Genomic DNA, 72,089 nt, shown 5'->3' on the forward strand with positions numbered 1-72,089 from the left:
CTCCTCCCAATGGATTTTTCCAGTCTAATTTTTTTGTGTCTTCTAGTCTTTCTCAAGCTTGTGAACCGTTTTAGTTTCAGGAAAGTACATTACTCCTCTCAAGGAGATGTTACCACTCCCTGAAGTTGTTGATGCTCTTCACTTTTTTCTATTTTTTAATACAAATTCACTTGATTGGATTGCTAGGAGACATATGGAGTAAAATTCCTGTAATAGCTTGAGATATCTTTCTGAAACTAGAATACTCCAGTAGTATCTTTTAAAAGGTTAGCAAAATTCAGAGTGAGTATCTCCAGTATTTTTACTGGAATAATTTTTCCACATCCTTATGTGGCTGTGCAAATACCTTCCGTACTGTTGCTTTTTGGGAAGTTGTTCATGGTCTCAGGAGTAACTTGCAATTCACTGATATTTGTCTTTGATGGCTCAACTTCACAAGATAAAAATTAGCTCATTAACACAAAATCCTTAGCTGTCTCTTAATGGAAATAAGGTCCTGGAAAGCGTCTCAGGTTGGATATGGAAAACAAAAAGCCTCCCAATCCATTAGTCAGTTTTGAAAATCTTGGCTGTGGTCTTTTATTAGTCTGGAAAACTTTATCACCATATAGTGCACCCTTTAAATAATAAATAGTAACACCAGATGATGGAGAACTGAACAAAACAAATGCATGATGGAGAATATGTGCATAAATCTGAAGGTTTCATGGAAATCAGGCCTTTCTGCAAAGTCGGCCTGGACACCCAAGAAATCACTTGTTCCTGCAGAAATATTTACAAAATTTTCAAGTGCACATGAGAAAATATATTATAGTCATCACACTCTTTCTTCCTGATTTTGAGGACAATTCTTGTCATTTTTCTACCTTTGTTTGTGTAAGAAGAAATGAGAATTCACATTATTGAAAAAGTCTTAGAAAATATATTTTGCTGCTTTCTTCTACTAGCAAAGAACGTCTTTGAATGGGATACCCGCATATGTGTTTGATAACGATCAAATAGCTGGCCTCTAAATCCACAAAGGGCAGGCTATGACCCCTTGCTGAACAGTATTTCATAGAGTAACTGCCACAAAGTGACCAGTAAGTCCATTTGGCTATGACTTTTGTGATAAAATAATGAATATCTGTGCACGATATGTAAATGAATATCAGGTTAAATTAGCAGGTAAGTTCAGACTCCCATGAAGCATAAGATAAATCAATCTATTTTGTTGTTGTTAAACTTAAACAACAGGTAACATGCTTTTTAAGTGTGCTACAACAGATATCTGCCACCAGGACTCATATTTTAGACCCTTCAGTACAACATTAATGATGGTCACAGCTCATGCTTTAGTGATGAACAGTGCCTCCAAACCCTCTCTAAACACTTCATGAAAATTTACCACAAATGCAAACCAGTTTTATACTGCACTTCCTGGCTTTTACGAGAGTCATAGATGCACTTTCCATGGTGAAGCCTCCTTAAATCACTCACAACTGGACACAATTATTTTAAACTTCATATAGTGGTGCCTCTGTCTCTCCCCACCTTTCTTTGGCAGACTCCAGCTGACAAGCATCTTAGTCATTAAGGTGTGAACTGGGTCTGTAGTGGGAGGTCAAAAGAAACTTTTTACATCCTGAGTGATTAAAGTGACACTCATGATTAAAAACTTACAGTGGTACACCTGATTTTTGTCCTTATAATTAGTATAACTGGTTAAAACTAGAACCTTTATTTTTAGGTGTAGATGCAAACTAATTTAATCTTATTGAAACTATTTAAATATTCTACTTCGTGTTACTGAAGAAATCAATGTTATACCTGGTTTATAAGAAATCCCAAAAAAGTTTCTAAGAGGTGAAGAGTCTGGATGGTTTTTTTGTTTTTTTTTTTGGTTTTTTTTGTTGTTTGTTTGTTTGTTTGTTTAAGTACATACTTAAGCCATGCAAAATTACTGGTGGCAAGGAAGTATTTTTTCCTAAATAAAAAACAAGGCAGTACAGATATGTACTCATGAAAAAAAATCATGACATATTCAACATTAGCCTTACTGAAGTCAGTGAAAGCTACCCATGTATTTAAGGTTTGCTTTCCTGGTTTTGATTATTTTTTGTACACTCTACTTCTAAACTTCTTTTGAGACATTCTTACTTTAAGAAGCAAAGTATTAAAAATTATGAAATAAGTTGTTAGGGATTTATTGTTAAAATATATCAGGTAAAGTGAAATTAAAACGATAATGTAAGTTTAAAAACCAATATAACTCACACAAAGTAACAGGATATATTTTAAGTTTCCAGTATTGTCATTATCTTTTCCTTAAAATTTTTCTGCCATTGTTCTGTCTTTAAACATGGATAGTTTTCCTGATATGAAGTTGTTTAAGTTTGGACCAAAAAAAAGAAAACAAAAATCTTCCAAAATACTTAATGTGAGAAATATGTGTCTAATCTTTGGATAGCAAGTTGGCTGGAAAGAGTTTAGTTCAGATTAATGATAAAATGAGAAAATTGGAGGAGGCACTGGAGAGTATTATAACTTTGTAGAATTATATGTAAATATCTCTCTGAACAAAAAGGGAAAGGTAAGGCTTAATCTTTAAAGAACTGAAAATATGTTATTAAAAAATTCTTAACAAATGCTTTTGCTCTCATCTTCTCCTAATGAAGACTTTTGTCTTTAAATGGCATGAGAGCATCTGCATTTGATAAAAATCAAATAAAATATTTCCTTAGAAACAGATGGCACTGGTTTTAATTCTTTGTGGCCAGTTCAGGTATTATGAGAATGAACTATGATGTAAGGGAGCTTTGCATGCAAAGTGTCTTCTAACAAAAGTTTTGAGTAAATATACATTTTGGGTTACCTGTTTCATCTAGACTAGTTCCTTTCCTCTGCTAGAATATAAAAATCAAATGCCTTCATCTCTGTGGCTGCTTGATATTAAGGTCAGGATTTCCTTCTTTGCCTGCCTAGGTGCTGAGGTGCCTTGGTTATTTTAGGGGTTAAAAGCTGTAGCCACTGATGCGTATATATGAGGCTGTATTCATAGAGCACAGCTTGTAGCCTGACTCAAGCTATTTCAGTCTCATAACAGGGACCAATAGAAAGAGAAGAAGATCCAAGAAGCTGAGGTAAGCACAAACTCTGAAGCAATGTCAAATTAGAAGCAATAGCAAATAAGGTGTGCATGGAAATACATCTGGGAATACTAGTATGTACTTCCAGTTTTATATGCTGCTAATTTTTAGGGGGACAGGAAGCAAACACAATGGTTAACAGCCAAGAGCTGTGAATTTACAGTGATTTCTAACTGTCTTCAGATAGCTCCAGGAACTTGACTAACAAGGTAAATTGCTTTGTATTTCTTTTTTCAAATGGTATTAAGGTTATTAATATTTACACAGTAAAGAGGTCACCATTTCACTGTGTAAAAGGAGATGTTATTATTTAAAAATACTCCATTTGTCCTTTTTTTTTTCTTTTTTTTTGGAATGTTTCCAGATAGCAGTGTCTGGGACTGGAAGATCTATAGGATAGTGCACTTGTTACTGCTAATAACAATGTTGAAAATTATTAAATTACTACATATCTTAAGCAGCAACTTACCTGAGCTCTTAAACTTACTGGTGCATTAATCCTATGAGAGAATTCACTTTTTATGTAAATACTATTTTTGAAAATACTAACCTAATTTTGAACAGCAATTTCACCTCTCAGTCTCTTGCTTCTGCATTGCAAAATGCTTGTAAATCTTCATCAGGCAGCAAGCAAGATAACAGAGTTTGTAAAGCACTGTTTTTATGTTACACAAATATTTACTTTTGGAGTAAATTATCAGCAGTGATTTTGTTCATAATTTAATGGTGGAAGAGGCTAAACAAAGCAAATAATTAGGGAAGTAAAATACAAGATGCTGAGGTAGATATGAAATAATTTGATTAGCATTTACTTTTTGTGGATATAATTTGGTTAGGACTTATCTTTTGTGTTATTTAGATCAGGCATTTGTTTTGTCTGTTTGTTTTAGAGAAGGAAATTTGTAACTTTGGATATGAGAGAGTGAATGAGGCAGGGAATGGACTAGCCAAACATATTCTCTCCAAGCTTTTTAAGAACGTGCCCAACAAACAGCTGTTAAAACACTATTTGATCTTTCGCTTTTCACTGAAGAAAAAAGACTGGAAAATCTGATCCAGATGCCATTATAATTTAAGAGAGAGCAAAAGCATGAAAGAGGGTATGATTAATTTTCAAAGGAGGAACACTGAGTACAATAGTATTTGTATCATTGTGCTAATGGACACCTTTTCTGAGGATTGTTCATTTTAGAATGTAGATTACAGGTCTGTACAGGAAAACTTACACAAATTTGCAAGAAGCATTGATTTAATGGCAGAAAAATGATCCGTGTTTTCAGGTTCTTTGAAATGACACTTGCACGAACATCAGTTAAACTGGTAGCCAGTGTGGCATCTAAGTTGAATCAGGGAAATGTTCATCAGCACAGGGCACTGGATTGTTTATACTTCTTATATTACTGTTCAGTATTTCTTTAACATTCCATGGGTAATACCCTAAAGGACAGAATTTGGCTGTTTATAAAGTAATTACTTTTTTATATGCAAAACTGTTTTATTACTCTAATATGCTGCTAGAAAGTTCTGTTGAGAGACACCTAATTGTTTTTTATTCCTTCCAAGGCAAACACAATGATCCTAAAAGTGTATACAAGCCTTTCTCTCCTATTCTTGGTCAATTCTGTGTGGACTCGAACTGTGAGACAAGTTTATGATGATCTGGATCCTGAGCATTGGTCTCGCTACACTTCAGAGTGTCCACAAGAGTGCTTTTGTCCTCCTAGTTTCCCCAATGCATTATACTGCGATAACAAAGGACTTCAAGAAATACCTGCAATTCCAGCGAGAATTTGGTACCTCTATCTTCAAAACAATCAAATTGAAACACTTTCAGAGAAGCCTTTTGTGAATGCCACTCATCTGAGATGGATAAATCTGAACAAGAATAAGATCACAAACAATGGAATTGAGAGTGGTGTGCTGAGCAAGCTGAAAAGACTGCTTTACTTATTCCTTGAAGACAATGAATTGGAAGAGGTGCCTGCCCCACTACCAGTGGGCCTGGAGCAGCTAAGACTAGCTAGAAACAAAATCTCCAGAATTCCAGAAGGAGTCTTCAGCAACTTGGAAAACCTTACTATGCTAGATCTGCACCAGAACAGTCTGTTGGACAGCGCTCTTCAAAGTGACACCTTCCAAGGACTCAATAATCTTATGCAACTCAACATAGCAAAAAATTCACTCAGGAAAATGCCTTTAAGCATTCCAGCTAACACACTGCAGCTGTTTTTGGACAACAACTCCATTGAAGTTATACCAGAAAACTACTTCAGTGCGATACCCAAAGTGACTTTCCTTAGGCTGAACTACAATAAGTTATCTGATGATGGTATCCCTCCAAATGGGTTTAACGTGTCATCTATTCTAGATCTACAGCTGTCTTACAATCAGCTCACTAAAGTTCCACCAATCAATGCTCACCTTGAGCACCTTCATCTTGATCACAACAAAATCAAAAGTAAGTGTGTATTGTCAGCATAGGACCCTACCAAGATATAATTATTTTAAAGTGTCTACTTAACTACAGAAAATGGTCTTTGAAATAAAGTGATTAAAATAATTTGGTTTGGAAGAGACCTTTAAAGATCATTTAGTCCAACCCTCCTGCAATAAGCAGGAACATCTCCAGATAGATGAGGTTTCTCAGAGCCCCCTCCAATCTAACCTTGATAGTTTCCAGGGATAGGCATTGATGACCGCTCTGGACAATGTTTCAGTGTTTTGCTGACTTTACAGAAGCTTTGTTCTACTAAGATTTATCTCCTCAAATATCTTCCAACATTTTCCACTTTGTGTAAATGAGGCAAGGTTTTGTACCCAAGACCACAGGAGCCTGTTGTCATGTCATAGTTCAATTCCTAGCACTGTTTCCAAATTTATCCAGGTATAGTGGGGATGTCATGGTTAGGGGCATCACATATTTTATATAATGAAATTATCTGCTCAATAATTCTTTTGTTTCATGCCAAAAGCCAAAGCAAAAGTGATGACTTTATATTTATCACTGAATTGAAGGAAGCTAAGTCTATATATTTATCTTCCTGTCATGGTGATTTAGTTGAATACACAGTCCTTTACCACTCATTTTTGACACAGTAGTTCAAAAATATACTTGGCTTTTGCATGAAAAAAGGACCCGTGAAAGGAGGATATCTCTTAATAACTTAGATTCATTCATTGCACTTTACAAAATTAAAGTATGAAATCTTGTAAAGAAAAATATTTTTTTTTATGACTGGGACTTATTTAAGTGGTCTGCAAGAATTCTAAAAGTTAATTAAATAGTTAGGGATTATGAAATATGGTGTTTCTGAACATATTTAACTGCCCTCTGGCTATGAAGTGATTTATTTTAATTGCTTCACTGCAGTGCCTCAGGTGCAGACTTTATCCTGTCACTTTAGGTGGACATTCAATTGAAATCAATGGAATGTAGCCTGTCCAGTTTAAGAAGGGTTTTGTATCTAGGTAGCGTTTAAAGAGCTGCCAAATTATCTTTATTTGAAATCTGACAAAGCTTAAAACCATGAATTTCAACATGTGTAGTATGACCCACTTTCCAAAGATGCATGAGTACCCATGAAGTTAATCACAATATTTTTCCACAAGCCTTATATTCCTAATGTCTTTACCACTTTTCAAAATTTGTCAGCTTAAGCACGAAACTGCTTCTAACTAAAACAACAAAGAAAAAGTTTTAATTCTTAATAACTGCATATAAAGTAGAAGAAAGAAGAAAGAAAGAAAGAGAAAGAAAGAAAGAAAGAAAGAAAGAAAGAAAGAAAGAAAGAAAGAAAGAAAGAAAGAAAGAAAGAAAGAAAGAAAGAAAGAAAGAAAGAAAGAATAAAAAAAAACCCAACAAAACCCAACCTCACAACTTAAATGAAAACTATGTACTATGTAAGATACATTCCACCACATAGCATAATTATTGAAGAGGCAGGGAATAATGACACAGTCTTCATGGGACACTGCTCTAATAGATGATATCCCAAGGGGCATTTAGAATTACAAACAAGGAATGTAATTCCATTGGGCAGGAGTAATAAGACTTGACATTATTTCTGCAGATTGGTTTTTGTCTTCTTAAACCCTGGAAGTTAATAATCAGTCATTACTTTAAGATAACCAATGTAAAGTTTTGAAAGAAAAATAACTGTTAAAGCCTTGATCTGGTTTCTCCACAAAGGGTCCTTCTGAAGGTTTACTTTTATGGGTGCAGTAACACCCCTTTTTGTAATATTAATTCTCTTGCATAACTGCAAGTCACTACTTTATTTTCTCTTGGTGATTCATAGTTATACTGCTGACACTCCAAGAGCTCAGACATCAAAATTTCTATGTAAATACAGTTTGCCTATGTTTTATTGTATTACTGGGTAACATCTGTTCATATAAGTGCAAGACCTTGTCCCCAGAGATCACTCATGAAGATATAAGGCCTTCTTCTGAAGGCCAAGGAAGTCAGTGATAGCCTCATCATCAGCCTCAGTGGAACAAGAGTTTTCCCTGTGGTTCCTTTCCTAAGGATCTCAACACACAGAGAAAAAAAGCACTTAAAAATTGGAAGTAAAATCAACATAAAATCAAAACTAATTATGGCTCTAACATGGCATCACTCTTGTTCCATAGCATTTTAAAACACCCATGCTTACATATTTATGTAGGAGATACACTTGTGAGACTCTGGGGAGATGTTAAATAGCATAAAAGTTTTAAAGGAAACAAGTAAGCATGAAATGATGGTGTAGCAAGGGCTCAAGGCTTAACAGGTGGTATTACAGTGCTATCAAAGAACAGGTAAAAGGGAGTGAATAGTAAGTTCCCCCAGAAGACCAGGAGGCTGGGATAGATACTCTGACCTGATGTTATTCAGTGTGTGGAGAAAAGAAGTCCTTGGGCCCAGTAGTTAAATTATGATTCTAAATTATGAGTTTTCTTCTGAAAAAGAAACAGGATCTTCAGTTCTTCAGCAGATATACAGTATTAGATAATCATGAGAATCTATTATGCAGTTTTCCCTTATAGCAGATCCAGAGTCTCATCTTTAAATACGATGCCACATAACAATACTGGAGTGGATTTAATTGTCTTTAAATTAACTATCCTAGATTTTTTATCTGATTTGGGCTACTCATAGAGACACCTACTCAATTAATGGAAAGAGAGACATGATTGTGAGGGAAACTCCTCCCATTTTAAGGAGCTGCAAATCACCTTTTGGAAACATTCATATCTCTCAGTTTATGAAGAGATTCTAAATTATTCACTTAAGCTGACACTTAACCTCTACATGAATCATTTTTGGTTGGGTAAATTGTACCCATGTAGATGCATAGGCCTGTCCCCCTTGCTTAAACAAAATTCAGTAATATACACATGAAGAGGATTGAAAGAGGAAGAGGGAAAGGCTTTTACTTCTCTGATATTTTGAGTAGGACTTATTGTTTATGGGAAGTGAACAATAAAAACCCAAACCATGTCATACCCACATCATCAAGAAATAAATTTTTCATAGGAGGCCAGTGACTGGATAATTGCTGCCTAGCTTTAAGGCTGGAGTAATTAACCCAGTAAAAATGGCTGTGAGACAGTTTCCAGGTCAGAGAAGACCAAGACGTAGAACACACTTGAAGCCATTGTGTCTTCTGACAGTAGTGTTCACCAGAAAATGTGGATATTTTCAGCTACATAATGTCGATTCACCTGTAAAACTTGTAATAGCTGTTTTCACAATGAAAATTCTCAGGCTTTCTGCTTTGTAGCTTCCCACATAAAAATAATTGTAGCTTGTTTCATCCAAAATATCAAAAGCTTTGCCAATATTAATCAAAATTTCACAAGATAAACAAAAAAGTTTTGATATCACAGATATGACCAAAGTTTCAGGCCTTGGACAACTGAATGTGTTTATCTAGTTTCCATGACAAAGTCCACTTTCAAGATCTATACAGTTGTTCAAAATAGAGTGAAGGGTTTTCTTTTGTAAAAAAAAAATGTAGCTTCTGCTGTGATTTTTAGGTCATAACATTTATCTGATTTGGGGGAGGTATTGTAATCACAATGTGCGTGCATATTATCATTTCTAAATGTAAAGGGTGAAAAATTTTGGTAGAAATCTAGGTTGCTAAAAATATGTTCAAAAAAATCTGTTAATACACATTCTTCATTCACTTTTTTTCAGTTGGTCTGGGGTGAAAAAAATCCTCAAGCAGTCAGACCAATCACTAAATACCACAATTTGGGCAAAGAAATTTGACATCTTTGATAAACAAACACAACTTCAGTATTTTCTAGAGTGAGCCCATTTTGAGGCTGAAATAGGGCAGCAGATAACTGACCACTCAACATCTGAAATAAAAAAATGAAAAGCAGGGAGTAGAGCTAACCTAGAAGAGACTGTAAAAAACCAAGCTATTCAACATTTATGAATATGGATAGTGATTTAAGCCATAGTTTCAAATTTTATCCGAACACAAACAAACTATGTGGAATGTATGCAGAATTTTGAGGATTTGTTGGATTTCAGATTAGGAAGAAAAATATCCCGTTTTAAAAGTTTTATTCCCGCAATTTGAACCAGCTCTACTGAAGAATGTGAGAGAACAGGAAAGTACAGATGCTGAAAGTTACTAACACTATGGAAATGTTTTCTGATTCAATGCGGTAACCATTTTGAATTCAGGATCTTCATTAGGAAATATTATCAGCCTAAAACTGAAATAAGATGTTCCAAACCCCTTAGCATTAATGTTGTCCAGCTCTCTCAGAGTGTAGAGAGCTATTTCTCAAAGCTTACTATGTAGTGGCCTAAATTAATGTCCTCTGTCCAAGGCAAAATTATGCATCTAGTGGCCTTTATTCATAATTGCAACACAGTAAATATGTGATTCACTGATCTAGATTACATTATGTTAAGATGCTTTTTTGCCCCATCAAAAAAGTAGTTAATTGTTGTCATTTTCCAAATTCATAGAAAAAACTGTCTCCCATGCAAATATCATCAGAAATCTCCTTTATTTGTTTCCTAAATGAACTTTATCCTCATAAAAACTTTCCCATAGAAGTTGCCTAACATGTTGATCTCCATTTTCAGGTGTCAATGGTACTCAAATATGCCCAGTCTCAATTGCCCTAGAAGAAGACTATGGTTACTATGGCAACGTCCCTCGCCTCCGATACCTTCGTCTGGACGGAAATGAAATTCAACCTCCAATCCCATTGGACATCATGATATGTTTCCGGCTACTTCAAGCTGTTGTCATATAAAGATATCGTAGTGTCACTCTTGTACTATGAGAGTGCTAAGACATGTTTTGCTGGAATGAAACTTGTTCTAACTCATAAATGAAGAAGTAACAGCTTTTGACTTTAATTTTTTCTTTGCTTTTATCTTTTCTGTGGCTGACAAGGTTGTTCTTCTTTCAGAAGAGATTTTGTATGGACCTGAAACATGTGCCTAACATTTTACCCTAGAATTCCTAACATGAATATATCAAAAATCACCCGTGTAGGATCCCAAATACTCCAAAGAACTTACTACGTGATTCCTGTCAATTGCAACAATGTCTACCCTGTTAACATCACTGCTACAGACAAATTAGATTTCCTTCTTTGTTTATGTAGTAAGTGAATTTGGGTGCACTTGGCCAACTGCATATGCTAGTAAAATCATGAGCTGCATGACTACTAGTTATCAGAACTGTCACTGTCATTTAAGATAGTGACCACTGGTAAACAGCCACTTAACATGTAAATAACCCATCCTTTGAAGACTGATACTTTTAAGACAAAATGTATATGAGACTCAACATCCAAAGCAATATACTGAATATATATTTTTGTAGAGATTCATTCAGTGAATTTCAGAACTGGAATAGACTGATCCAACTTAAATCAGGGAACAGAGAACATGAGATGGAATCCTGTTCTATCAAAGACTCAGTTTTCTGCTGTTTCATTCTTCAGTATTCCATTTCAAGTTTTGACACCATTTCTTTCAGTAACTTTGGGATAGTCATTGAATATTTGGTTCATTTTTGTTTCCATAGAGATACAACAAAGAACAGTTTCATGAACTAGGTACTTCACAAAAATTTTAATGGCTAATTAATGCAATGGTGATAAACAGAAAATTAAGAAATTAAGATATATATCCCTTCCCAACTATTTACTGAACTAGTCAAATATTTGCATAGGTATTGTATCAGTTTAAGCAAACACAATTAATTTAGAGCAGCATTTAGCTATCTGCAAACTCATATACACGCACATAATAACACTGGATTTTAGAGAACTTTATGTATTTGGAACACAGCCCATTAACAATTCATTAACAAGGGAGATATCAGCAGGCAACTTTTTTATGAAATCTTGTTATATTGTTTTTTCTATTTTATAACATTGGGATTTCAATAGATGACTTGAATAGTAAAGTCAACTATTCAGTATGAGAATATGACATCCTTATTTCCTACAGCCAGCATAACAAGCTATCCATCAGTTATATTATTTTAGTCTTCTTGCATTCATAGATGGAAGTAATTAGTTGCTCTTTGATATCTTGCATCTATTGCTAATATTTTAAGACTGGCCTCAATAGCAAGCATTTAAAGACTATGCATGTGGTAAAACTTTTACTTTGAAGATAAGGTATTTTCTTAAAAGTAGATTTTTTAAAGTGTTGAGAACTGAGATCTCTAACATTCAATCTCTTTTTATGTGAAAATCAGGTCTTATTCTGCTCCAGAGCACTTGTGAAAATAATGTAGTATAGAAATCTAACATATAAATAAGCCATTCAGAAATCCTATCATAAAAACATTTATTTTTTCTGTTCTTTTATTTGAATGTTGAGAAACTCCTACCCTTCTAGCAAAATACTTTCTGTACCCCCGTGTTCATCCAATATGAAAAAATACAGATTTTTAAAAGTCTCTACATTATGTATGCATGTCTAGCTATGTTCTTTACTCAATAATAGCATAGTAATTTATTTTTTGAAAAAAAAATTGTGTGACAATACTACTAATTAAATTATAACAATAATTATGTTCTTGTACTTGGAACTCAATTTCTACTTTAAACAAAGAACAAATTCATGTACTCCGTAGTAAATATTTACAGCATATATGCATATTATTAACATCATTTACAATTCTGATCATACAGCACAACATCATGAAGGTCCGGTAAAAAATTATGACTGTGTTTAGGTACCCTTAAAGATACACATTAACCATTCCCCAGAGAGATGTCAAGCTTACATATGAGAAGGGTTGATATGCAAAATCATAAAGGGACACTAAAGCATCAGGGTAGTCCATTTTCTGGAGAGGGGAATTACGCAATTAAATCAGGACCACATGATCTGATGAAACAATTTTAACAGTTATCTTAACCAGCTGGCCTGCCATTCTCCCAATACAGTGTAGTGGGAAAATCCTTATAAATTAGTTCTCCAAAGATCAGTACTATCTTAGAACATATGCAGTTAGATACTAAGGTTTGTCTCTGTCAAAACCCAGTTAATCTGAATGAAGAGAAAAAAATCATTATTTATCCTTAGACAGACTTCTATTGGCCTGAAGAGCTGGTGCTAAGTGTTGTGTTCTACACCTTTGATGCAACCACTGACTCCACATCTGGGAACTATGTAATAAAAAGAAAATCCTAAATATCCTTACTTAGGCTAATTTGTCCCATCTTGACTTTCCCAGAAACAGCACTATGAAGTAGAATACTAAAGAGTTCTGTTGCTGCTGTGACCTTCACAAAGTAAATCAACTCTAACTGGGGGTTGAGCTGCTTTACTGAATGCACATGTCCATTTGCCACAGTCTTAATATTCTTAAACATCCTGGCAAAGTTGGTGAAATTTCCCTTCAGAGTACAATAATAGGCCTAAACTGCATTATCATATGGAACTAAACAATCTAGGCTTTCAGCCACTATACACTCATTAAGTGTGCTAGAAGTCTATAAAGGAACATATAAAACAGTGTCTTTTATTCATTGTAGAGTGTTGTCAATACAATGTAAAAAGCATCACTTTCCTTGAAAGTCTGATGCCAATTCTTCCTAATCCAAGATTGCTCTAAGACTCCCCACTGGTATTTCTTGGTTTAGAAGAAAATGTGGTCTGTTCCACTGAAAGGATGGAGGAATACACCTCTCAGCTGTCCTGTCTGAACCCTCAGCTGTCATCATGAAAAAGCCATTTGTTACGCTTATTTGCCAGAAATGTTGCAAATAGTTTTGAATAGAATACCATGTACAGAATAAAAGACATTTAAAAGTATGAGAAGCTGAGAACAAAGCAGCACACTGCAGTCATGGTCAATCACTAGCCAAACCTCAAACAGAACTTCATATTACATAAGAGTTAATTTTGAAATTAAGTTTGTTAACACAGATGTGCTATTACCTCAGTGCAAGGTACACACTTGCTCTCTGATGAAAAGCATAAAACCAAAGGAAGAGACTCAAGAACTGAAAAACACTCACACATTTATGACATGTCTGCCAGCATGACTAGAGGCTGGATGCTGGATCTAACAAAAGGCTGTGGGGTTTTATAACACAGCTAGCTCTGCAGGAAGAAAAGTCCTGAACAGATGCTGCCAGCATAGTTAAAAATTCAGCCATATGCTTGAATGTTCCTGCTTCATACTCTTTGGTACTTTCTGTTTCTTTCTTAATACTCCAGTTTGCTACCACTTTCTTCAATATTTTTAAGGAAAAACGTCACCATGCCAATTGTCTGTAGACACCAGTGACTGCAGCAGCCTGTATGACACTTGAAGGAAGAAACAAACATTAAGATGTAAAAATTTGGAAGACAAGCAGAAAACCAATTTGCATGTTTGCAATTACTAACTCCAGCATTTACCCTCTATAAATGAAGGCATTTTCAGTCACCCTCATTGAACTCAAATGGTTTTCAAATGTCTGCTAAAAGTACTTGATGTCATTTTTCAAGCGTAGGAAAACTATTTGCAGATATAGTGCAATTGTTTTCATTACCTACCTGGAATCAGATTACCGTAATATTTACATTTTTGTGTTGATTTTTAAACAGCTAATATCCCTCTTTTGCTACGTGTGGCTGAGAATGCTTGGAATTGTTGAAGTCAGCAAGTTAACATCCTTGTCTTGACTGAAAGTCTCCTCTATAATTGCATTTTTTACCCAGAATTGCTTACCTTTTTAAACATGAAAAAAGCTCTTAAAGGGTACCACTGTGTAGTGATACTCAGGAATAGTAGTAACCAGTTCAGGTCAAGTGTATGAAACAATATCCATCATTTGCATCATGTTCTGCCCTAGCTAACTGACTATCTTAGTTCTGAGTCCTGTGCCAGCTGTATCAGTGCTAGTCCAAATACATGTGTATTGTAATGAATTAGAAACCTTTCCCAATACAGTTGTTACATTCCCTGCACTGTTGCCAAAAGCCTGAATATTCTTCTTACTGTTTTTGTCTTGGTTTCTGTAGCATTGGAATGAGTCCAGAGGAGTTGGAGTGACTCACCTATGAAGACAGGCTGAGAGAGTTAGAGTCATTCAGAATGCAGAAGAGAAGGCTTCAGAGAAATTATGGATGCTCCATTCCTGGAAGTGCACAAGGCCAGGTTCCATGAGGATCTGAGCAACCCGTTCTAGTAGAAAGTTACTTGCCCATGGCAAGGCACTTAAAACTAGAAGATCTTTAAAGTCCCTTCCAATCTAAACCACTCTATGATTCTGCATCCATTTGATCAACCTATCTGCCTGATACCTTGATTTAGTTTTGCTTCTTCCATGTTTATCAGCTTATGCATGTTAATGCATGTGGTGCTAATGTCTGTTCTGATGTCATCCCTTTCCTTGGAGTTCAGTTGCATCTGGATTTGTCTGGGGGAAGTGTTGCCCTGACTGTCACATACCTACCACAGCAGAACACCATGCCCACCTCCTCCCATGCTCAGACCCAGGTTGATGCTGAAAATCTCTTCTCCAAGGCTTTCTCTCCCCAACCCCAGTCTTTTTTTGTGAAAATTGGCAAAGAAACTGGAACCACATCTTCCACAAGAAAAAGCTTTTCCTAATTAGGGACTGGGGCAATGAAAGTGACATGTGGATTCAGCAACTCCCAGTAAAGCTAAGCTTTTTCAATAGATCATTTATTCACTAAAATTGTCTATCACTATTTTTATTAAATATTAGTGAATTCAGAAAAAATACAAGTAATTGCATCCACAGGAAAGAAAAGAAAAAAAAATAAGACAGTGCTCATGTTTCTTATTTAATATTCTTGTTACTAAGATGTCCTTGTAGCATGATATACCCTTCACCAGGTAGTGAAACGCTGGAATTTGTCTGAAATCCTTTTCCTACTACCAGGAAGCCTATTCCAAGGAGGGTAATCTCCTTGTAATGCTTTACTTTGTAACAGTACTTGAAATAATCGCTGATTCTCTACCCTGGCAGTGAGGATAGGCTTCATGGTATTATAGGATCTAGGTCCAAATCCTTGTCTGAATCAGAAGCAGATTGAATTGGAGCGTAGAATTTTTTTTTCTCTGAGGAGGTTGTTTTGAGCACCAGACTGGAGGTTCACTCTATTTTGTGAATCCTAAGATTTGGTTTTTTTATTGACTGGAACTGTTTCCAAAGAAAAAGACTGATGACAACAGGTAACACTGTTCTCAACAATGCTTAGCAGCAAAATAAGTGAGTTATACAGAAAATGTCTTCTCTGAGAAAGCTGCCAGGCACAGGGCCTCCAAACTCCCTGCCTCTGTATTACTGGCCAAATGCAGACAAGAAAGCTGTGTGTGAAGACTTTCTCTGAAGGTCATGGTGGTTTGGATCTTTTAAAATTTAGTAATTTATGTGTTTGTTTTGATTTGATGCAAGTTATTTAACATTCAATTTAAAATAAAACATATAAATGTGATATGAGGTTTATTTTCCATTTCAATATGTAGAAGAGGATTAAAATAATTGGTTCTTTCTCAAATAAATCTAAATATTTTTATATTGTTCTGACCACCAAATAAACAAGCAAGTAGAAAAGTCAGTTTTCTATTCTCATGCCAAGATTTCCATGCTTTCCTTTTTTTGTTCCATTGTTCTTTGTTTACATCTTCATTCTGTCAGGGATCAGTGTAGCAGACTTATCAGGTATTGAAGAACATTAAGAATCATTTCAGCTGCAGTATTATCCATGCTTCCCCTTCTCCTCAAAGCATTAATAAAAATTGTGCCTGTATTTTCCCACTTTAGTAAGCTCTGCTTACAGGCCTCCTTTTTCATGATGTTTCAACCACAGTTGTGGTCAATGCTTGGTGCAAGATCTTTGTACAGGAAAAAAAGGTGCTCCCAGGAATTCAAAGATTTCTGTCTTGCCTGCTTTCCCCATATTTAGAATTAATGCAATAGGGCTCAACAACTACAAGATGTCTATTATATCACAAACATGCAGAGCAGAAAAGTATTCAGTGCAAGACAGATGAAGATGTAGGCAAACTGTCAGACTTAAAAGTATGTGCAACTGCTTGTATAGGTGAGAAACATAGAGAGAGACAATTAGCTCTGACTGGCCAAGGATCAACAATGTTGGGAAATACCACCATTTCTTAAAATTTATTTCAAGCCTAAAGGATCCTAACACTGACTGAAAACACCTAATGTATTCTTCTTGACACATTAGTCCTGTGCTGCTTTTGGCTTGGGTGGAGTTAATCCTCTTCACAGTAGCTTCTATAGGCTGTGTTTTGGATTTTTGTTGGAAACAGAGTCGATAATATAGAGATGTTTTTTTATTGTTGAGCAGTGTTTACACAGCCTCACAGACTTTTCCACTTCTCACCCCACCCTACTAGTGAGACGGCTGTGAATGCACAAGGAGCTGGGAGGTGATACAGCCAGAACAGCCGACTTCACTGGTCAAAGGGATATTCTATACCATATGAAATCATATTCATATGTGAAGCTGGGTGAAGAAGGGGGAGTGATTGTCTTTTTCTTCCCAAGCCACCATTATGTGTGATGGACCCCTTGTTTCCTGAAGGTGGCTGAACACCTGCCTGCCCACAGTATTCCTTGTATTGCTTTGCTTCCATGCACAGCTTTTGCTTTACCTATTAAACTGCCTTTATCTCAGCTGATAAGTTTTACTCTTCTAATTCTCTCTCCCATCCCACTGATGGGGGAGTTAATGAGCAGCTGTGTAGTTCTTAGTTGCTAGCTGGGTTTAAACCAAAACAGCCCCCATAAAAATTTTATCAAATTTAGGGAAGAGCAAACCTCAATGCTGGTGTAACAGCCATGCTTTCTGTCAGCAGCTATACAGAATTGCCCCCTAAAATACCTTTTCTTTTACAGCAGACCTTACCCTGAGGTCTGTCAAGAAAAAATTAGGTGAAAAGTCCACAGCCTCATTGATACCAATGTCAGCAAACAGCCCCCATTAGGTATTTCTTTCAAGCAGGCATACACATAGATTGAACTATCTGAATATCCATTAACTACCTAGAGAAAAAACACCCGAGTTCTTGCACTTCAATTCCCCCAAAGAACTCTGGAGGCTGAATGATGGGCAAGGAAAGGAAGAATACTGGTAAGACTGGGGGAAATATTTATGGCAGCCCCTTGTGACTGCAGATATGAGCCAGGCCTCTTAGATTGGGATGTCAAAACAAAAGAGGTAAAAAAGAAAGGCAGCCTAAAAATTTTGGATTCTTCTTAATTAATTTTTGGATTTTAAACATTCATAACGTTTATAAAAATCATACTTTATCCATGTGGAATGGGATTAAAATTGCATGTTTTTTTAACCAAAGCTGAAATTCTCTATAATCAATTACTTGGGGAACAGAATTTTAACGTCATCATTAACTCAGCCTTACCTGGTTCAGTGACATCTGTCACTGAGTCCATGTAATGACCTGCTGCAGCTGCCTCTTGAGTCATGCTAGTTCAACTTAGCAGTGCAGATGGAAGAGAGGTCTTTGGAAGCCTGTGCATGAAGCTTGAGCAGTTTGCTGCTGCTAAGGGACTTCAGAGAGAAGAAACAGTGGAAACATTGTTCTCGAGAGGTCTAAAGAACTGGGAACTACCTGAACTGCTGACTTCAGTTTGGTTCCTTCCTGAGGATGGAAATTCCTATTCTTTCAAGGAACTAAGCCTTTAGACTGAAGCCTTTTAACTTGTCTAAAGATAAGCTGAACATACTGAAGCCTTGGGCTCTCTACTCCTGAAAAAAAAAAAAAGCTGAAAGCAAATTATAAAGCACTCAGTCAGGATTAGGTGGTGCTTCCTACTCTGTAACACAAGATCATGGAGTTCTGTTGTCAGTGGTTGAACTTGGAGCAGATAAAAACTGTGCAGAAAGGGAAGTGATGTGATATGATCAAGTGAGAAATCAGTTGATAGATTACAGTCAAAGTGGCTGTGGAGGGTATTCTTAGAGAAAGATATATATTAGCTTTATCCACATTGATGGTCTTTTCCACTTTAAACAAAATGCTATTTCACAGTATTGTAATTGTGGAAAAACTGCCTGCTTAGGGAGAATTCCTAGAGATCTCAAAAATCTGTGCAGGAGATTTAGTTGGTATTGATTTTACTCAGTACCTCCAGACATATGAAAAGGCTCTTGTTCTGGCCAGTACCTGAACAAGTAAAAAACCAACTGTATGTGTCATTTGTTGTGTTACCAATGTAACCATAAGGAAGGAGAAAAAGGAAGTCAAATACTAGAAAAGAGAGGATGAGACATGAAAAAGATAACTAGGAAGGGGAGAGAAGGAATTTGGGATGGGGGGATAAAAGAGGAATGACAAAAAACATTTAGAAGAGAGTAAAAGAAAGGAGAAGAAGACACAAAGAGCTTAGGTGCTTTCTTAGAGGAAAAAAGAGAGCCTGAAAGTTTGGAAACTACTGGTTCACAATGCCTCTTATAGCAGTGCTGTGGTCTTTCCTAAAGCCTGAGACTTATTATGCTTCAGTCTAGTCTAATGCTACTTCTTTTGGGAACTGACAGGACAACAACAGCTAAGAGCAAATGCTCATTATTTGTAATGCTGCCTAAAGCACTATGATTAATTTACAGTCCAAACACAAAGAATCTCTGCAGATGTGTAAATAACATCCATGAGCTTTCTTCAGATCACGCATTACCCTATTCTGTGCACTATTTCATGTTGACGTGGAGTTGTCTTTGAGAATAATTTCCAGAAGGAATATGGTAATAGAGCATGGCCATCAATTTCATTAGTTGGAAACCACATGAAGGGGCAATGTCAGTTGGCACATCAACTCTGGCAACTCCTTTGGCTTAGCTTGCATCCTGGAAACCATATGGTCCTTCATATATTATCAGCTTATAAGCTTTGTTTTATCAGCTGACATTTCAGACACTGGCTGATATAAGATTCATGGTCAACTAATTTTCAGCAGCATGCTGACTTGTTGGGTTTTACAGAAGTTCTATGGCCCCTTAAATACTTTCAGGTGCAGAATCATGGCTCAGATGTACCACAGGCTCAAAAGTAAAGTTTTGTTTCTTGCTAGCCTCCATTTAACATCACTCAATGAGAAAGTCCTATTTTTTCTAGGAATACCAGAAAAAAAGTTGTCCAGGCTGAAGGAGAAAATTCAGCATTGGGTGGTTATAAAAAAGTGTTTAAAGAAATTCTAAGTGCAGTCCAAACACTGCTTCATCATAAAATCTTTGGCAACTATACTTTTATAAATGGGATGGCTTTGTGAAGTCATCTTACTCCTGGTAGGTAGACAACTTGATGCTTCATCTTGATTAATATGGTAATATGGACCAAATTTAAATTTAAATAGAGATTTCAGGATATCAGAAATCCAACTTGCAGGATTTTTTTTTCACAAGAGAACAGACTTTACTCCTCAAGATTAACATTTTTCTATCTTTTGTTTGTTTCTTTGTTTTGTTTTCTTTTAAAGGCAGATAAATATCAGATCTTACATTCTCTGGGGTTCTAGAAATCTAAAAGTGAATTTCTTATTACAGAGACAGATTGGGTTACATTGGTCCCAAATGGATTCTGGTCAGAAATTCAACACTGAGAACAGCAGCATTGTTTTGAAATGGCCATGACAGCAACAAAATTCAGCTGTTCCCTCATCTGAACTATGATCTCAGTGAAGCAGTCATTCCCAGACAGTGGGAGTGATCTTATGGGTTTCTATTAAAAAATTAAGGGACAAGAAAGGGTTAAAAGGAAAACTGTGTGAATTTCCCTAGGCCCGTTTCTACTTTAACAATATTTAGAACAGTGCAAAAAGTTATTAATTGGAAGGTGAATTTCAGGACAAAGAGGAGGGAAAGTTGAGAAGAAAGTACTCAACAGCTCTCATATCTAATCCCTCTATTGGTTTTTTGCTCAACCTTAACACAACATATTTTTGCTTCAATACACAATCAAGTTCGGGAAAAAATGTGGTTCTGGATCCCTCTCCACACCTACACGTCTTCTTTCCAGAATCCCACAGTGGCAAGGTTGTTCTTTGTCAATCCAATTAAATATATGTAGCACACAAAAGAAACCTGCTGCATACATACATAATACACAGGGTAGAGAAAGAGGCATCAGAGTGAATAAAAGATATTATGAAATCAAGACTTTCATGAAACTGGTTTTACTTAGAGAAAAATGAAACTTTTAACCATAATCAATGCTTCAAGCTATTCCGGAAATAATCCCAGAGAAATGAAATTAGAATGAGGTACATAAAAGCTTCTGGGTTTGAAATAGTAACAGCTGTGCCTAGAGAACCTGGACAAGGGGTCTTCTTATTCAAATATGTTGGTTTTAAATAGTATTTTTCATTCAAGCACACATCTCTGTACTCTCATTTAAAAAAAGGAAAAAACCAGGGCTAACAACACAGAACAAACACCACGCGAGCTTCAATAAACAGGCTTATAATCAAACACCATGTAATTATTTCAAGAAATGAGTGCCAAAAATATTTTGTGATTCCATGAAATGCATCCTTAAGGATTTGTGAAAAAGAATAAATATTCTAGGAGCTCCACATTTGTTCCACATGAAAGAAATTATATTAAATCAACTGAATATCTGGAAAGAATTAAATCATCATGTCTCATTGGCAAATCTAAAGGAAAAATTCACAGGAAAGCACAGTTTTATATAATAAGAGTTCTCATGTTTCATGTAGTAAAAGGGAAAAAACTAACTGCCAAAGGGAAAGTTTTGTTGCCTTTGATTATTCCTTTCAGACGATATATTATGAAGTTCTCCTCTGCTCCCTTTTAATATCTTTATGCAATGACATAAAATTCCAGACATAATGAAATGAAACCATTCTGAATGCTATGGTAGAATGTTCCACAGGAACAAACTTTTCTCTGTAGCAGCTGATACAGTGACAGTCACTGGCACTATACAGTAGCAACCAAGGCTGACTGGTCCCCTTAGCAGGATTCCTTTTAATGATAGAAATGTCTGACTAATTCACTGCCCTTGAATTCTATTAAAAGTAGCATGTGGACCAGAATCTGCCTTTGTTAATGGTGTTTCAGAGACATAAATGAAAGAACTTTCTCCAACAGATTAAGCTCACCACAGGCTTCAAGTGATTTACCTCACAGATGGCTTTGGTTCAGTAATGCAGTTTTACAAGTCATGCTGCACTGGTCTTTAATTTATATTTAGTTTGGCATATCATGCTTGTGTATTAGCTATCATTAAACCACCATAAAATGCTCAGGGTTCAGCTTGCTTTTAATCTGCACTCTGACGGGAAGTCGGATGATTTGCACCAGCTGAGGCTGTGTCCCTCAGAATTTACTAAGGTAAGGACAATATATGAATGCTAGAGATTACAAATGAGATGCACACTTAAATCTTTGCATAACAGAGACAAACTGAAATGTCTCTTTTCCTTCCAGGAAATGATGGTGTGAAAAAGTGATGGTTTGGCATCTTATTTATGTGTTCAGCAGAAACATCAGTAGGTGGGTTTCCTCTTACATCTCAGGCCATTCTTCAGTAGCTCTAAGTCCTTCCTTCAGTCTCTTCCACTCCCTGCTGATGCTTTCACTCCCACTACTAATTTTCCTTAGACAAGTTTATTGATTCACAGTACTTGATCTTTAACCTCTGTGGTAGGGAATCCCCAATTTCCTGATGATAACTATATTAAAGAAACTTGAATCTAGAATGGGAAAAATGGAGCTTACTATTTTTCTTCTGTAATTCTCTACATTGCCATTTATGTGTTTTCCTTACTAATATTAATTTCTCACTCACTCTTCTTCTGAAATCCTCCTTCTTCCTTCTGTGGCCCAAATTTTGGCCCTATGTGCTATGCTGCTTATGCCTGAACTGTTACTCCCATGCATGGCTTTTGTCAGTATTTTTATATAGTTTGGTTATTAGAATAAATTGCTTCTGGTCTCCAGTACAGCAGTTCTTATTTTATTTCCTTGTCTCCTCACACATGGTCATTCAGATACAGTCCACACATTAAAAATGCAGTTTCAAATACGCCTCCTTGCCTACCATTTTGATTACATCAGACTATAGCAGAACATTTCTACTTATTCCCTTTCCCCAGATGATAAATTCAAGCTTCTGATCTTCATGTAGAACTTGTTCATTTGCAGCAAAAATCTCAATTACTTGTTACATAATCCAATTCATACATTTCAGTGATTTTGCACTAAAACTACCAAAGACTTTTCTCTGTCATGGGACAATAGTTCTACTGCTTTTACAGTTAGGAAACTTTTAAGTGCCCACCTGAATTTATACATGGCTGACAAGGCTTTTTGCCATGGCGCCAGCAGATAATTTTTTCCCCAGTTAACTTACAGTGGACTGACTACCAAAAGGAATCAGCAAAATAACTGTGGGCATCTGGGCAAACAGCACTATAATCACTGCATTGCTCATCACAGGACAGAAACAAAAAGAAAGCACCATTTATACAACGAAATTTAACACTGTGTCGCTTGTGCCTGGATGGGGATTTTTCCTGTGCACCAGAGCTGGAGTTATTCCCTACATCTAAAGCTGGATGAATCTGGATTAATCTGGGTTTCCTTACTTCAGGAAACTTGAACAAGCTGAAACTTTCCCATGAATGATTCTCTCACACATTCATCAGCACAGCTTTGTGTAAAAACAGGGCATAAGCAATCTTGAAATAGCACTGGCTACATTTGCAGTTATGTGGAACCCTAACTAACACTTTCCTTTTCCCTTCTGTGTATCATCCAGTCCCTGTGTTATTTTCCCAACACTTGCTTACATCAGGTGCTCAATTTTTGCTTTGTTTATCTCTTCTGGATGATATATGGTAGCGAAATTTCACTCAATGAACCATCTTATCAGTATTTTAGCTATACTGACTGTGCTCAACAGAAGGCCTTTCATGAACCTATTCTGATGCATTTCCGTTAATCACAACATAGAGATGACAGAGACTGTAGAGACCACATCGCAATTTGAGGCAGATGGTGAGCTGAGTAAATGCTGATTGCAGTTTAATTTTAAGCACTGAGGGTCAATGACACATTGTGCAGGAAATGAAACAAAAGAAGTAAAACCCCCTAAAAGACAATTCTAAAAATCAGAAGTTTAAAGGCCATTTTATTACACTCTCTTGGTGTTCTTTGAAGCTACCAGGATCTGTGTGTGTGTGTGTGTGTATGTAAATTAGAAAAGCAGTTTGGGAAAGCACCACATATATTTCAAATAGAACTGAAAAGCAAGGTTTTAATACTTCTGTTCAACCACAAATAAGCACAAAGTATTAACTTAGGTATTTTTCTTGGATACATGCATTTAAAAAATATGCCTAATGCATGGCCTGTAGAATAATAGAGAAATTCACATTAACCAGTTAAAGATCCCTTTATTATCATGCTCATATCGACCTGCAGTTTTGCTGAACTGCTGTTTGTGTTATTTTCTAAAAAACTTTTTAAAGGTGTTTTCCAAATATTGAAATGATATAAGTGAAGGCTTGGCTAAAAACACTTATAATTCTTGTTCACAGGTATATTTTTTACTTAATAGATAAATTCATAGTCTTTCTAAGAGCTAAAGCAAATTAATAGTTTTCCTTAAAGCCTATCTGAGAAAAATCAAGGCTCTCACATTCTTTCTGCATTAGTGTTTCAAAGGACATGTTCCCAAGTCTACTCAGAAAAGAAACAGTTTAAAGAAAAAATTCAAAACAAATAAACAGAACTTTTGGCTGAAGGATGGTGTGTCTCTTATTTACAGTGTCAGAGGTCCTGGAGTCAGGCTGTGGTTAGCCCTGGTGCAGACCAGCTATGTCTGCTTCACTCTGTGCAACTGGTTCACTCGCCCCTGCCCCACATTCCTTGACTACAGCACCCACCTCCCATGCTCACCACCGAGTGCCACAGTTCCTTCTGTACCTCTCAGCTACATCAGTTGAAGCTTGCTGGCTGCTGTTAAAAAATCTGTAAAGAGCCTGAAATGGTGTGTTGTAGTCAAGGTTGGATCATCCAACAGGACTCATACTAGCTCTACTTGGAAATGCACCTTTGGTTTTAGATTGGTGGGTTCCCCATCAGATGACTTCGTGCTGGTGTGGATATAGCCATTGTATCACTCCAGCTGCCTTGCATGTATCTGTGGAGCAGGATAGTCTTTCGTCTGTCACATGAACAGACCTGTGAGGGCTGTCTTTTGCTATAAGGGGAAATAAGGAAGGCCACTAAAGCTGGTGTACATACTAAAGCAGGTTTACCTTCTCCCTTCCTCATTTTCCCACTCCCTGATCCCATGAGACACCTCATGGGCCATGGTGGTGAAGTTGCTTCCCTCCTCTACAGCTTGTCCAAAACTCTAAGTGCTATCCCTGCCACTGCAGAGCAATCCTGGACCACAGCCTCTTTTTGAATAACAAATATTTCAAAGTTAGAAGATGTTACTAAGTGAGAAAGCTTCCTATAGAATGGGTAATGATTTTTTGGGGAAAAAAATTCTGCTAAAAGAAAGCGTGTTTACTCTATGAAAATATATATAATTAAAAAATAATTACCATGTAGTTAGAGTAATGGGAAGAAAACAAATTTTAGACAGGCAGTTGCACTGGCAATAGCAATCCTGCTGAGGTTCAGCAGTGGTAGATCATTTCCAGCTCTATTTTACAGAGCACTTTGACTAAATTAATTAGAAAAAGAATCTCTTTGTCAGACCTTCATATTTTGAAAACCCTAAATGTAGGGTTACAATTTTAATATTTTATAAAATCCTATGAAATATATTCCAATACTATATGCATTTTATTCCTGGCTTTTGTAATGAGATTATATTTCTTTTTAGATTTTAGAATAACTTTTGATATGAAAACCCCACTTTTTATCTAAAAAAATTTGAAAAAAATAGTTGGGGGAAAAAGTGGAGCTATTTTACCTTTTGTATCTCAAATTTATAAAGAGTAATTTTCCTCTTCTGTTTTTTTCTTCCAGGGAAAGATACTCTTATGGTTCAATTCTTGATTACATAAGAGATTAAGATAATATCTTTCCAGAATATTAGACCAGAACACTGTACTTTAAGGTCAGTAGAGCTTCCCTTGAGATAATGCCCACAGAGCCAGTACCCAAGCTACCACTAGAAGAAAAAAAAAATCAAAAGGAAACCATGCATATATACCATTGAAGGATGCAACTGATATTATGAGAACACAAAGTCCAACTGCATGTCTGACACACTGGTGCCTGAGCAAAATGTGAAGATGACTGCTTTATACACTACACTAATAATTCCCAGACTATACTACGCAGTTTGGAGTAATTATAACTGGTTTGGATCAGTGCAGGTGAGAATTGCTTACTAGTGAGCTGTACTGTCGCTGTAAAATTTAAGGTAATTAGTACCCATGTGTTTTGTAATGAATTCTATTAAAGCATTAGAATACCTTTATGTTACAACTGTAGTATTAGTTGAAGGAATTCAAATGCAAATAATCATGCTATCTTCTTTACAAACATTATTAACATTATGGAAATATATAGAGAGGGTATAAAACACTGCAATATATGAAATACAAAATGCAAACCTGAGAACACAAATACAATTTCATATTCAAACTACATAAGAAACTGGGAAAAATTTATGCTAATGAGAAAAGCAATTTTAATTCATTACCTCCATATCAAATTTGCTCAGGATGTTGAGGAAATTATGCTACATAAATTCTTTTATAGTCCCTATCCATGAAATGATGCTAGTACAATAGTATTCTTTTGAACAAATGGGTATGTCAGCATTCACCACAAAGCCTGTGCTCGAATGAATTCCAAATCCTTGTCTTATTGAACTTTGTTTCTGGTTTATTTTTCAATCTCAAGCAAAACATCATTCATCTTTTAGCGATAAATGTGATAACCTAGGTCTGAATTGTAGTTGCTTAGCTAAGCAAAACCACTCTGAAGTCTTCCATCTCTGGAGCCAGGAACTGCATGTTCCTGAAAAAGCCTAGCACCACCAGTCCGCAGGCTGGGTTGGAACAGCAGACAATAGCTGACAATAGTATGCTAATAAAAAACATTCTGCAACACCACATGCTTGCATACTCAGCAGTGCTATCTTTTATTCAACTATGATTAAAGAAAGAACAGAGTTTTCTTTCCCTGCTCCTTCTCAAAACTGATGCAAATTATACCTCTTTAACAGCAAACTGTACATTTGGTTTTAGAAGAATGACAGTCTCTCTAATGTGAGTGGAATATAACCAAGTATGTGAGTCTGAAGCTCTGACTTCCATTTTTGGCTTCAGAAGGAATTCCTGAAACTGCCTTCATTAATGAGCTACAGTATAACCTGCACGTATCTCCGTGTGCATGCATGTACCTGATAGACCAATCCATGTTTCTTGTAAACCATTTAATTATGAAAGAAGTAATAAGAAGGTAGAAAAAACCTGACCATTTATGATTTTACCAGCAAAATCCTCTGAAAATACATCTCTTTCTTGCCTATGCATGTTTACATAGAACAAGGAATATTTTTGACTTAGTCAAATGAAATGAAAGGGAAACATCCCCCAAGAACCAAAAATCAGACAAAACTGAGAAATAAGACACTTGAGTTGATATGTACACAATGGGAAGTTATTTCTGTGACTCATTAAGAAGCTTTTTTTATTCCTTGCATTCACTGTTTATGCAGAAATAATTAAATCTAAACAAGACTTTGCTAGTAAAAACAAAAGTAGCTATCTCACATTTTCTGTTTAACTCTCTTTTCCCTCCTGTTTATGGTATTTGCACAGGGAATGGAACAGTTGGAGCACTCTAAATCCTTCTTTTGTACTTCTTTTAACTTTGATGAGCAAAATGGAAATGCTAAGCCCTTTTGCAGACACATGATTTCCTTCCTTTCTCCTTCTCTCTGAGACATTTGTTTTTCTGTTCTCCAGCCTTTGTTCCCTAGTGTCAGTGAGGTTCATATGATGCTCTCCTTTCCCAGGGCCCTAGGGTGAACAAGGTTCCACAATCCAGCAATTCATGAAATGCAAGTGGTACTGATAACAGACAAGGGATCTATCAAAGCAGCTTCCTACCTCTTCATCCTCTCTCTGAATAAACACACAAACAAAAAGAGTCAGAGTGTTTCATATCACAGAAGAAACAGTCTATGCTGGCCTGAATTTTAGTCCTGACACTGATTTTAGTAAATTCAATTATTGTAGGATTTCACATCATGCTTTCTCTTTGTTTAGTATAATTCTAACAACATATTTAAATTTGGAAAATAAGTAATAAATAATGATGTGGGAAATAACAAGGTTACAGACCAAAAGTAGGTGAGAAAAACTTTTATTTGGGCATGAAGGAGACTCGTTGGTATAGTATGTAGTCTTCAAGAAAGTTGATCCAGGTGCAGAAAGGGAATGTTCTTACTATGCACCTTGGTAAAATTCTTAATGATCATTCTATGGACATAGTTTGGAGCACTAAATACTACTTTTATTTAGAAAACTAAAACCAATCCATTTCCATTAGGTTGATAAACATATACACAGGTTAGAGGATATTGTTTGACAAATCATAATTTAAATTCTAAAATAATTTATTTTTTTTTAATTCACAATAATAAATGTCTTTCCAAAGGATTTAGAATGTCTGTAGAGGGAGTTACATCTAATTTGGAGTCATTTGTCTACAATAAAGTAAAAGAAAACTAACATTCATGGTAGGTGTTCTTTTAATAAATGGTACGTTTGGAACCAAATAATCTGAAACCCAACATAAATAGGTAACAGTTTATAGGCCCTTAAAAAGAAACAAAGATTTAAAAAATTAATAGTTATATACAAATCAGTAACCAAATTGACACAATATATGACATTTTATTACTTCAACTATGAATTCTCTCCAAGTATATGAAAAATAAATTACATCTTAGGGCTTTTAGGGAAACAATACAAACTTGCTTTTTCTAGAAATAATTCTTGCATAAATTAAAATATTTAAGGATTCTGCTAAAAATATAAATTTTGAACTTTGAGACCAATGTTTTCTATACCCACTGAGGTGACATTCTCATAACAACTTTATTTGGAATAGATGCCTCTTGTCCCTGCTTGGTGAGCATATTCTGTAGTCTTTGGTTTATGCCAGGTGTTGGTACCAGCTCAACTTGACTTTTTTGTGCCATTTTCTTTTGCAAGTGCCCCACATTTCCTTCCTCATACTAACACTAATAAACTCACAAGGCATAACATATTTTGAGAAATGAATACTCATGGACCTCCCACTTCAGACCAAAACACAATTGTCCCCGTGACACAGTGTAAGTGACACCATTTTGTTCATCTGACAGAGGCATTTCTGCTCAGCGAATGTGGAAGGGTTGGAGGAAACTAAAAGTGACTTTTTTAGAGACAGTGTAGCCCAAGCAGTTTAACTTACTGTCACCATTACTCAAAGACTCATGTATTACCTCCCCCTTATGCAGACTGGTCCCTGGCCCAGGAGAGGTGATCTTTTGTTTTGTTACTACTGTTTTATATGAAAATACATAAACATGTCAATTTATTTCACGTCATTGCTCTTGGTCTTTCGTTTCAGAGCAAGAATATCTTTTAGCCAGGTGCCAAAGTGAAAAAACAAAATGAATGAGTCATTTTGGGACTCCCCTGTCACTCGTTCCAAAGCTGGATATTAACTTGTCCTCCTGGTAAAAATCAGCATTAGAACTTTCCAGAGCTGATGCAGCAGACTGAATATCTTTACTTCTGCTCAGATTGGCAGACTGAGAAGTTGACAAGAGGGAAACTTGGTACTATACCCAAGCTCTTTCTGATGGTCAGACAGGATTTTTCATTTTATGGCAAAGCAAGCATTTATCCCCACACATTCTTTCTTATCACAAGTTCCTGAGGATGAACCTGTCAGGACCAAAAGAAAATAAAGCGAAGATAAAATTTTATTTATATCAAATGAATGCCAACAGTCTGAATCAAAGTCTCAGTGCTTTATAATCAAGGTTTTGGAAAAACTAGAATAGGACAACCCTGAGGTTTTGGCACTGAGTTCAAGAACACAGTCAGGAGTCTTTGCACCTCCAAGAACTAGGAGAACTGAAATGGTAACAAAGCTGTCTCAAAAAAAAAAAAAAAAACAGGAAAAAATTATTTCATTTACTACTGCCAGAAATTATGCAGTGGGAATGCATTTTAGCTAGGAATGTGTTAGGTAATGGTCAACAGTTGGATATGCTTCCAGCTGAAGTACTTCTAAAACCACTGAATGGGATGGAACTCTCCATTAACTCCAGTGAGCTTTTAATCAAGCCCAAGTAAGTCAGACAGCAAGATTAAGAGACAACTGAGGAAGTTCACAAGACAGTAACTTAAACTGCACAAGGCCAGGGTACCTGGAAAAAACCCAAGTGTTAGTAAAAGGACTAATTAGAGGACACAAAAAACTCAGTCCCAAATGTCCTTTAGTCAGACTCATGAATTTCATTATCTTCTGTGATAACAGGATTCAGAAAGTGCAAGCAGTGATCTGAATTCATTTCTAGCTCAATTACAGATTTTCTGTGAGCTTTTTTAAAATGTTTGGGTTTTTTCTCTGCAATACCACAAGGCCTATAAATAATTTTTCTTTCCTTTTATCTTTTTTCTTCTTCTTCTTCCCCCCCCCCCCCCCCCCCCTTAGGTCTCTTGTGCTTCTAGTTGGTCTAGGATTGCTAGCATCAGGCCTTATAGGATCCATGCTCAAACGAAATGTCAAATATTAATTTGGGCATCAACTAAGGCATGTCCCCCACTGATACACCACTCAGTCTCCAAGTTCTGGTTCTTTAAAGCAGAAACTGAAACAAAAGAAAACCCCTGTCTTCTTACTTTTGTGCTATGGGAAACACCATGCTCATAAGCTTAAAAAATTCTTTGTGTAAAATATACTCTTTTCAGATAAGTTTGCAACAAAATTAAAAAAAAAAAGAATAGAAGTAATTTGAATGCTTGCAAGTCAGCATTTGTCTTCATTTAATTTTACTTGCTTAATGTTTCTGAAAAACAAGACCAGCAAAACATATTGTAGTCTGAAAGGAATATAGTAAACCACTAAAATCAAGATTAAGATGCAGACACAAAGTGGTTGGAACTTCACTGGTGTTATAAAACAAGAGAAGCAAGCCTACAGACCAAAAGATACAAAGGTTTCAGGCTCTAGGTCTAACTACATAGCTATTTGTTTTCCTGTCAGGAAGGAGCATACACGGGCATTGCAAGCAACTACATCACTAATTTAAGGACTAAACTGAGTCTACTGACCTGAGGAAAAAGAATAGCAACGGAACACAATAGTGCTATTTTTCCACTGTATTTAATGTCCTGATTCCTTGTGAAAGAAGATGCTTTTTCAAGGGGACAGTGAAAAAGGAAATCAAAACTATCTGATTTAATAAATGAAGACCCCCATTTTCATAGAAGCAATTCATGTTGAACCTTCCTTAGAAAGAAGTCTGTCATCCAGGAGCAGTCATAATACTGTAAGTCACTGCAGACTTGTTTCATTGCCAAAGTAGCACATGATATAGTGCCATTTGATATGTCCCACAATACCCTATCTACCCCCTACTTATCTGCTAACAGAGCCGTTGCTCTTCTATCCTTTGACCCATCTACCAAACATTATCAAACATCTTGAATTTCCTAGGCTGGTACTAGAAGTTTGATGTTGGATATTCAAATTATTGACAGGTGGCTTAAAATTCTTAATGTGTTTTCAGTGCCTTATGCAAATTTGGATTTCTAGGATGGTCTTCCTACTGAAAAATAAAATGTGAAAATTAAATAAGCAAAGGGAATAATTTTCCTTAGCCCACTGGAACCTTATATATGAATCTTATAATACCTCCATGGATACAGAATAGGTTATATTGTTTCCTAACTGTTAATACAGGCCATTGACAGTAGTAGGAGGCCTAATTCATTGAAGAGCTGGAAAAATAATGAAAACATTCAGAGGAATGGTTGTATGTTGTACAAATACTGCTAATGCAAAAGTAAGCACAGAATTAAGTAGGGACTGATAATAAAGAAAATATGGTCAATTAGGAAAAAAAGCTAGCTTGATTTATGCTAATATAGTAAAATTTATTTCTACTGTAATAGAACACATGATACCATAGTGTATGTCTACCGTTTGCAGCATATGATAGATGTTCATATCTATTAAGGAACCAGTATTTCCTCTCAGAAGGAAAACATACTGGAAAGCATAAATTCCACGAGTTACCTCATAAATACTTATTGAAAAGTAAAGGGGAAAAAAGTAGCTCTGAATGCACACTACACAGTAGATGGAAATTCATTAAATATTATCAAATATAATAAGCCACAAAATAGAAGTGTTACATATCAGAAAAATTTTAATATATAACCAAATGTATTTAAGTCTTGATTTTGGACACTAGAAAAATTGCATTTATAGGTTATCAGGTCTCCTAAAAGGCTGTTTCCAGAACACAAGTGAAAATGGTATTGGTATAATGGTAGGACCACTAAGAAATTGGAGGGCAAGCAGTAAAAAATTGTGATTTGAAATAAATATCATTTTCTTACAACAAAGCTTTGTTTGACCTTACTACAATTCAGTTCAGCAAAATCACATATAAAGGTGTTTGAAGTTTGAGAAACTTCCCGGGCTGAGGTCTCCAGTTGAGGGCGGAAGCTGTACTACCTCCCACAGCCCCAGAATGCCACTGCCATTGGTCGGGGTCTAATACCACTGGCTCTGCATTCCAAGTAACTCCATCACACTTGAAAGAGTGGAAGCTAAAGGTAAGTTTTGGTACTTCTCTCTTAATTGAATTTTTATTGCTGGATATATTTTTATAGTATTTGTTTTATTTTATCATGCATAACACTGATTCAAAGTTTTGCAGATTTTGGAGACTATTTATTTTTCCCTAGATATTCCTTAGTTCCTTTCTATGACATAATCTTCATAAAAATATTTGATATTACAGCTACTGCAGATGCCAATATCATTACAGTGCATTCCAATATATTACATGTAATGAAAATAGACATATGCAAACCCTGCAAGTAAGTGCAGACATTACAGCCATAGGTACAGATATTATAATTATGTTTGCTGGTTTTGTGTGGATAGATAGATAGATAGATAGATAGATAGATAGATAGATAGATAGATGGATACACACACACACACATATATATATATACAAAATTTAATACTTATCAAGCCCTATATCCTTTAAAAGCCTTTTACTTCTAGGCACTATGTCATGAAAACAATCCCGAATAATAAGTAATTTTTTTTCTTTTTGAATTGTTTATTCCAAGATAAAAGTACACCAGATATGTTAGTACTACATTTTGGGTTAATAGTTAACATCCTTTATAGCTGAATCATCTGGGATAAATGACTCACAAAAGAAAAGCAAGACTAGAAGCAAACCTGTCTAAAATAGGCAGAACAAAACATAAAGACGGAAAAAAACTCCAACCTCTTAACATACTTATTTCAGAGATTGATTAGATTTTTTTATTTTGTTTCATTTTTGTAATGAAGCAGAATACCTTAGTAATATTGAAAGCTAGTACTGAAACGTGCAATTCATCTAAGCCTTCTCAAAGAGAAGCCCCAGTGACTCTAGCTTCTCCCAGGAGCAGCTGAAGTCTTACTGAATCAAGTACACGAGAGAAAAATGAATGCCTTGTGTTACTGACCATCCCCAAAGGAATTTCATATTCTCATGCCTAAACCAGCTTCATAAAGACTTCTTTTCATGAAGCTAAAATTCAGCCTGTTGCTCAGCACATACATTAAAAAAGTCTCATATATTTCTTATACTTAATGTATTACAAGCAGCTATAGTTTTTAAATGAAATATTTAAGTGTATGTATTATGACATCATATAAGGAGTACAATCTTTTAGACATATGAACTGTTCATTATCACTGTGCTTTTGCTGAAATTAATGTAAGCTGCAGCTAAATCAAGGTGTGAGTAAAGAATAGTGAATAGAGCCTTGTGTCAGGCATCTTATACAATAACAGTGAATGAATCACTTCCAAGAAAAAGCATAAACACTAATGTTCAAGCCTAGTATGATATTTCTACTATTTTACAAAATTCTGGAACTGTAAATGGGTGATAATTCCATTTTACCATTCTATTCTCCAAGGAGAACAGGTGACTGCATTATGCTACCATTTCTTACTGCTTTAAAAATGCCGTTGATTATATAACGAAGGAATTCAGAGTACTGTCACTTGCAGGGCTATGAAGGACACATTTTATATTTTGCTCCCCATATCTTTGCAAAAGTATGGTCCAAATATACCACACCATTTAACCAATCAAAATTATACTCTGACAAAACAACTAGTGGGTGAAAAGTGTTTTGATTATGGTCATCCAGAGGCAGCAAAGAAAGAATTTCTAATGTTTTCTAATAGTTTTCTTTTTATTTGCATTTTTTTTTATGGTGGAGAAAGATAAAATTACTTTGTTGTATATTTCAAAAGATTATTTATCGTGATAGAGAAAAAATAATATAATAATTTACCTTTTTTCCAGTTTCTCAGAAGTTCTTTTCTAATGGTGCAGTGGAAATAGGTAAAGTCAGAAGAAAAAACACTGTTCAGATACTTGCTCACTGAGGCCAATTTATTTTTACACCAATAAAATTCAACAGGTCTTTTCTAAATTCTCTGAATGTTAGTATGGCCAAAGCAGTCTGCAGAAATTCTCAGACCCAGGGACTCTTCATGAAGCACACCAGACTAAAACACTGACCATGAATAAACATGAGTTATTCTTCAGAAATATTGTGTTACATATATATAGATCCCGTATTTATGACATTAAGTATTCATAGATTCCTTGTAAATACCAGATTACCTAATCTGTCCATTTTCTTCTCTTTCAGAAAAGAAAACAGAATGCAGACCTTTGTAAATGTTTTTCTGGGATTTTTTATCTGTGAGTCTCTTGGAGCTGCACCTATCCCTGATACCATAATTTATGATTCTGAGTTTTATGACATACCACTTGAAGAGCTGCCTGACCCATTCATGTATGATGAAAACAAGCAGTTTGACCAAGTAGAGGTAATTAGAACTTGATTTATTCTGCCTTTGCACAGTGCACAAATGCAGAGGCAACTAATCAGTTTTTGCTGGACATGAAAACAGTTATCAGACAAATCTGCTTATGTGGTTTCTATTGCCTTTGCAGTTCATTCGCTTTTTTCTCTCTAATCTACAAACACAGTCAAAATATATCTTGATCTTTTGTTGGGTTTTTTTGTGGCAATCTTTGAGAATAGGTGAAAGGCATGATGCTTTCTTTCCTCGTGTCTCTATGCTTTGCCACAAATTCTGTTCAAGATTATCATGATTTATCTATCTGGATGACACACAGATGTAGCTGAGGCACAATACCCAGAATTTCCCATTAAATGAGGTTGTAAAATGCTGTTTCATTAGGTTATTTACTACTGTAGCAGATATGCTCAATATAAGAATTTCAGGTTATAAATGCTGATGTCTTCTGTTAGGAAAGCGGGCAGAAGGAAGGAAAAAGAATGGGAAAGCACTTGAATTTAAAAACAGGAAAGTAAGAAGAATTCTAAAGAAAAACTGTTGAAATGAGTTAGTAAGATGTGTTGCTTCTACAAGCAAGGGACTCATTGACTTAAATGCTTCCTTCCCCTCCTACAGGCCTTTATTTCTCTACAATTACTAAAATGCTACATTAATTTTATTCTCACTGCAGATTAGACATGGACACAACTTCCCTGAAGGCAATATATGCACTCTCTGATTCAGGATTGAGTATGATAGAAGTTGAGTGAAAAATATTATATTTAAATAATAATATGGTCTTTTCATTTTTATACATTTTTAGTACTTTTCACATAACAATACATAATTCATGAAAATACATTCCTTTGAAAGATTCATGATTACAGCAGGAGGGACAGATACTCTTTCATCAATGGGAGACTGAAATTGGATAGCAGATTTGAAATCAAAGAACAGAGACAATGTAAGAAAAAAATATATCCCAAAACTGGAGAACTGAAGAGATAAAAATAATCTCAAAGCTTGCACTATGATCAGAGCCTTAGAGTTTGCAGGAAATAAATTTTCAATCTAAGAAGGACCGGGAAGAACTTTGCTGTAAAGAAAATACTTTACCTTTGGCCTGCTTGCCTGGTGCCACCCAGAATCCAAGCTCTTTACTTACTCGCGCTTGAGGTCTCTTCCTTCATATACTCACCACCAATTTTAGTTGCTGTGCTCTATTAGCCATTGACTAATAAGTCAAAGTTTCTGTCTCTCGCTTAAAAAAATGAAACGTTTTTCATTCCTACAGAAACTACTTCCTTCTCAGAAATGGAAGAGGCTGTTTTCCATATGCCTCACCACTGAGGTTTTTCTCATTCAAACAGTAGATTTCTAAGTAATGGTATATGGAACTCTCCTGTGCTGTGCTTTCATTGTGAGGTCCTATGACACTAAAGCATGGGGTGCCCTTTTCCAAGTTTCTGAGTAAAGAATAGAGACAAGGCAAGGCTTCTGTGTTCTTTTCCACCTTTAATGAAATTCAGGATGATCAAAATTGCACCCAACAAGAAAAGATAAATGAGGTCCTATCACAGGTTGCATTTTTTTTAAGAAAACATAGAATAGGTAGAGTCGAGAAAGACCATATTGTCTGCTTTTCCAGAGCAGGATTATCTCCCATTACTGAGCTTTTCAAACAGCCTTCTTAAAATTCATCAGGTGAAGGTCATCCGTCATAGCAGTTGAGCAGAATTTTACTTTGCATATGGATGGACCTCCCTGTGAGAAACTTCTTTTCCTACATGTTTAGCCAAAGTCTTTTTTATTTTGGCTTGCATTCCTCACACCATATACCACCCAAGATAAACCTAAACATTCCTAATACCCTATATCCCAGGAGAGATGAGCGGTCAGTTCTGTAGAAATCAAGTAGCTTTTATAGAAGTATCAGTGCACTATTTGATAGTGCATTTCACTCTTGGAAATTATATTTTAGTCACTGAGTATTATTGATTTCACTAAGGTTTTAAACAGAATATATTTGAATTCTTGATCATGGTTATGACTTTCCTGCTACAATCTTGTTATCATAAAGATGTGAACTACACAAGTGGTTCTATGTGTAAGATTCAATATTTATGTAAGGTCACAGGCTAGTTTTTATTATGCATAGCTTACATGATGAGCAATACCACAGAGACACAGAAAAACAGCAGGCCTTCAATAGATCTAGCCTGTGTACAGTAACTCTTTAAGCCCTGCATTTCCTTTTAGAGAGCACTGAATCGTGTCTTTAGACTTCTGAAATAGTGGAGAAAAAAAATCTAAAAGAGCATTTTCTGTTGTTGCAGTCTTAAATTTAAGATTTTTAAATTCATTTAAGTGCAAATAGAAATGTTTCTGTTTAACACATTTTAGACTCTTTGGCAAAATGCAAACTGTACTGAGGTTGAATGTCCAACTGATTTTAAGCAGCTCCAGGAGACTGACCAGTCCTGGGACTTCAGATGTGTTAGGTGTGCTGCCGCTGTTAATTTCAATGTGAATTAAGTACCTCTGCCTCTTAACGAGTTAAGCTTAAGCTCCTATGTAGTATGTCCTTCCCAGAATATTACCATTAGGTACTATAACTGCTCATTCAATGTATAACCACAAAAATGAGGAAAGGGGGGGATTTTTTCCAATCATTCTATGTGGCTAAAATTAGGCTTTATATCTCAAGACCATCCTCCAAGACAAGTATGTATCATTCTCTTGGGATATCTGTTTAGGTGGGTTGACTTTGCCTGGCTGCCCCATCAACATCAGTATGCTTTCTTACTCCCCCTTCTCAGAGAGAGAGGGGAAGAAATTAAGATTAAAATCTCGGGAGTTGACATATACACAGCTTAATGCAGAAAAGCAAATGTTGCCTGCAGCAGCAAAGGGAAAAAGAAAGATTTATTCTCTACTTCCCATCAACAGGTAATGTCCAAATACTTCCAGGGACACAGGGCTTGACTATGCCTAGCGGTTGATTCTGAAGACAAACATAATAATAAAAGCCAATCCCCTGCCCTTGCTGCCTCCTTTCTCTTAGCTTTTATTGCTGAGCAGATGTCATATGTAATATCCCTTTGCTCTGCTGGGGTCAGCTCTCCTGGCTGTGCCCACTCCTGAGTTCTTAATCATCCCTGGCCTACTGGTGAAGGGGTAATGTCGGAGAGACAGCCTTGGTGCTATGCCAGCACTGCTCAGCAGTAGCCAAAACACTGGTGTGTTATCAACACCTTTGTACCTACCAACACAAAGCACAGCACTACGAGAGATGTCTTGGGGAAAATTAACTCCATCCCAGCCTGACCCCATAACCCCATAACCTTCCTCCAATAACTTTCAATGAACCCTAGGGACCTGTCTCAGGCTTAGTACTAAAATTTCATCTTAATATAGTTGATCAAAAGTGACTGAGTCCAAGTTCATGACTTCTTTGTTATTTCTTATACTCTGGATGTATTTTGTCTTGTGAAGCATGTGTACGCACGTGTTTACACACACATGCTTCATTGACTTACAAATATTTTTTTGAAAACATTTTGTCTAGATAAAGGCTGTTAATATTTTTCTACTTGAAGTGTATTTTTCTCATAGATTTTAGAGTAACTTTAAGGTTTGGAAAAGTTAAAAAAATGTATACATCAAGTATTTTTAATGCAAATATTTTTAATGCAAAAAGTAATTATAGCTGTAAATTACTTAAAGAATTGCATTGAATCCTTAACCAAAGCTCTGCATCATCATGTATTAGGTGGGTCAAATTGAGACTATAAAATCTGTTGTCTCCAAGGTCCACAGTTAGTAAAGACATGGAAGATCTAGCCAAAGCTTTGCATTCAAAGGGAAATTGTTACTGGATAAACCTTTAGTAATATATCACCCAAAAATAAAATGTGTATAGAGACATTACAGAGAGCAGTATAAATTCTTTCACAGACAGTGGCTAAAAAAAGGCAATGTAAAAGAAAAGTTAATCAGCAAGCAAGGAATTCCAAGGTGCTAAAGGAGAAAGATACTGCTAAAGAATGCCACTGTAAGTGTATAAGGTTTGTGTTGGACTTCTCTTCTGAAACTGACAGTAACAACAGTATAAACATTAGCTGCTATATCTTCCCTTTTCTTCACACTAAGTTCATGAGTATTTTCAATTAGTATTTCACTTATCATAGAGTCTAGAGGCCTCAGGCTAGACTGGGTCTCCATTGTCCCAATGAACCTGCAAACATATACAAAGACAGATTTCCTTGTTCAAAATGGATAGGATCAAATCAGACTCTCAAATGCATTCTTGAGTAAGTTTCTCACTTTTTTCCCTCTTGCCTGGAAACTGTGAGAAAATCAAATTGTAGAGAGAGATTCTTATGTAAATCACTACTAATGTCTAATAAAATCACACTGAAATTTTACTACAATGCCTGTTAAGCATAATCAGTGAATTTTCCTTTAGGTAGGAAAAGCTGTTAGAAAAATAACTGAAAATATAGGAGCATTGAAAAACTTTTTTCTTTGCTAACATAGGCTATCAGTGAGGCTCAGAAGCAAGGGAGCACTTAATTAACAGTGGGTATTCTAGCACTGAATAAACAGCAAAACAAGAGATGTTGGTCTGAGTGTGTGTACACAAAAGAGGTGAGCTTAAAGTATGACCCACAAATAATCAGAAAGCACTGTGAAAGCCTAATATTTGATGCTGCATTAGCTTGTTGAATCTGAATCAAACTGATAATGGGACATTAGGGTGCCCACGCAAGGCTCAGAACTTGAGTTACACAAACACACTTATAGGTGTGCCCACACACACACAAACCACATCTGCTGTTGCCATAACACATACAAAATGAGCCATACTTGTACAAGAACTCTCTCTTGCCATTCTACAGAGTTGAGAGAGGCTTACACTGCTCTTTCTATCTTTGTGGGAGGTATCTTATTAAATAAGAGCCTTCAAGGTGGATGTACAATGACTTTTCGGAGCATGCTATATAAATTTTTAAAATACTTCTTAATTGGTATGAGTAATGAAGAAGTCAGATAGTTACATGGTTAATAAGAGACTTAAATTGATAATTTGAAACTTTATCCCCAAATAGGAAATTTTCTGCTTTTTCAGGCAGACTGTAACTACAGCTCTGAATATTCACTTGACTGTTCATAACTGATTCCATTTGCTTTTGTACAGATGTCTTCACAAAAGGTGAACATTTCTTCGGATTAAAAAGTCATCATGAAATACCTGAGTGATGGTTTAACTACTTTGTGATATAGTAAAAGCAAATACGGCAAGACAAAACAAAACAAAACAAAACAAAAAAACAAAGACAAAAAGGAACCATTTGAAACAGCATATTCATCCCTAGGTTCTAATATAACCCGCTTAGTTATCTGAAATGTTCTTCAAGACTAAGTGCACTGGCTAAGATTCTTAAACAACTAAAATTGATACTAAGCATGCCACTAATTACCACCACCTTAGATGAACACAGTAACTTTGTTCTTACCTCACACTGGATGAGATTCTGTAAGCAGTTATCCTGGTCCAAAATGACCTGAATTGGTACATCTGGAGCTCATTGCTTAAGAATAATTACAATATTTGAAATACCTGTGAAAGAGGAGACAGCTGAAACTCCAGTGAGCTTACACAGACCTTTTACAGTAGATGCTTGCTACTTTGATTTCTCTGGTCTCTTCTTTTTCCCCCTCCAGACCTCCAGTTTTGTACCTTCTTTTACTGATGTGAGCTATGAAAAAAAGATGTAGATATTTTAGAAAATTATTCCAAATTCCTAGATTGTACCCATGGCTATTTTTGGGAGGTTTTTCTGAACATTGAAGTTAAATAACATGTACATTTCTGCCCCATTTAAAGGTCATTTAAGATAAGAACAACTTTAGAGCCAATCAAGACACAGTCCAGAGTATAGTTTGGTACACAGCTCAAAGGGTGAAGTGGTATGGTTCAGCTCTGAGTAATTTCTATCTTTGTTCATGGTTAGTGATTATCTAATGCATGTGAAAATCAAAGTTCCTGTACCCTGACAACATTGCAGCACAGATGACTCCTCAGAGAAGACCCTTCATCCTAGCACCAGCAGACAGGAAATAGGTTGTAGAATACAATATATATTCTTTCTTTCCACATGAGCCATCAGGAAATCATATTCCCAATGAGTAAAAGGAGGCAATGAGCAATGACCTACCATAAGATTAATGGATGCTGAAATATTCAAGATTCTGAGGAAAAAGACTATCCCATAACAGCTGGTGAAAATTAAAGGAGGTAAAAATCTGTCCAAATGCTAGTTTTCAGTCTGTCAAGAAGAATCCCCGAGGCACTAAAAGGACTCACAGTAGCTTCTGTCCCTTGTCTTTGGTATGGAACACAGGTGATTCTGGCTAGAACACTTGGGCATATACATTTAGGGATGTGGGAGTATGTGGGTGTAAATGTGCAAGTGTTTAAAATCTGAGAGACAGACTGTGAGTAGGTGAAATCAGTTTAACTGGAAACTTCACAAACAACTATCACCTTCCCCAAGACTTACTTACACTAATTTCTCCACACAACTTGTTTTTGTAGCTCTGTAATAAAAAAATGACAATTTATCTGAGTTGCATGATTTGCAGTACAAGTAATTATTGCATTGGCATGCAATGGCTAACAGATCTATGTCTTTTCAAGATAGAACAATAGGAGAAAAGAAGTCTTTAAATGTAAAACTCAGGCAGAAACAAGTATAAGCCACATTTGGAAAGGAAAACAAACTTCCTTGCCCATGGCAGAGGCATTGGAACTGATGATCTTTATGGTCCCTTCAACCCAAACCATTCTGTGACTCTATGAATAACCTCTACCACAATTAAACATTTGCTTGTAAGCCTTTAGTAGTTTTATAACAGCTGTGGGGAAACGAGTTTCTTTTGATGGGTCAGTGTGTGGAACAACTGTCCCCTCAAATTTATAATGCCTCTTTTTAGTTTAGAATTTCTGTGTTTTTTAATGTTTGGTTTTTTCAGTACAAGAATCACTGAAACAGAAAACACTTCAGATTCCCTTGTGATTTAAACTTATCACATGTACTACATCTACTTTGATCCTAAAGATGTAGACATAAACCAGAGAAAACATGTGCCAATGGAATTACACGACCTCAGAAGAAAAATGTGGCTTCTAATGGTTTCCAGTCTTGCCGTTTGCCTCTTTAAGTCTATTTATTTTCTGTATTTTATTACTCTACATAGATTATGGGGGTCCACAATCCTCATAGGTTACTCTTATCTACATTTTTGTTCTGTTCCAGTCTTACTGACTCCTAGCCTACAGGTATTCTTTCATGTTACTTTTTCTTCTCCTCCCTCCCCCCCCTCAGACTCCTGAGCCATTTTAAATCTTTCGTTTGTCTTTCCTCCTTTACAGTAAATAATAATAGATACCTAAAGACCCCATTGTGAAAGGAATATCTGTGGCCAGTGGCTGGAGCTGCTTTTCTGAATTTTTGTATCATGGCAAAACATGACTGTGAAAGGATGGTAGTATAGATTTCATGTCCAGCTTATGTATGGCAAGTTGGTAACTGGCTTTTACCAGTTGCATTTTATCACTTACTGATATGTTTTCATTGCTGTGTTCTTGACTTTCAGAACTTCCTGGTGTGAAACTGCCTTTAAATTGGCCATCCACACTAAGCAGTTTCATTTGAATAATGAATGCTGAATAAATGTAGGATGGGGAAAAATAAATACTCCATTCAATCTTAGGAAAGTTATTATTCTTTGGCATGCTCTGTGGCTAATACTCTGCACTGGTATTCTCTAAAACTCTTGATTGATTCTAAAGACAGAGTAAGGTAACTTAACCACATAATTAGATGGCTAAATACAGGTAATGTGGTACCTTTTCATTTTTTTCTTATGCCGTCTGTGAAATCTGTCTTGGAAGGCTGATTATTATTTGAAGACTTGAAATTACTGTCAAAGAGAAACATGCTTTATTTTATTTTCTACCCTGTTCTTCCTCATTTGTGATTTTTTCATAAGGAATATTACTTGAAGAAGCAAAGGAAATACAACTCCACCCCCCTCAACTGAACCCCTTCCAAAACCCCTGTGGAAAATAATGCCATTAAGTGATATATAATAATTTCTGTTTCAATTTTTATTTTACTAAAGTACATGTTGCCAAAAATAAACAAACATCTGGAAGATGAGGGATCACTCTGTACAGTGTGTAGTCCAAGAAACATCTTTGTCTTGTTACAGTCTTGCGTGATTTATCAAATATGTAAAAGATAGAACGCTGCATGGATCAGATGACCAATAATGGGAAACAGACTTTTACCTTTAGGTTACTGGTTCAAGTCCAAGCTATGTAAAGCAAGAAAATATTGCTCATGCTCTGCGTCTGGTATGCAATACACATATCAGTGAACTCCTACTCTGTTACCAATATAAAAATGGCAACATCATTAAGTTAACTGTAATAATTTTCATTTTTTTATGACAATCACAACTGGTGAATGAGACTGAAGAGATTATGCTAACTACTTGGAACAGTTTCCTTACCAGACTTAGTGCAATGGTGAGGAAACTACTGCGAGACTTTCAACTGTGCATTTATAAAACTAGGTAACATCTTGTAGTAAGAGAGAGATAACAGTCTAGAAAGAGAAGTACTAGAAGTTAATATCTCTGCTTTGGTACCCAATAGTTACAGTGATTGCTCAACCAAGAACCTTGGAAATCATAAAGTAAATCAAAATCTTTACATAGTAATTTCCATAAAGTATGTCCTCAAATATTCAGGGAGATGGTAGATGACCCAAATACCATAACAAGTGAAAATTATCTATAGTCTGAAGCCTATTTGCAAACTCTATTTTGAATAGACCCTTCTCCAAAATACTATTTTCAGTAGAACTGTCACAAAGTTGCATGTAAAGCCATTGACACGTCTCAAAGTCTCCAGATTTTATTCCAAAGTTCAGGAGAGGGACTATTACCTGATTTCCACAAAACTGGTGAAGTAGACTACACCATGTGAAAGAACTTTAGGGCAGTACTAACCTGGGTCAATAAAAGTCTGGAATGTATCTCTCCCTCTAGGCTTCCTCTATTCAGAGAACAGCTGTCCCATTTCCTTTGTTCCCAAAATCTTCTTTTGATTTGTCCCCAAGTCCATTTCTGGTTAAGCTGTCTACTGTCAGCGCTGCAGATGGGAACATTGTGTATTTGCATAAAACTACAAGATACATCCTTACTCTTACTTACACCAACTCAAGTTACTCAGTCATAGTTCATCTAAAGGTCATCTTGCTCACTTCATTTTCTTGCATTTTATAAAATTGTGACCCTGGTAACTGTATCAGGGCATATTTTTATCCATAAAGTCTAATTAGTAATCGTACCTATGGCTTATTGGAATACAACTAAAGAATATACAGAGAACCTCAATTGTACGTAGTCAAAATCTGAGCCAATGAGATTCAGAGTGCTTACTGTTTTTCATTGCTTCCATATTCTCTGTCTTCAGTGAAACTCACTGATGCAAAATATTTGAACCTCTGGCCATTATAGATTATTTCTGTGAAAAAAATTAGATGGTAGTTATTTAGATTTTCTCAGGCAGCCAATGATCATAACATTGAATACTGCTTGTAATGAATATATAGCTACACTTCAAGATCCAGAGAGTCTATAAGTGTGAGGTGTTTTGTTTGAAAAAATTTTCATAGATCATAGAATCAAGGAATGGTCTGGGTTGGAAGAGACCATCAAGGGTCCCATGGGCAAGGACACCTTTCACTAGACTAGGTAGCTCAAAGCCCCATCCAGCTGGTCCTTGAATACTTCCAGGGATGGGACATCCACAACTTCTATTGACAATCATTTCCAATGCCACACCATCCTCACAGTAAAGAATTTCTTCATAATATCTTAAATCTTCAGCTTCAACCCATTCCTCCTTGTCCTATCACTACATGTCCTTGTAAAAAGCCTCTCTCCATCTGTCTTGTAGACCTCCTGGAGGTACTGGAAAACTGCTGTAAGGTCTTCCTAAAGCCTTCTCTTCTGCAGGCTGAGCAACCCCAACTCTCTCAGCCTGCCTTCATCTTCTTGGCCCTCTGGACTTGCTGCCACAGGCCCATGTCCTTCTTGAGCTGGGGACCCCAGAGCAGGAACCAACACTCTTGGTGGGGTCTGATGAGAGCAGAGTAGAGGGTCAGAATCACCTCCTTGACCTCTTGGTCACATCCAAAATATATATACACATACAAAGAGATTCAAATAGGGATCAGAATTCAGCAAAATCTTTCCTCATGCTTGGGAAAAGATCTCAGAAGTGTTAGTTCCTTTCACTTGGGTAGTCCACATAGAAAATAAAATTTAAAAAATCCTAACCATTTGGCCAGTCTGGATGCAATTACTATTACTTGCCTTTTACAATTAGAATTTACAAACAGTATTGTGATTGATTTCAACAACTAGTTCTCTATGGATACGACAATAGCTCCAGGATGATCTCAAAGAAGGAGATGCTTGGTCAGGTGAAAGACTCAGTATTCAATAGTTTTGTAGTAGTGTTGTGCTAGAAAGCTGCAGTGGAGGAAAATCTTTATTGAAGCAGAATTTTACTATTTGTTGCCTCTGCACTTGGGATAATGATACTGTGCCAAGACTCCTGTATTTGGTCATGCCTTAGAAAAGGTAAGGAGTGTTAACTGCAGTGCAGAGGTGCAGCATTCACAGGGGTAGGTATATTACCTAAATTTTAAATAACCCCTCAGATGTGCAAAGCCCTATATAGGGACACTAATTCATTGTCTTGGATTTAAAGAATAAAGAGTGCATTTTCAAAAGAGGCCCTGCCATGGTCAAACAATATTATTACACATGGGGAAATGAAGATACAGTGGTAAAGTAACTTGCAAATGTCACACAACTAGAGTGGATTCTCAGTGTCGGGATGCTTACAGAAAACCACTCTTCCTCTTTGCAAACAGGCCCCTCTGCAACAAGCCTGGCAAGTCTGCAATACTCTTTTTATGAGAGGTGATACGATATAAGAAAATAGCTACATCTTAGTTCATATCCTGAAGTTTTCATGTAGCAAAGTCAACAGAATGTATCTTTAGAATTAAAGTTAACATGACAGATTTACTGATTTGACTAATTTTTTTGAGTGCAGGACAGAAAAATAAGATTTCTAGTTCCATCCAAGGTTCTTTCAACTTTTATAGGTCCTTTTTAAATCCAGATTTTATCTAGTATTTTTATATATATTAATTTTTCATACCACAGAAAAGAGCTACTGATGAATGAATCTAACCAGAGTCTTTCGGTATTCAGATCTAGAAAGAAAAAGTGACAAAAACACTGCCAACATATTTGCAAGTAGTATGTGAAGTCAGAGTTCAGAATTCTTCAATAATAAGATTTTTAAAGCATGGTAATGTTCTTAAAACAGAGCCAGTACAGCTATATAATATTTAGATTTATGCTGGTACAATTTAAAATTTAATGGTAAATGACTTGCAACTTTTGATGTTTCACAGCAAATTTTCATTTGTCACACACAATATATCAATTTTTATAAAAAATCTAGTTTACCTTTAAATAAATGTGGAAAATAATTTTGTTAGTATATATTCTCACTAATAAATTACATGCATGTGTGCATACAAAAAAACATTCAAAACGCTGAGATAAAAATAAGTAAGTATGTTGGATTTTCATGAATTGTTTATACATCATCAGAATTCATTAAAGTTGCTGGATAAAATGCAGCTCAAGCACTAAACTTCAGAAAATATGTGATCTCTAGTGGCAGAATATGAATAACTGGAAGAGAAACAGCTGCCAGTGGAAGTAAATAGTAATATTTCATCTTAATTTTTCCTAGGCAGATATTGCGACAGCACTACCTTCTATAATTCAAGAGAGATATTCTGCACCATTGACAGAAGAAACTGAGGATGAAGCATCAACACCAAAATTAATTGACGGGTCTTCAGCACAGGGATCTGGGGTTTTGGGAGCCCAGACTCAAGAGGGTTAGTGGGAAAGAGAATTGAGTTTTGTGTGTGCAGCTTTGTTATTTGCTTATGGATGTCTATCTTTTTTTACTGAAGAGGAAGTGCATAATTTCAGTGTTTCTGTTACTGAAGAAAGCTATAACATGCCTATCTTGAATGTTCTGAAGTCATATAGGTGCCTAGTCAAAATATTTCCATACTATTTCACTATGAAAACAACTGTGCCAATGAAGATTTACAATTTATAAATTTTCTGGTTGATAAATTCTAGCAGTACTTGAAGCTTTTTTTCCTTAGATTTCAATATAATTATCAACTGTCTTTATTTCATTATGATTTGTTACACGTTTTTTGCAACTGTATTCATACAAAGTATAATTAAAATGTAGAAGAATTTTTGACTATGAAAACTAGAAACTGTGAAACTTAAGGAAAGGGAGTTATTTAGAAATTTTGAGTGAAGACGATTTTCAGTTCTTCTGTCTAGAGTGAAATAAGAACTTTATACATCTTGCAGGGGAAATCTAATAGCAAAACATAATATGCCCTTCTTCCACACAAACTTTGCATTGCTAATAATTAGCATCTTCCAGAAGGGCCTCTAAACTCTTGTGGTTGAAGCTCATTTTGTTATCCATTGCTGTGATCAATCTTTGTGTTGTATGGTGATCAACATACAATGACAGGAAAATCCCACTTTTTGCTACACCTAACACTATAGCTGAGTGCCATAGAAGAAAAATTAAATGATTAAAAAATCCACCAAACAAACAAACTACAAAAGAAAACAACCAACCAGCAAAAACCAAAAAACCTCTAACCAAAACTCCAGAGGTCATACTTCCAAAATTGTGTGTTCAGTGAAATTAATGTCATAGTCATAATTTTATACATATTACAAGTAAGCCTTAACCAGGCAAAGAATACACTGAGTCAAAACAAATAAAAATGGAATGAGAGTTTCTCAGGAGATTTCAGAAAAAAAAAATAAAAAAAGGCCACATGCTTTTTTTTCAATTTTGACAACTGTAGGATGTTGCAAAACATCACGTAAGTATTATGTATGATGAATTCTGTCAAGATTTTCAAGCACTGGATGCAAATCAACTACTGCATCAACTAAAGACATGGATGGGAGGCTCAAGGCTGTAACATGTCAAATCAGATTGCTTTGCTTTGTGTCTTTTTTTTCAGCAACATGTTTTCCTGTCAGATTTGTTTCTGTTATTGGACCAGTACTGAATAGAGGACTGCAAGGTTCAGGAATATCAAGCCAAGTTCATTTTCATTCTGATATCTTTTTGAATCCTTCCCCTACTTCTATTCTTTTTCAGTGTACACCAGCCATAGGTGACCAATACCACTCCTCCAAGATAAAAAATAGGACAGAAGGGGAAACCCTCTTCCTGTATTATGTTGCAGTATTATGAAAAAATGTCAGCCACCCTTTTAACTCTATACTGATTTAGGCCTAGATTTTCTGGTGTGACAATTTATTTTTTTCCCCTGTATCAGGCTTGCTCCCTGTAGCCAATTTAAGCTGTCCTGTGGAGAAAGTTAAGGAAAGCATGACAAGAGTCTTATCTCTCCATAAAATGTTATTCCTGGATGTCCGCATAGAGATTCTCAAATAAAAAAAAGTATTCTGGTTACTCACTCTTTAATCTTGCCTGAAATGACACCTCAATTTGTAATAAATACAGATTATGAAGGTGCATCTGTCATGTAGCCACAACTTATCTGGAGAAAAAACTAATCTGCAGGAAAAATATTTTCATGCTCATGAATTATGCTACTGTTCGGTAAGTAACCAGAACAAATAACTAGCCATCTGCTACAAAGAGGAGAAAACATGAAACAGAAAAGTATTTCTGTGGGATTAAAAGTTGATAAACAGATATGCTGATTTATACCCATTATCAAAAAAAAATGTATTGAAAAAGTCCATGTCACATGTCTCACAAAATTTGAAATGTACCATCAAAAGAAACATCTGAATTCACAGTATTCATGCAAATTTATGATTGAGATGAAATGGCATCAATTTTTGTTTTGACAAACTTCTGGTGGTAACAAAATGTTTTGGTAACAGGGTCTCCAAGTTACCTTAACTCAGATTGATAGAGATTTTTCATGATTCTTAACTTCTGAATCAGAAAACGTAACTGAACAACATGCAAAGGAAACTGAGGTTCCTCTCCATAACTTGGTAGGAAAATACTAGTTTCCTACAAAATATTCAGAAGTACTATTTAGAGAACAAAACAGGAATCATAACAAGTTTCAGTCATCAGCTCTTATTCCTCTGTCTAGGTGGAAGTACACACTTGCGAGCTTAGGGGGAAATTGACCTTTGGCTGGTTGCTGTCACCAAATATACTATTGTTACAGTCTGAGAAAAACAGTATCAGAACAAATTAATTTTCCTTATAGTCATAGTGAGAAAAATAAATTAAAGAATTTAATCCCTTTGTCATTGTAATTATACGATGTGGTGATCAAAACAGAATGGGAGTGAACTTTACCATAGACAAAATCTAATCGTTATGTGTCTAGGTGAGAATTTCATTATAGTAATTTAAATGTAATTTTTGTATATTTCCTTTCTAACAAACTGTTTTCTTTTAAATTCCTTGGTAGGTCTTCCCACTTGCCTTTTGTGTACATGCCTAGGGACCACAGTCTACTGTGATGATCGTGAGCTTGATGCTGTTCCACCATTGCCTAAGAAAACAACACATTTCTATTCACGTTACAACAGAATCAGGAAGATCAGCAGAAATGACTTTGCTAACTTAAGTATGGATAGAAGTATTGTTGCAATTAGCTTTAATGTCTATTATTTCTGGCTCATACTAATCTAAAACACAGTGATACAATTTTTTATAATGGTTGATGATGGTAGAATTTTACATACAAATGCACATATGGAAAAGCAGTTTGCATCTTTGGAGCATAAAGGTCAATACTTTAAACACAGATTCTCTGTCAATTTTTGTAATTATTAGAAATAGCAACAATCATTGATCTTTTTGCTGTTATTTGCAATCATCTTTATAAAGGTAGGGAAAAAAACCCAAATGTTCAATTGAATTTGGTTTAGGTTTTTTTTTTTAAATTGGAAAGATTGCATGAGTGTACTTTTTAAAAAAGTTGGTATATCAAATTTCTTACATATAGGAAAATGTTAAAATAAAAAAACACGTGAAACAAGGTAGTACAGAATATGCTTATTTCCCTTTAAATATTATTTTTTCAAAAGATAGTAATTTAAAAGATTCCCAGAACACACAGAAATCTTTAAACTGTTAACTCTGAAGTTTTTCACCAGAAGATATATAATGAATGACACAGGAAGTTCTAAACAGGATGAGGAGATTTAGGTCACTTTCCTTAGGATAAGTCTTCAAATATGGATTATTGCATTACATACAGAGAACACTGTCATATAGTGGCCTAGGAATTAATATGACTCAAGACTATTCACCTGTAATTTAAATAACTCATTTGCCTTTTTCTTTTTTTTGAAATTTCATTAAACACATTCTTACATGTTTGTTTTACCTTATTTCTCTGCCAGACAACTTAAAGAGGATTGATTTGACTGCAAACTTTATATCAGAGATTCACAAGGATGCCTTCCAAAGATTGCCCCAGCTTCAAGAGCTGGTGCTGTGTGACAATAGGATAAGACAACTCCCTGAGTTACCATCTACCTTAACATTCCTTGATGTTAGTAAGAACAGACTTGGTCGCAAAGGAATACGTAATGAGGCATTTAAAGTAAGTCTGGGTTTGATGGGAAAAACTTTTCTTCCTCTCTCCAGAATGTGGTCAGAAGAGCAACCTGTCCTGGCAAGAGAGATGCTGCAGTCCCTTAACTGTTTTTGTTAACCTCCCCTGGACCTGCTCCAGGAGCTCCTTGTCTCTCTTGTACTGAGAAGCCTAGAACTGGATGCAGTACTCCAGATGCAGCCTCACTAGGGCTGAAAAAGGGCTGACTTGCTGGCAATGCTCTTCCTAATGCACACCATTGGCCTTCTTGGCCACAGTGACACACTGCTGGCTCATGGACAGCTTGTTGTCCACCAGGACCCCCCAGGTCCTTTTTCCTCCCGGTAGGTTGCTCCTCAGCCTGTGCTGGTGTGTGGAGTTATTCTTCAACAGGTGCAGGACACTGAATTTGCCTTTGTTGAATTTCAGATGGTTCATCTCTGCTGACCTTACCAACCTGTTGAGGTCCTTTAGAAGGGCTGCAAAACTCTCTTGGGCATTGGTCGCTCTTCCCAGCTTTGTGTTGTCAGTAAACTTGCTAAGGAGGCATCAGCCCCTTCATCAAAGTCATTGATGAATAAGTTAAACTATACTGGATCCAGTATTAAACCCTGGGGGACAGCCTTAGTGACAGGCCTCCCACTACACCCTATACCACTGATTATGACTCTTTGGGATCTGCCATTCAGTCAATTCTTAATCCACCTAACTATTCTGTCATCCAGTCTATACTTCCTGACTTTGCCTGTAAGTATGTTGTGACAGTGTTGAAAGCCTTACTGAAGTCAAGGTATATGATATCCAATGCTCTCCCCTCACCTATCCTGGTAGTTCCATTTTAAAATTCAGTCAGGTTGGATAAGCATGATTTGCCTTTAGGGAATCCATGCCGACTGCTCCTGATCACATTCTTGTCATCCACATGGTAGAGATGCCCTCTGCAGTGAGGTGCTTCATCACCTTTCCAGGGCTTGAGGTGAGGCTGATGGGCTTAATATGTCCCTGGATCTTCCTTGCCCTTTATGAAGATGAGTGTGACACTGGCTTACCTCCACTCCTGAGACACCTCTCCTGATCGCTATCATCTTTCAAAGATGATTGTGAGCAGCTATGGTAGCCACCAGCTCCCTTAGCCCTCTCATTCTTCCACTCAGTCAAGGGAGAAAATTTTCTACCTTTTGAAATGGAATGAGAAATGTATTTTTAGCTCAGGCATTTCTTATGCAGTTATTATTTGCTTGAACACCAAAACACTTCTGCAAAATTGAGTAAGCTTGTCACAAAAGAAAGGTAACAGACAGAACAGGAAGCCTTTCTACATAATGACCAAAAGAGGCAGTATTTTCTCATTAAAACATCGTAATTGAAATTACATCTCTAATAATTAAGTCTGTAGATATTTCATAAATATATTTTCCCTTAATTTTAATCCAAACATCCAATCTTTAACAGCAACATTATCAGCCTGTGCAAATCAAAGTTCACTACTGTCTTGGAATGTTTGCCTTTTCACCAGTATCATTCTGAAACAAAATATGCTACTACCCAGCAGTGCTCATTGCAGTGATAGATTTCAAACTTGCTAGAGATTTTCAAATATGGCCATCATTTCCCTCTGCCTTTTGCCTTTACCATATAGGATCTGAATGAACTGCAGCATCTTTACATCACTGACAATAACTTGGATCACATTCCTTTGCCACTCCCTGAAAGCCTCCAAGCTCTTCATCTTCAGGTAGGCTACAAAAGTAGTGGCTCTAATGTACTGGGCACAAATAGTAAGTAAAACTGGAAGGGGCAACTATTGCCGTGTAGTGTTTCTTCTGTTTATCCAAAAGTGTTCTTACTTGACTAAACAAGCTATGGGAAAGTTAAAATTAACTAGTGAATGCAGTCTTTCAAATAAGTATAATTTAGATCAGCTAATTTTTAGAATTTGTAATGCAATATTTTTCAAACATTAAATTCCAGCTGTATAATTAAAAGTCATGTTCCCAGCTGTCAAGAGCAACATTAGTCTAGTAGACTTCAATGACAGAAACCCCTCAAACTGCTCATTCAAATCTTCCAACAGGAATACTTTCAGACACTCAGAGAAGTAATTTTATTGACTGTACCTAAACTCAGTGCATTTCATTGTTTTAATAAAGGCAAATCCCAGTTAACATTTTTCAGCCAAATTTTTCCATTTGACTATGTTGGAACATAGTCATCATCTGTCCATCATCTTTCTGCTATCCTTCTGTTATGTATTTCCTTTTATCTAACACTTTCTTTCTGAATTTTTCTTTATTATGTTTTCCAGCCCTGCTTCATTCCCTTCATCTCCTCTTTTATCAGTGCACAGTTTAGATTATCAGATATTATTATATATTACATAATACAGAAAAACCTGTTTTAAAAAGCAACTGAATGTACCACATACAATTTAACCCCTATCTTTCAGTAAGTAAATCTATAGAATCTCTGCTTGTTAGCTGACTTCTTTCTTCACCTGTTTGTGTCTGTAAATTAAATATTCAATATGTGCTACAGAACCAAGTTAGTTAGATGGACTTATTCCACACCAATTTCTGACTAATAAAGGAATGGAGAAGGAAAAATAAATTTCTAACAGCCCTCACTTTAGGAGATGAACTTTTTAGTCCAAATTTCCTCATTGGTACTCTACCAATTCACTGTTGAAAATAGTTCACTTCAAAAGATCCTTGAATGTAAAGCATATAAGAGGAATTTAAATCAAAGGAATAAAACCTAAAGCATTAAATATTCACACCATATATACAGATGTAGAGTAAACTAATGTGAGAGTGTCTGTGGGAAAGAAATTTGTCACAGATCAAATTGCAGGTTTGTGGCTTTGCAGGCACATCAAGCTTTTAAGATGATAGTAGGTTTCTATGATTTTTGGACTGGCCCATGCTAGTTCAAATTTGTCTTAACAAGGCTTTTCAATATGATCTGGAAAACAAAATGCTCTATATTTCTATCAGGCCTCTCCTGCAAAGCCAACAAATTTCGCCCCTGCTTGGAAGATTTTTCTGTTGATGACCTGTTGCCACAACCTGGGCTCTTGAGTTCAAACAATTATCTATTTAGGCAGCAAAAATACATCCATAAATGGTTCTTCAAAGAGTTTTGAGTACCTATTCTGATAGCTGCTTTCTTTTTTTTTTTTTTTTTTTTTTTTAAGAACAACAACATTCAAGAGATGCATGAAGATACTTTCTGCAAAATGAGAGATTTTAGTTATGTACGTGGGGCTCTTGAAGATATCAGACTGGATGGTAATCCCATCAACCTGAGCAAAACACCTTATGCATATATGTGCCTACCCCGCTTACCAGTTGGTAACCTCATCTAAGCTTTGACAGTAGCCAATACTGTCACATGCTATAAGAAACTAAAGACAAACCATTAACTCACTGCTACACTAACCAAAATTATTTTTTCAAATCTTATTCATTTCGGAGATATTTCTGTTAATAATAAAATTAATTATTACTTTAAAAATATTATTAAATGCTAAAAGTCAAATCCATTATTTACCCAGCTGCAAGTTATTTTACAACATCAAGAAAAAAATATTTTACTACAAAAGCAATGTGACAATTTTTATCCTGAATTATTCAGATCTAATGAATGAATTCTAGAGAATTTTATATATTAAAGTCTAACTATTACATTGTAAATAAGGAAATAAAACTAGAATTTGTGCACACAATTGAATATTTATTGTTTTTTATTTTAATTAAATATTTTTCTTTCAGAGACACAGCCGTTTTTCTACTTCGTTCCTTAAAAGTTCCTTCCTTTTGGAAAAATACTAGCAATATTCTTAAATGCATGTGTTCTTAGAAAACAGAATCTTTCCTTGAATTAAGAATGAAATATAGAACTTAAACTTAGATTACTTCCACATAAACTTCATATTTACACTTTTGCAGCAATAATTTATCTTTCTAATGTTGATAAGGCCCAAAGCTGTAATCTTCGTCTTTGATAAACTTGGCTGTCTAATAAAAATCTCATGTCAAGTAGACAGTTTAAGAAATATTCAATTTTTATTCCGCATAGAAGGTGAACTCCCCCCTCCACCCCCGCCCCCACCCTCCACCCCCGCCCCCACCCTCCACCCCCCACCCCCCCCCCCTCCACCCCCGCCCCCACCCTCCACCCCCCACCCCCCCCCCCGTTCATATTAACATAGTGTCATAAAATTTTGCAGTTCAATACACTAATGACTGGAATTCAGAGACCAAAGTCACAACCACCTGGACCCCAATTTCCAATTATTTGAAACAATTCAATGAGCTTTTCTGCTTTACTGTTTAAGACCCTAATCAGTTAAAGACTAGAAAATACCCTCTTTGAATAGTCTGAATAACACTTCTCCTTTTGTGTGGGAGATTTAGTACAGTTTTCTAGGGAGAAAACCACTAGGAAAGATCCACTAGATACAACAAAGATACTCACTTATTCTGTTCTATGGTGACAAGCAGCAAAAACACCTGCATATCCTCAGTAATAAAGGCTCAATGAAAGACTGGGGAAAAATAATCAACCCAAATTTCTGTTGGGTCAGGCAATGGAAACTGTTCACAGAGACCTCACTCCTTCCCCTTATCACCATTTTCTAAAATGAACATACAGAGAAGGACCTCAGATAGACTAAAATCAAGGTTGATTGAGCTAGGAGGAAGGAGGTGAGGTGAAGTAGGGACAGAATATGGAGTGGTACGATGAATCAAGAGAGGTAGTAAACAGGGTTCAGAGTAGAGATAGATTATTCTTGTTCTCTATTGTCTTGCTAAAAGGCAGATGGAGAGCAGCAAAATTCCAAAGGTCTTAGATGTTTGATGCCTTTAGTTTTATGTTCAAGAGATTCTATCTTTTTCTTTCCATTTACACATCATCCGGCATGACATGTTCCCAGTAAAATACATGCTCTGTGAAAGATGAACATTCAAAGGTAGAGGGAGAAGTGAGGGAGCGCACTAAAGCCCCTTCCACAGTTGCTGTAGTAGGTTGAATCAGCCTTGGAGCTCTTGTACAGAGGTCAAGCCCCATGCCACAGTGACAGATTTGCTGCCCATACCACAACTGTTTCAGGGAAGATGCATTTGAGTTGGAGAGGGCAAACTTTGTTAATCACAATGAGCATGGTGCACCAAAAATATACAAAGAAACATGGGTGTCCAGATGTCTCGTCCCCAAGCATATTCTATGGTGCATACCTGCAATGTGGAGACTGTTTTGCAAACTAGTCTCAGACCAAGGACATAGAGGAAAAGGGTATATTGTAGATAAAAGTCAGCTACAGTGCTCCAGAAGTCAAGAAATACAGAATGGAATATAAACTCTCTAAACTCTGCCTTGAAAGAGACCTCCAAAACTACAGACCAGAGCTCCCTTCCTCATATAGTGGTCAACTGTATTAACTTACTGCAGACCAGTTGTGTAAAAATAGCCAGGGAGTTTACAGGTTTTGTGTATATATTTTTCTTTTTCATGTGTGTGTTTTCTCTTATAGCATGAGACTGTTATAAGAGGTAATACAGTTGATGCTCTTTCTGCTTCAGAAAACAGTACATGGGTTAGCACTAATAATAGCAAGGTTAGAAATCTGAGTCACGTATGGGCCAATCTGCTACTATTTTCTACCATTCCTGTCTGGACATATAGAAAGTCATCAAAGTGAACAGAACCGTGTCTCTTCAGGAGTAAGTTCTGCTAGTTGCTTTCTGCTGCGAAGTCAATACTCTTAGAAAAGTCCTGTTAGGGAATCACAAAAGTAAAGCCAGTGTTGATTTTAAAAGAAAAAAAAAAGTCTTTTTACATTTTGTAGACTGTTCAGTGCAGCAGTTGTATGCTTGACATCTTTTGAGAATGTCTGCTAGGACTGTCACAAGAAAAATTAATAACCTGTAAATGATTTCTTGGCTAAGGGCACAGAACTGTGATGGGAGAACATAATGTGTCTGAAACAGTGGAGCTATCTTACCCTTGAGATCTTCCCCATAAATCCTGCTAACTTAGGCTTTTGCAGCAATGTAGATATTTCAGCTGCTAGTTCTGGAGCTTGGAAATATACAGGGTTATCTCAGCAGCATAATCCATTGACCGCAAAAATATTCCTTCAGCCACAGGACCAGCCAGACTCAGCTTGGGAGGCGCATGGGAATCTCAACCATGTAATAATTTAAGTTAGGCAGAGTTGATGTTACATTTCTAGTTTCTATTAAAGATATCCAAAAGGAAATCCATGAGGACATACTGAAGAAAGGCTGAAGCTGTCAGTTTTCAACAAGGAGAGAAGTAATGACATCAAATCAAATCAAACTAATAATTGTGAGTATTAAGTTACTTTTGCATGTCTAAAAGAATTTTTTTTGTAGCATTGAAAATGAAGTGGCAATGCATTTTTGAAGAAATTGCATCTGCTTAGTCAGTATGTGTCTCCAGTAAACACTCAAAATTGTTCACAGATAAGGGAGCAGTATTAGCTAAATGGGATATAAAGAAATCTTCGATTTGAGAAGGTCCCCAAAGTGCTACAATCTGACCAGGAGATAAAGAATGACTACAGACTCTGCTATGGGTAAGGTGGTAAGACAGACAAAACTTTCTAAAATTGACTACAGACTCTGTTATGGGTAACATGGTAAAACAGACAAAACTTTCTAAAATGTCATCATGGTTAATGAAAGCATCAGACTGCCACTACATACATGGATTTGGGGATCACAAACCGTGCCTAGGATAATAGCTAGGGTGACCTTGATTAAGAAAAGACTGTGAACCTTCCTCTTTATCTTTTTTTTTTCCTCTGTGGAGCTAAGATTTGAAACTGTCAATATTTGTAACTCAAAACTGTAGCTATGTCTAGAAAGAAAAGGCTAGGACAGCTTTTGCTGTACTAATGTACAGCATTAGTTAATCATTTTATGGACCACTACTGCCATCGTGTGTTGATGAATAGTGACACCTGATACCATACCAAGCCCTAACAGTACGGGTAGATGTGACTTATCTCTATTTGTTAAACCTAATCTTCTGCACATTTTCTTCCTTTTATCTCTAATGAAGGCTGAAGGAATGGAAAACTCTTTCAAGATAAAATCAAAGGAACATTCCGTGGATTTTTTTGTTTTGGTTGGGGGGGGGGGGGGGTGTGTGATTTTGTTTGGTTCTGGGTTATTTTTGTTTGTTTGTTAGGTTTGGGTTGGGTTGGGTTTTGTTTCTTTTATCAACTTAGGAAATAAAAAAAACCTCATAGTCTTGAAAAATTCTTCTAATTTTTTATTTAAATAAGTAGACTATAAATGCCATCAAAACAATTTACGTCTCAGGGCGTGATACCATGCAGATGCTCTAATAAATATGAAAATTCAGAGTCCTTGATGATCTTTTTCAGCAGAAGACAGTCAGAGATTTTGGTCTAAATATACATCACTTATTGTGAAACCACACTCCTGATCTGACAGTATCAGTGTATGGAGAGGGAGTCTAAAACAATAAACACCCACTTCTTCCCAGCTACACAAGCTGTGCAAACTTCTAGAGACAAGCACAGCCGCCAAAGTCTCACCCTTGTCTTTGTGTGGTGAGAATGAGGACACATCTTCAATTTAGCTGTTCTCTTCAAAGCTTTTTCTCTCACTGTAGAAAACAAATATATTTACTTTGTTTATTTATTCCAATCCCTGGAAGTGTTCAAGGCCGGGTTTGGTGGGGCTTTTCAGCAGCCTGATCTAGTGGAAGGTGTCCCTGCAGGAGGGGTGCAACTACATGATTTTTAGGGTCTCTTCCCACCCAAACCATTCTGTGATTCTATGATTCTTTGATTTAGTAGTTTTTATTCTGTACCACAAAAAGCCAACAGGAGGGATGCTGCAAATAGCACCTGGTATTATGTAAACATACCATGTACAGAAAATTAATCCTGAGATAGACCTGCTATCTATCCACCTTCCTCACTAAAAATGCAGGAATTAATCTCAACTGTTGATACAAAGGGCTGGATGCAAGATGTTGAATCAGGAGGGCACAAAGCCGTTTTGAAGCTGCTGACCCTCTGTGCCAGCCTGTGCCACCCGCTCCGCATCCCCGTTCCCGCCGTGCCCCCCGCGGAGCTGACGGCGCGAGGCGCGGCCTGGCGCGCGCAGGGCCGCGCGGAGGGCACCCCCTGCTGGCCGGTGGGCGTGCCCCTGTTACTGCCGCCATGGCGCCGCCGCGCGCCGCGGGCTTCGCTGGGCCGGGTGGCAGAGTACTCTGTCCCTGTGCCCCCACACGAAGCGCCTTTGTGGGGTGGCAGGGTGTCACTATGGAGAGGGCAAGGTACCAGCCTCCCGCGCAAGCCTCCCAGCTAAGCATCCACCAGGGACGCAGGGACGCTGCCAGCGCCGCAGGGCCAGGCCTCGGCCGAAGGGCAACCCCCCCCCAGCACAGTGGCCCCCGCACGCCGCTGGCTGCGGACACTCCTGGGCAGCACAGGAGGGCACAGCGTGGGGAGGGCAGGGACAAGAGGCAAAGCCCGTGGCAGCAAGCGCAGGCAGACCACATGCTCCTCATGATTCGGCGCAGCAGCGGGGGTAGCAGGCGCAGAAGAAAACACAAGAAATGGGAGCACAGGGGCAGAAGTCACCTTAACAGAGACAATGAGCAACGGCAACAGGGGAGAGAGAAGGACCTCATGGAGCAGAGTCCCAGTGCATCTTCCTCAAATGGCTGTGAGAGACAGGGTGGCCAGTGCAGGGGTCCGGTGCACAGGCCGTGGCAGAAGCAGCCTGGGAAGGCAGACTGGAGAAGTGACGATTGGAGGAGGAATTGGAAACAACAACCACAATGCACTGAGCCCATCCACCAAGACAGGGCCACTGGGCAGAGCCACAGTTGTCAAAAGAGAGCACTGTTCTGGAACGCAAAGGGCTGCTGGGTCCCAGCCTTGCAAGTGCCAGCAGCAACCTGGCAAGAGGCAAGAGCACGCCTCCGCCCCATGAACGTGGCAGGACACCGCCCGCCGGGGATGTGCGCACCCCACAACACCAGCCAGTACATCATGGACCAGCACAAGTAGGTGCACAGAGACAAAAAGAAAGCAGCAGTGGCTGTGTTTGGAGAAAGTGGTAACTGTAGCACTGCAGGTGAGAATTTTCCTCATGGTGCCTTTCCCTTTCACAGTCCAGTAGATTGAAGATCCATGAACAGCGGAGGAAGAGAGGACTCAGCCTGCCTGTCAAGACTGCAAGTGCCAAGACAATATTTACTGTCGAACCTAAACTGGAGTGACGACACAAGGAAAGCATCTGACTTGTAAAATCACATGAAATGCAGGGAATCTCTTGCCCTTCAGCTCCTTAAATAAATATATATATGCACTTTTAACCCTGCTGCCTACTGTCTAATGATGCACATACACTAAGAGAGGCCTGGCAGAATAAGAACCAGAAAAAGAAAAAGGTTAGCATTGCATATGCCAAAGTAGTCAAAATCACTACCTCTGAGATTTATATTTTAGAGACTCTCTGTTCCCCTAGGTACGTATGTGCCATTCAGGAAGGTTTTTAAGTATATTAAAATGCTACACTGAAAACAGAAGGCCTAACTAGATGATTAAAGTAAGAGAAAAAAACAAAATATATTTCCATATACATTAGAATAGAAGCTTTTTTTGAACATTAGGGAAAAAAACAGTACTTGTTAGATAAATATACTTTTTGTTAAAAACAGATACAACCTGTTTATCAATGGCTAAAGTATTTGCATAAAATGTAAACAAAATAAATGAAGCTCAAAAATAGAAAAAAAAGAACAAAGAAATCATTTGGGTCACAGATTATGCACCTTGACCTCTCACAAATGCTCATACCATTTTCCTTTTACCAAATATGAAGAAGAGAAGGAGGCTTGGTAATATCGCCTACCTTCACTTTTTAAGGTGTCTGAAACTATATACATGGAAAATATTCCAAATATAGTAGTATTTCCATCTCAGAGTGAAAGAATCGTATATGTCTATCAGCCATAAGAGAACAACAATAGTCAAAAACTCTTGGCTGATTTAAAATGGGGAGAAGGAAAAATGTTAGTGGGAAAGGCTTTGGATTTGACCTTTATATTTGTAGCCAAAAATAGGGTGCCTTAAGCCTTTTCTAATTATGGTCTAAGTTAAGGTTTAAAACTCAGCTAGTTATACAAGTGTTCAATTTTTCATGTTTCTAGTGAAATAAGCCACCAGAAAACATAAATGAAATCAATATTAAATACAGTTTTGTTATGGATGTTGATAGGTTTTCTGTGCAAACCAGCTGTATATAAGTAGATAGTTGTATGCATAAATGTACATATTTGAGTTTCTTGAATGCTTAATGTAAAATTGAGTAGCCATCTAGATCTGTGGATCTCTTTCTCTTTTTGGGGGCATTTTTCCTACAATTAATTATTTAAAAATCCTAAATGCTCTTCCTGAAGTTCACACTTAAATTTTGTAATGCTTTAATACTTTTTGCTCTTCTTCCTTCACACTCTCTTCATTGATAGCTAATAAAACCCTCTTAAATCATTTCAATTTGAACATTTAGCATGATACAAATCTCTTATTTGGCAGAAAACTACCATATCTTGACATAGTCCACAAGATTACATCATGGACTGTAATAGGATAGAGTGGTGTAGAGAGAGGCTGTAAAGCAAGAAAATGTTTGATATGCCATCAACAAACAAGCAGAAACTATTACTTGATATTAGACTTCTCAAGACCTTGCTTAATTAAAAAACATGTTCCTAAATTTATTCTTAAGTCAGTGTAATTTTCTATCTTTTTGGTGTCTTTAAGAATTACTTCAAATTTGCTAATCATGAAAAAAAATTGAATAAGTGTAAGGTTTATAGCCTCATTATACCATCCCCATTTGGTACATTTCTGTCTTTTGAAGGCCATAAAAGCTTCATAAAACTTTGACTTATCAAAAGTGATCTCAGTCGATTGCAGCATTGAGCAATCATTAAAAGGGTTGAAGTTTAACAGTAACAAATTCCAGATATACTGGAGATATAAACTGGGAGAAGAGTTGCTGGAAAGCAGCCCTGCAGGAAAGGATCTGAGGGTGTGACATGAGCCATCAGTGGGCCCTGGCAGCCCAGACACTAAACTGCATTCAGGGGTGCATCAAACATGTCATAACCAGAGGTGATTGTCCCATTGTACTCAGTGCCTCACCTTGAGCTCTCTGGGCAGGCCTGGGGCCCACAGTTTGAGAAGGATATGAAGGTCCTTGAATACATCTGGAGAAAGGCAACGAGGCTGATGAAAGGGCTGGAAGGCACATCCTGTAAGGAGCGGCTGAGGGCTTTGGGCTTGTTTCAGAGAAGAGAGGCTGAGGGGACATCTCATTGCTTTCTGCAGCTTCTCAAGGAGAGAAAGTGAAGAGGGAGGTGTGGTCTTTTTCCCAGGTATCCAGTGAAAGGATGAATGGGAATGGTTGAAAACTGTGCCAGGGAGGTTTAGCCTGGACATTGGGAAACATTACTGAGGGGGCAATCAAACGCTAAAAGAGGCTTCCTAGGAGGCAGTTGATGCTTCAGGCCTTGGCAGTGTTTAAAAGGCATTTGGACAATGCCCTTAACCACATGCCTTAACTTTTGATCAGCCTTGATGTGATCCAGCAGCTGGACTTGGTGATCATTGCAGACCCCTTCCAACTGAAAAGATTCTATTCTATTCTATTCTATTCTATTCTATTCTATTCTATTCTATTCTATTCCATTCCATTCCATTCCATTCCATTCTATTTCATTCTGTTCCATTCCAAAGTTGGAAGGTTAAACAAAAACTGCAATATCACAGGACCAAAAAGGAGAATTTCCCAAAAGCATTTCAAATTTACTTCTCAAGTATTTCACATTCTCATTTAGATTGTCTCTATTCAAATTTTCTTGTTGGTTTATTTTTTATTGAAATATTAAAATAAACATCTTGTTTTTCCTTTATGGATGAAAAAAATATTTGTCTCATTTGTTGTTTTGTTGTTTGGTTTTTTTTATTTTGTAAACTGGCCTTCCATATCAAGATGATTTCTAAGACTGCCTCAAATTATAACAGGAAATTTTTTTCTTCTTTTTTCCCTCTTAATTAACTTTTAATTGTGTCTAAGAATGAATCTGCCTGAAGAAATACTTTGGCAAAATTATAAGTGTGACAGGGTGCTAGTAATAATTCAAAAATTGATATTTTGGTCAAAATGAGTATTCAATTAATGCAATTTATACTGCATTTATTTTGATACAAATTTCAGTTCCATTTGATTTGTAAAAAGGGACAGAAAAAAAATGTTCATTTTGACAAAAGAAATCTATAGATTTTGTTGTGTAAGAAAGTATCATAGCTGATATGAGTTTGCTAGAGTTTTCTGGTAAAATGAGTAGTAATATAGTGATTGTATATCTTCACTGCAATTTTGAAAATTAACAGAAATTCAGGCTTCCATGTTTATACTGGAGCATTTTGTATGTTTGGGGTTTTATTTTTTTTTCTACTTACAGACAAGTAATATTAAACAATCACAGTTTAGCAAACTGTTCAAAACCTTATCATAGAATGGTGGAAGTTACATTTCAAACAACATGCATTAGGAATCAAAATTCATAAAAAAATAAATTTTGACTTCTTTACTCAAGAGTTCTTTGCTCATTGAAATACCAAAGTCCTATGAAGCCAGAATTGCTTATTCCTTTTCTCTGTTTTGTTATCGCACTAGAAAAGATGAGAAAACAATACACCACATTTAGTACAAAGTATTTATAATTTTGATATGCAATCAAATGTGTTAAAATTATTACAGTATATTTTCTTCATTTGCAGTCAACAAGTCGCATATCATCTTCTTGAGTGCAATGGTGGATGACTGACACTGTACTGCTCACATGTTGCCGTGCAGGAGACTGTTTTAAAACATCCTGAATATAATCTCAGTTATAAAGTTGAAATGGCTTTCTTTAGAATTAATGCTGACATTATTTATATATTTATAAAGCAAATCTTTAAGAAGTGCTTATAATCAGGCAATAAAACTTTTTAAATCCCAAATTTTGAATATCTGAGTTTTTCATCTATTTCATCTGATTTTGTGATCTAATTAGGAAAAAAAGCTCTGTGGTACTGCTCAATAATATTGCAGAGTATGGTTTAAATATTGATTTTCTGTCTAAAATGCTTCTAGGGAAAAAAAAGATTATTACATATTTAAAAGTTTGATCTTGTGACAAAAGCAACTAAAGTCGTTACATTAGAGCTGTTTGGAAATACTATTTTATCCAAGAGCATAAGGAAATGTTTGGGTTTTTTTTTATTTACTGCTGTGAACTGGATAAAGAAAAAAGTTAGAAGATACTGTTACAACAATAGAGTCTGGGCAAATTCTCTTAAAGGAATTGATTATTCAAGAGGGTATCAGTTAGACATAGGGAATTCATAGTTAGTAGCTGAGAGAAAATAACAGCTTCTTTTTCCCCACCTCCTTTTTTTTGTGTTTTTATTTTTGTTATTCAGGCTAACATAGATAAATAGTTTGCTCTCACAGCTAAGAGGATAAGGCAACACTAACTTTGTGGCAATATTTCAAATGTATCTTATTCATCAAACTACAATTTATATTTACAATAAATTCTCCAGACAACCAGTATCGAATATTTTCAAGTTGATGTCTAAATATTTTGAAATATGTGGCACATCACCAAAAGGAGATTTCTTAAGCTTCCCAAAGAATGTTTCTTGATGTCTCCCAAATACACATTTCCTAAACCATGAATTTATTGTGAACTGTGTCTGAATAAGTATTTCTGATAACATCTGATGGTACATAAAGATCAGCTTGGTGTTTACATTAAAAAGGCTCATTACATAAAAATCTAAATCGCTAATATTTTATGGTACTTAATTAAATATATACTCAGTTTGGTAAATGAGGCAAACAGAGTACTGCTATGAATGCCATTAATGGCAGTCCACAGATGTGCCAATGTTTTCTTATTGCACACTAATGAAGAAGCAAAGCTATTTTTACTATTTCGTATATCCTGATAATGGTCCTGGACAAGAGAAACTTATTCTTCATTTACTGAAGGAGACATTTACAGAACTAGTTATAACTTTCTGTTCTTTCTCCATCAGAGTGGATCATACATGCTGCACAGCAAGGTGTTCTCTTTTCCTTTCCATCCTCTTATGTTCCAGAGACAAGAGATCAGTCTGATCAGTGTTTAATTTTAGGTATTACATGCAGTGACCAAATATAAACTGAGAAGAACCTTGCAGCCACTAGTTCAGCATTTTGCCTCAAAAAATAAATTTTCATTTTGTCTGTGCCCCATTGTTCAATTTATGGTATTACGACCATGTATAGAGTCAAGAAAACAGATCAAGGTCACACTGAAGAATCAACACTCAGGTCTGTTGAATCGTAAGTATTGAAGCCACTGAGCTGTTAAATGGTGAGGGAACAGTATGAGCTCCTCCCTGGAGAAACTTTGACAATCTCATTTGAATCCCTGTAATGTAACTAGAATAGAAATTTTAGACACACTGTCTCCAGGGCAGTGTTGGTAACAGATGTATTGATATGAACTATCTATGACCACGTAGGTTATTGACAGGTTCAGAGTGATAGTTAGCCAAGTCTTGAGTATGACTGCTACATCACCAGGCATAATGCAGCTAAGCACCATGTGTCCATGTCTCCTCTACAGATAATTTATCTGACAGTTCTGATATCACAGTGACTCCAGAAATCTCATTGCTGCCATTGGCCTGATCTCTTAAATACTGCACTGTCAAGAGAATGACTCTGTGCTGGGTGGGAGGATGGACATGTGAATGACTGTTCAGGCTCCTTGAGAAAACTGCTAGAGAAATGGAACAAGATACTGAGAGACCTTTTTAAAGAGAGGCAGTGGGATGGAACCAGCCCTATTCCACTTTCATGTTACTCTGTTACAGAAAAGTTTCTGAAAGTCAGGCTAAGCAATGAGCACAAAATGGAATACAAGAAATTCTATGTAAATATGAGAAATACTGACCATCTCAGTGGAGGTGGTCAAACACTGAGATAGATTGCCCAGAGAGGCTGTGGAGTATCCACCTCTGGATCTTTGAGACTTTAGGGTTTGTCTCAACAACCTCCAGTGCAACCTATAAGCCTGAGCTACTGTATGATTCTGTAAGCACTTTACTTTAGTTGTATTTTAATTCTTCGGCAACACAGAGTAGTTGTTAATCACTACTCTAGTAAACCTGTGATTCTACTAAAAAGACACTTCCACACCATTAATGATTGCATAGTAATGCTCCCTTTCATTACCTTCCTAATGATCATAAATGAACTTTTCAAAATACAATAAAATTCCTGCAGAAATTATAGTTTAAATGGGAAGTGTGGCTTAGAATATACATCTGAAATGTAAATATTAAACAGTACTTCTAATGGTTAACAAATTATGCCATATGAGATTAAGAAATTGCAAGGCTAAGGATTATGCTTATTGTGACTTCGATTTGCTTTTTTGGGTTTAGTGGTTTTGTTGTTTATTGGGGGTTTTGTTTTGTTTGTGTTTTGGGTTTTTTTTTCCTTTTCAAATTAGATAATCACATGATTTATGCTCTGATATGTATTGATATCATTACAAAAACACAAGAATGTAACATCCTTCAAAATCCATGAAATCTCATCTGGGACTGCAAAACCCCAGACTGATTATCATTCTGCCTGACTGTTGTTATTGCTATCTCAGAATAGAGATTTGGAGATGAGTGTACACTATTTGAAAATGATATAGTTGTTTACAAAGACTGCAGTGAAATTACTTTCTGAGCCTAGCCATTCCCATCCAGGAGTTCCTCATCCACAGTAAGCACTTTCTCTACTGCCAGCTCTCTCCCAGTCTCCCAGTCTCTCTCCCAGTTCCTATTTAGACCCCTTCCTCAGTCATCTTCTTTAACATTCCCAGATTGAGCTGTTGAATGTTTTCTCTGTTCCCAGCTCACTACCACCAGAAGCTTCATTTACATGCGAAGACACAAGGCACTATTGTGCAGCTCTGTATACCATCAATATGGAGCTTGGCATTATCTTTATCCTGAATGAACCATTGCTTTTCTAAGCACTACTTGGAGTTAGCAAGGGCTGGAGACCACTCAAAGCCAGACCTGGACGTGGCCATCCTATCCTGGGGGGGAAGTGATGGGTGCCATACAGAAATAATCTATGTCTCAAGGTCAAATGCAGCTTCAGAGACCTCAGTGAGATTGTATGTCCTTCACTTTCTTGTTTGAGCCACCTTTTCTCTCCCTGGTAGTAGCACAGTAGTAAGCTTCCTATCCTGAATTTAGTCCAAATTCTCAACTCAGCCTGCAAGAGATCAGAGCTGCTCAGATCCTTTTGAACCCCTTCCAACCCTGCACTGGAATATGGGACAGTATATGAGCCTTTGTGGAAAGCACTTGCATACTCAGACCAAGTGGGATCCTCAGCCAAACTGTAAAACTTTTGCAAGCCCCCTATAATCATAACTAAACTGTGCTTTCTTTAAAGATTCATAAATGGAAGAAAAATTATTGGGATTTTTTCATTGGCAACAGAAGAAGTGTGCCCTAAAATAAAAGCCATGCTTCAGTTCAACATTAAGTTCTTGCTTCTTAGAGGAAGTACAGGAGGTTGATAAAGAGGGAATACAAGGACTTTTAAAAGGCACATGACACCTTTTCTTAGTGTTATTCTCAGAAACAGCTAAAATAAATCTGGCTATCAGTTTCTCAAAAGTTAAAACTGAAGAATTACAGCCCCACATTCAAGCAATTACAAACACCTGAAGACAGGTACTATAGTGAGAATTACCACTGATAGTAGGCAATGCTTAAAATTACAAACTTGTGAGCCACCAGTAAAAACTGCACACATATGAAGTACTTGTTCCTCCATGAATTTATAGCCAAATAAAAACATATTCTAAGAACACAACAGGATACCAAACAGAATAAACAACTTTGGTCTGTGCCAAAGTTTCATACCTTAACATGAGATGGACATCTACAACATCAGTTGTCCCCTTCAGGACTGTACTGGTTTTTTTGTGGCCAGGTTTTGGTAGCTGGAGGTGCTACAGGGGTGGTTTTTGTGAGAAGTTGCTGGAAGCTTCCCCCATGTCCGGTAGAGTCAATGTCAGCCAGCTCCAGGGCAGATCTGTCACTGGCCAAGGCCAGGCTCATCTGGAATTATAGTAATGTCTCTGTGATAACATATTTAAGGGAAAAAAAGTTATTGTGTAGATGGAAATTGCAGTCAGAGAAGAGCAGGGTGAGAACATGTGAACAACTCTATAGACACCAAGATCAGTGCAGAAGGAGGGGCAGGAGGTGCTCCAGACACTGGAGCTGAGATTCACCTGCAGCCCAGGGTGCAGCCCATAGAGGAGCCCATGCCGGAGCACATGGATGCTCAAAAGAGGCTGTGATCCTGTGGGAAGCCCATGCTGGAGCAGGGTCCTGACAGGGATCTGCTGACCCAGGCAGAAAGGAGCCCATGCTGGAGCAGGTTTTCCTGATAGGGACTTGTGGCTCTGTGGGGAAGCCATGCTGGAGTAGCCTGTACCTCACGCACAAATGACCCATATTGCAGTGGTTTAGGAAGAACTTGCCCATGGGATGGACTCACACTGTCAAAGTTCTTGAAAGACTGTCTCCTGTGGGACAGATCCCATGGGGAGCACGGGAAGGATTCCAGTCTCTGGGCAACGGCAGAAATAACAACTGACTGTGAACCTTATTTCCTGTCTCCCTGCACTGCTGGAGAGAGGAGGTAGAACTTGGAAGGAGGGAGGCGTGTGGGGAGGGTGTTTTTAAGATTTGATTTTCTTCTCATTCTCTTACTCTGGCTCTGTTAGTAACAAATTTAATATCCCCAGTTTGAGTCTGTTTTGCCTGTGATGGTCATCAGCAAGTGATCTCTCCTGTTCCTTATCTCACCTTATGAACCATTTGTTATATTTTCTCTCCTCTGTCCAGTTGCAGAGGGGAGTGAGAGATCGGCTTAGTGAGCAACTGGCATCCAGCCACGGTCAACTCACTCACTACAAGGGCTTTAAGAACATGGTCCAGACACAAAAGAAAACAAAAATTATCTTCAGCCCTGAAACTGTAAGATAAATTCTTTGGGTCACACTGAGCTCAGCTCCATGCCTCATCCACAGCATGGGTACCTTTAACCTTTGGAACAAAAGGTGGTTTCTGAGGCATTATAGAGTTCAAATTAGTTTAACATTTTGGCAGACTAACATATTCATTATAGAGATATTAGCAGGATACAGTATTTACCCACTACTTCAGATGCCCATGGAAAATTTTTGTCATCTAGGTAAGCACAAGCTGTCCAGAGCCATGAGTCATGATGTTTTCAGTCAGGGGACTGGATGGGTTGTGATACTCAGCTATGACAAATTTCAGATTCCAGTATTGTCCCATTGCTTCAAAACTGTGGCTTAAATTACCTGTTTCTCTTTTTAAATCCTTTTGAAAGTGAAAAACATGATGGAAATCCTTAAGTAATTATGGAGCCAACACTTTGACACAACAAGGGAGGGTCTATTAACCGAATTAAATGTAGCATATTTGGGGGGCAGGTTGTTGTGGTGGTGTGCTGTAAGGCTTTTGTTTTGTTTTGTGTGGGAGTTTTGTTTGGTTGGTTTTTTCCTTCTCAGTATAAATAATTTCCAGCCCCTACACTTTGCTCTTGCTTTTCAGAAACAGTTGCGCTGCATTCCCAAGCAAAGGGCTGGCGAGCCGGCGCTGCTCCCTGCCGGCGGCGCTGCGTGCACGGGAACGCGGGGAGGTGGAGGCGCTGCTGAGAGGGGGATCGCTCCTGCTCCTCCTGCAGCTCCAGCAGCTCTGCCACGTCTGCCTCTCCCGTGCAGCCGGGCCGCCGGCCCTTTCCAGCAGCGACAGGATTCCAGTGCGATCAGGAAGATGCAAAACAGGAGAGAAGCGGCATTTGACCATTGTCAGTGTAATGGGTATTTCTCATGACAGAGGTAACAGGCTTTTTGCAGAGAAAGGTAGCTTTTTGTCAGATCCAGGCTTTCATTCCTTGCACTGAAGCCCTTCTCTGTTCAGCAGGACTCTTAGCACTAAGTGACCGCAGCCTGAAAAGAACAGATTACAGCTCAAAATATCCTTTCAATTTCCCTAACAAATGACACCTGGGCACTAAGGCAGTACATTATTTGGGCATGGAAGAGACAGTCATCTAAGGACAAGTCCTAAATAGTTTAGTAGCCTTAATATTTAAGAGACAAAATACTTCAAGCAAGCATGAATAATCTGCCCTCAGCCATGTGAAACCTGAATTTCTCCACTCCAGTGAGTTGCCAAACCACTTTAAACTTCGATTTTTCTACAGGTAAAATAGCAGTCTTTCACTTGATGTAACTGGATACGTCAATGTGTTTAATGCATTCATAAACTGTTTAGAAAGCTCTGAATGCACACTGCAAAAGAAATAGAAGTGTCTGTGTATCCTGGGGTGATCCTAGCTTTTATTTCAGGTGGGGAGTATTTTTATGTGTAACTCAGAAGCAAGAGCTGAAAAATGGGAGAAAAGGCTGGTTTCAGCCCCAAAGAGGCTGAGGGTTGAGAGTGGGAGGAGAAAAATTTGAAGCCAATAAAAATTCCTGGGAAATGAAAAGCATCAACCCCATGAATCTCACTGCTGATGGGAGTAGTACAAGTAGCTTTCCATCAGCTCAGCTCTAGTATGCAAAGCTAGTCAGAGTCCAACAGAGTATTTTCGTGCTTGAAAATACAGTTGGAGTCACAGTGAAAAATTGTCATTGTTTGGAATATAACAATGGTGACAGAGGGAAGATTCTGCTAAAACCAAAATGGAATATGTGTTGGAGTTTTTTCCAAATAATTTTTCATTTCTGCTAGCATGAGTTTGTGGTAACTGAATTATCTATACATAGTAAGAAACAGAATCATGTTACATCATACACCCCAAAAGACTGCTCAAAAAGACCATTATATTCCATTGCCATGTTTTCTGGATACACTACAAAGGATGCATAGAAGCTACTTTAGAAATGTTTTGGAGACTTAAAAAAAAAAATCCACACAGTTTTTTGATGTCATTGCCTTTATACAATACAGCTTGAGAGCACAAAAGTATCCTGAATTCATGAAGTAGGGTGATTGTTTTATGTCCATAGTCTGAAAAAGAGAGAGAGATTTGTTTATAAAGATACCTATAGCTGATGCAATATGCTACTGAATTTGGCAAAGTTTCACACACACACACAAAAATTGCTATTCTAGGGCTTAATCTTCTCTCTCTTAAGACTCAGCAAAATAAAGGCTAGGGATGTCCTTGCTGTTAAAGGTAGAGGAAAACCTTATAATTGAAATATAACAGTAACTTTCAGAAAAACATGTGCTTGGCCAGAAAATGTTGGAGATCAGAGAAGATTCATGAGGACTTCATGCACTGGCAGAGAAAAAAAGAAAAAAAGTTAAATTCTTCTTAAAAGTCTGTCTCTTCATAATTTTTTCTTCTTTTGTAGGTGATCAAGCTTACTTAGCCTTTTTAAAGGCTAGCATATTATCCAGTCTGCAATGGATTTCCAGCATAATGGAAAGTGTAGCATGGGACTCCATGGGAAGAACCCTCTAACTCCTTGGAGAACTAAACTGCTGGCGATATTTTATCTTATATCCCTGCCTCCAGCACACAGTTCACGGTAGCAAGTAGCTAAATAGTTTGTTAGATAAATTACAATAACCCAAAACACATCAGGCTTAATTTTCAGGCTGTATTAATGAGGATATCATATATATCTATATACATATAGATATATATATATCTATCATTCCATACAAGATATACATGGTATCCATGTTATTTAAAATGCTGAGAGAGTTGTCTTGATCTTGTTTTCATCAACTTTTTCTGTCTTACCTAATTATCAAAGTGATGTCTTGCCTCTAGAGAAAAAGTACATCAATATGTTTTTCTGGTTGCTGCAGTAGCTGAGTCATAATACGTGGTTTTTGAAATTACATCCTTTCTTTAGTGATGACAATAAGAGGGAGCTGCGGAATTAGTATATACGTAGGAGAGTTTCAGGGAAGAGATGGATTTTGGCAAAGTAAAGTCTACTTTTAATCCACAGAAGTATCTCTACTGTAGAAAAGAGAGGACTGAAAAACCCACTGGCAAACTAATAGTTTTGGCAGAGTACTTCTTGTGCATTTTTACATCCCTGAGCATGTACTTTCAGAGAATCATGTTTTAAAAAAGTAGGACTTCTTTAAGAAGATGGCTAATTAGAACAGACATGTCCAGAAATTATGTAACTGATGCAATATACTGAAAAAATGAAATCTTCAGGGGGGATTTTTTTTCTGCTTTTTTAGCAAATAATCTTTTAAATAAGTGCCTATACTGATTAAGATAGCTATCTTGGTCAAATAATTAAGAA

At 36.8% G+C, this 72,089-nt stretch overlaps 2 protein-coding genes across 2 annotated transcripts; both read left to right on the forward strand.

Moving 5' to 3' along the window:
• The first annotated feature begins 4,700 nt into the window (after positions 1-4,700).
• On the forward strand, positions 4,701-10,397 carry KERA (keratocan). Its single transcript, XM_071549939.1, has 2 exons — positions 4,701-5,586; positions 10,225-10,397. Exons 1-2 carry the CDS (start codon positions 4,701-4,703, stop codon positions 10,395-10,397), a joined length of 1,059 nt encoding a protein of 352 aa, XP_071406040.1.
• A 24,199-nt stretch (positions 10,398-34,596) lies between these two features.
• EPYC (epiphycan) lies at positions 34,597-53,931 on the forward strand. The gene is made up of 6 exons (XM_071549940.1): positions 34,597-34,764; positions 46,661-46,811; positions 49,434-49,592; positions 50,374-50,576; positions 52,207-52,302; positions 53,761-53,931. Exons 1-6 carry the CDS (start codon positions 34,597-34,599, stop codon positions 53,929-53,931), a joined length of 948 nt encoding a protein of 315 aa, XP_071406041.1.
• Positions 53,932-72,089: the final 18,158 nt, after the last annotated feature.

This window comes from Pithys albifrons, chromosome 3 (genome assembly GCF_047495875.1).
Source record: "Pithys albifrons albifrons isolate INPA30051 chromosome 3, PitAlb_v1, whole genome shotgun sequence".
Classification (NCBI taxonomy): domain Eukaryota; kingdom Metazoa; phylum Chordata; class Aves; order Passeriformes; family Thamnophilidae; genus Pithys; species Pithys albifrons.

Coding starts and splice junctions, on each gene's coding strand:
- KERA (XM_071549939.1), top strand. CDS start 4,701: ATGATCCTAAAAGTGTATACAAGCCTTTCTCTCCTATTCTTGGTCAAT. Junction 5,587..10,224: donor TGATCACAACAAAATCAAAA/GTAAGTGTGTAT, acceptor CTCCATTTTCAG/GTGTCAATGGTACTCAAATA.
- EPYC (XM_071549940.1), top strand. CDS start 34,597: ATGCAGACCTTTGTAAATGTTTTTCTGGGATTTTTTATCTGTGAGTCT. Junction 34,765..46,660: donor AGCAGTTTGACCAAGTAGAG/GTAATTAGAACT, acceptor AATTTTTCCTAG/GCAGATATTGCGACAGCACT. Junction 52,303..53,760: donor TCCAAGCTCTTCATCTTCAG/GTAGGCTACAAA, acceptor TTTTTTTTTAAG/AACAACAACATTCAAGAGAT.